Source organism: Bidens hawaiensis, unplaced genomic scaffold, assembly GCF_021521415.1.
Source record: "Bidens hawaiensis isolate Kalapana, Puna unplaced genomic scaffold, B.hawaiensis_p1.1 tig00044060_1, whole genome shotgun sequence".
NCBI classification, from domain to species: domain Eukaryota; kingdom Viridiplantae; phylum Streptophyta; class Magnoliopsida; order Asterales; family Asteraceae; genus Bidens; species Bidens hawaiensis.
The window spans coordinates 17,555-89,643 of NW_027505873.1; the positions used below are offsets into that span (position 1 = coordinate 17,555).

The 72,089-nt window shown below is 36.6% G+C and overlaps 3 protein-coding genes across 3 annotated transcripts in view; all 3 read left to right on the forward strand.

The window, feature by feature from the left end:
* Positions 1-45,521: 45,521 nt before the first annotated feature.
* LOC143615739 (GDSL esterase/lipase At4g28780-like) lies at positions 45,522-49,173 on the forward strand. The gene is made up of 5 exons (XM_077088790.1): positions 45,522-46,018; positions 46,132-46,259; positions 47,025-47,267; positions 47,768-48,020; positions 48,098-49,173. The coding sequence occupies exons 1-5, from the start codon at positions 45,748-45,750 to the stop codon at positions 48,328-48,330; spliced, it is 1,128 nt and encodes a 375-aa protein (XP_076944905.1). The 5' UTR covers positions 45,522-45,747; the 3' UTR covers positions 48,331-49,173.
* Positions 49,174-50,891: 1,718 nt separating this feature from the next.
* On the forward strand, positions 50,892-54,967 carry LOC143615740 (uncharacterized). The gene is made up of 16 exons (XM_077088791.1): positions 50,892-51,066; positions 51,218-51,320; positions 51,399-51,467; positions 51,562-51,678; positions 51,765-51,838; positions 51,918-52,017; positions 52,107-52,149; positions 52,220-52,282; positions 52,349-52,578; positions 52,660-52,780; positions 52,854-52,957; positions 53,031-53,144; positions 53,231-53,401; positions 53,978-54,121; positions 54,217-54,362; positions 54,452-54,967. Exons 1-16 carry the CDS (start codon positions 51,003-51,005, stop codon positions 54,595-54,597), a joined length of 1,809 nt encoding a protein of 602 aa, XP_076944906.1. The 5' UTR covers positions 50,892-51,002; the 3' UTR covers positions 54,598-54,967.
* A 9,640-nt stretch (positions 54,968-64,607) lies between these two features.
* The window catches only part of LOC143615742 (CLIP-associated protein-like), an 11,333-nt gene continuing 3,851 nt past the window's right edge, over positions 64,608-72,089 (forward strand). The window contains exons 1-6 of the mRNA XM_077088793.1: positions 64,608-65,047; positions 70,754-70,909; positions 71,018-71,080; positions 71,267-71,335; positions 71,736-71,901; positions 71,975-72,089. The exon at positions 71,975-72,089 is cut by the window's right edge and continues 47 nt beyond it. Of these exons, the coding sequence (XP_076944908.1) occupies positions 64,715-65,047; positions 70,754-70,909; positions 71,018-71,080; positions 71,267-71,335; positions 71,736-71,901; positions 71,975-72,089 (902 nt within the window). The 5' untranslated portion in view covers positions 64,608-64,714. The remainder of the gene's footprint in view (positions 65,048-70,753; positions 70,910-71,017; positions 71,081-71,266; positions 71,336-71,735; positions 71,902-71,974) is intronic.

Below are 72,089 nucleotides of genomic sequence, written 5' to 3' on the forward strand. Positions count from 1 at the left end.
CCCGCAAGACTTAATTTCATCAAGCTTACCTTAGTCAAACCTCATTTTCACTAACCTATTCGGGTACCCCAAATCATTCGATCTCAATTATTTAAGTTTTCATAAGCTCAATTAACAAAGGTGTTTTATATTAAACTAATCGTAGTTATGTTTTCACAAAGAAGATTTTTATCGTCTTCATCATTTTCGCCTAAACGTATTTTGTATTCAATTATACCTTAAACGATTATTTGTCTAAATTAGTTATTTTGGAACAAACCCAACTTGGAAAATCCATCATTTTAAGTATCTTTTTCGCATAAAATAAAATTTTTCTTATCTTTCCAAAGATCAATATCGTTGGTTGCCGCACTTATCTATACGATTGGTTTTACTTAATCAAAATTATAGGATTTGGTTCATTAACATTTCGTCAACTGATCAAAATATTTAGATCCTCATAAATCGAAACATTTTTTTTTCCAATTATAAAAGACACAATTTCGACAGTAAGTTAATAGTTGACCATATTATTTAATTTGTCTTTTCTCATTTACCTTGTTTGCTTATTAAATTATTGACAACGTGTCAATTTCTACTCTCAACTTGGATTTTTAACATTTTTGTACGTCGTGTATTTATTGATCTCATGCGTTACAATTTACCTTTCATCTTATAAATATATTTTTCGTTTTCGTTGAAATTGAATTGTTATAGTTTTATTATTAATTGAACTTGCCCTCATTTAAACAAAATTATTTCCGCTATGGTATTTTATTTTCCATTATTTAAATTAATTTTCATTATTTAAAAAAAAACGAATTTCATTGCATTCCCACGGTGATTTAATTGAAATTTTATTATTAATTTTCACTATTATCTAATGACATTTGCACGATTGTTGTCGAAAACCTGCGGTGATTCGTGAATATCCGCTTCCCAATTTCATCTATTTACACTTTGTTTGTACACATAGATGTTTACATTAATATTTTTTTTTGCATTCTCAATTACTACTACCAGTACTTTAATATATTAATTTACCTCAACTTAAATACACAACTACAATATTTTAATGCTGTATAAAGTTCTCTTTAAATTTCATGAGTTTCTCATTAAACCAAACTAAACCCCTCAAAGTCTTCGCTTAATCTTGTTCACATTTTACTCACGGTCTTATGAATTCTACCTCGAATGTTGCAATATTTAAAAAATTCACAGGCTATTATTCGTCTACAATTATCAATTAATTCATTCATAAACTTTTGTTAATGTTATCCTTACAGTGATAGAATTTTCTGTAAGTCCACATAAATTTGTTAGTTGACTCGTATCCCCACTCTCTTTCTTCACAATCGATCTTGTCGACGCATCATATATCCCAATTTCAATGTTTCCGTTTCTCCAAACTTTTAAGTTACTTTAAAATTTTCCCTAATTTCATTAATCAAATTTGAAAGTTCAACTAAATTGCGTTATTAGAAATATTTTATAAAACCTTGAGATTTTACACTTATAATAAATCAACTCCTAATAGTCTTATAATATGTTAACACTTTTCTCATATTTATAATAAATTAATAACTTTTCTCACAAAATCATGCCTTTCAAGTATTTTGTAAACCACACGATGGGACGAGTTATGTGGACCATCCGACGACCTAAGTAATTATGGAGGCCTACATAATTATCGAAGTCCTCGCATGGAAATCATAATGCGTGCAATGTGTGTCATAACCTAGAACCAAAAGTAGTTGAGATAACGGTACAAATGTAAAGATGATAAGGACATGGTGGATACGCCGCTGGTACATCCTATATATAAGTGCACTTATCGGATTTTCATTTGGAACGTTACTTTAACTAGTCAAAGTTCTGTATTATGATTAATTGTAAAAATTATATTTAAAATTTTTTTTCTTTCCTCAAAAGGTAATGGCTTTATTATATTATTCTTTAATTCCGGGACGAAATTTTCTAAAGTAGGGTAGACTGTAACAACTCAGATTTTTATATTATTATTTTAATCGTTACCCGACCCGTTTATAAGTTCGGAAAATCTTAATCAATAAAACATCATATTTATCGAGTTATTATTATTTTATTATTGTTGTTTATTATAATTAATAAATTATCAAATACAAACTTCCCATCATACACATTTTTACCCCTAAACTTAATGATTTAACTCAATATGTATCCACACTAGAACCTCAGGGACTAAAGTGCAAATCTGATTATTATTATTTTTTTTATATTATATTCCTTTACCAAACCCAAACCCATTAACCATAACCATAAACCCGTTTTCATACTAAACCCGCGATCCAGATAATAACTTGTAGCTTAAACTTCGTCGTATTTTTAGAATTGATCTTGGTAAATTGTTGTGATGTCTAAATGATCGCTACCGACACTGTTAATTAGGAAATTATGTCCATAATATACGAATTTCCTATTTTTAAACGAACCGACTTTGATCAATCATCAAATCACTACCTAGGCTCTATAATAATACAATTAAACTCGCGTATAGATTCTTTTAACCCTCGCGACCGAAACCCCTGTAATTAATTTTCCTAAAAGCGTCTGCTGGTCCGGTTCGCGTTCGAGTTTAGGGCCGACTGCTCTGTTCATTGTTCACCATCAAGCAATCCTCTCCACAGGTAATTAATCATTGAAATAAGTTCGTTTTGATTCGTATTATGAAAGCCCTAACATTAATTAAACAAACAAACAATGGATTGAACGATTTAAGATCTAGGGTTTATATTCAATTCGGGGGAACACTTGTCATCGCATCCCGAGAAGCTCGGACTCATTTAACTTAGTTTCTATCACCGTTTCATTATCGCTTGTTCTACTTTATCAGGTGAGTAATCACTCCCCTATTTTACTTGTTTTCAAATGTTTTGGGAACACTTGCGTACCATTTATCGTATTATCTATCTTATTATTTCTCAAACGCAAACTGTGACCTTTGTGCTGTGTATCAATTGAATGATTGCAGGTTACTTGCTATTTGCTTACTTGCTTACTTGAATCGCATTCGGAGAGGTCCAACATAATCTCATTATAGTATGATCATACGCCCGTCGTAGTGGCCGGAGCCCGATCGCATTGGCAATGGTTTCACCGACACCTCATTTTTGGTAACCAATGCCCATTCGCATGGCAACGGTTTAGCCCTTTCTTTATGGTTGATTGTTTATGTATCTGCTATGGTTTAATTGTTTATACTCACAGATAACAGTTTTGCCTATTTTTTTATTCACTTATATCATTATATATTATTACCATTTTTGTTTGTGTCAAAACTGGTGATCTACTCACTCAACATGTGTTGTTGACAAACATATATTTTGTACGCATTTGCAGGTTATAGACTGGATTGCTTATCGAACTGAAGCTCACGTAGAGATGACCTTAGGATGTTAAACATAAACAAGAATAGTTGGTTTTGTATTGTAATTTTCTCTATTTTTGTTGTACTTAAATGTTCGTTGACAATTAATAAATTAATTAGATATTGTCACTTTACAATTTCATGATAGTAACCTTGTGAGCTGTGACAATCAGTTCGCGCCCCGGCATTTCCGCCTTAGGTTGGGGTGTGACAGATTGGTATCAGAGCCGAAGGTTTAAGATAGGTCGTTAGAAAAGTCCTAGAAATATGCTTAGGACCCCATACGTGTCTATTTGTTTACCTTATGTGTTATATTTAATTGTTTACAGCTTACGTAATTACCTGCTAGACTAAGTACTTATTTAACTGCTTAGTTTAATGCTTATTTTACTGTCATGCACACACAACTCCGAGACTATGTCTCACCATCAAAATATTTTTATAGCTCCCAGGCAATGCCTCATTCCCATGATATATATTTATATTTAAATTTTTGTTGATTGTTTTTCGTTGACGGGAATTTTCTTTTAGGATTTCTCTAAGTTTTACTTTTACATTTTTAAGTGTTTAACGTAATCAGTTAACGGTTACATTTTTCCACTGCGTTTTATTATTTTATTACTTTTTAAATGTCTAGTCGGGTGAAAAATCCATGGGACGCCATGAACACGCCAACTATTCATTTTCACAATTATTATATTTACTATATTTGGTTGGAGCATTATCACGCGTGGTGATACATCGATAAACTTACGTTATTTATTATTATTTGTTTATGTATTTGATTTTATTTGAAACAAGTTATCAGTTGACTTAATTACTTAATTGAAACTTTCGTTACTTGTTTAGTTGTTTGTACATTTGATTTCATTCGAAACAACCTATTATATGATTTAGTTACTCAATTATTTAATTATTCAATTACATTGGATCAAGACTTACTGATTCAATTCATTCACATACTCACAAATATTTTTATCCTCATGATGGAGCACAAATCATTCACTCACTGGGACTCCGTTAGCACAAGTCCATCTAAACAACTTACTATTTAATTATCTAATCGGTCATCTCGCACTCATATTATCACATTCACAAATTATCAAGAACAATTAATAACTATTTTTCTCATACGCGTATTATAACATTATTAAACTATCAAATATAATAAAAGTATTATTAAATACCTTAATATTTTAACAATATCCCTCATGTTTACGATTATCTCGTTATCAATTAACGAACTTATCACAAGTAACTCAATACCCCCAATAACAATCAATTACATCTCAGTTATCACCCTCAAATTTTAAGTACTAACATTTTAATTTGTTATGCTTCGAAAAAATCTCATATCAAATCACCTCATTGATTATATCATCTATTTAACAAATTGTCGTATAGATTATCTTATTTAAATTCTGACTTATCCTTAAGTCATGACTAACGCTAGCATAACTTTTGTCAAATATCACTATTTCCTTAATAACTAATAAGAAATTTACACAACTTATTATTTATACTCATTTAATCTCAATTTACATAATTATAGAATGATTTCTACATCAAACAATATAGATCATACACCACAAGATCCGAGATCTCGGTCCTAGTAAACTCTCTCTCCCTCATCCTTCTCTAACTTTCGGCCTATATACCATACACCACAAGATCCGAGATCTCGGTCCTAGCTAGTTATTTCCGCCAATTAGTTGAGATATTGATCCAAGACGACTAGTACTTAGTTTGTTGTGTTGTTTGATCTGGTCACAGAACCTATATCTTCTCATATCTTCTTTGTTGAATTTGGGAATAGATTATGTGGAGACTTAATGCTTAAAAGTTAAAACCCTAATGAACTACCTAATCTTGGTAAAGCGAAAAACTCAAAAACGTGTGTTGTTGAATAAATGTACTCAATCAAGAAGAAGTCATGTTAATGATATGGTTTTTATTGATAACTAGTTTTTATTCCCCGTATTACGGGGGTTGTGTTTCTTTTTTGTGTCTAATATTTTTTTTTGTATTTTAATTTATGTATTATAAAAAAGTTAATAATATATTTAGGGTTTGATGATGAAATAGTTTCACAAATAAATGACATTTTATAACCCGTTTAAAAGTTATGGGTTTGGTGAGACTCATGACCCGCTTATTTTTTTTATTGTAAAATTGTTTCTTATTATAAATAATATATTTTTTTATAAAAAATTGGATATTAATATTTAGTATATCTCTACTTTATAAGATTTGCATATCAAATACTTGGTGAGATTATTTTTACAACAGTGAGATGTTATAACTCGTTTAAGGTTATCTTGGTATGGTGAGACCCATACCGTGAATTTGGGTCAAATGCACTTGAAATCTTCATTTACAAATAAAACAATATGGTGGTTTGAGTAAATGTAAGAAACAATCATAAAGCTTTTAAATGTTTGTTTACGTGGGTTGTTTTATATTATTTGTTTCTAATATTTATTTATGTTTTAAATTTTTATTTTTTTTATTGTTTGAAAGTTAATTATATACTTATGGTTAGATGATAAATTGTTTCACAAATAAATGAGATATTATAACCCGGTTTAAAAGCTATATTGTTTAATGAGACCGAAGACCCGTTTATTTTTTTTACTATAAAATTGGTTTTTTTAATTATAAATAATTATATCTTTTTTTAAATAAATCAGATATTAATTTTTAGTATATCCCTACTTTAGAGGATTTTTATATCAAATATTTGGTAAGATTAATTTTTAATTTAATGAGATGTTATAACCTGTTTAAGAAATATATGGGTTTGATTAAACCCATACCCATGAATTCGGGTCAAATGCATGAGAAACCTCCATTGAAAAATCAAGGAAATCTGGTGACTCCAAAAAAAGGGGAAGCGACCACATCGCGACACGTAGGATTTTATTGTTTTCGTTTTTATATATTATAGATTATAAAGTTTGATAATTTGGAATAGAAGATTTCGATGATACGGCGATATTAGTTGGACACGTTATTTTTATTTTTAGTTTATAGAAAATAACTAGTAGCTCACCCGGCACGTTGCGCAGGGGCAGGTAGGTAAAACCTAGGTGATGGTAAAACCCAAACGTTGTCAGTCACGGGTGTTGATGTGGTAAGTCAACGCGAATTGATCGATTTTGGTTACGTACGTTATGTATTGAAACTAAAACAAAAAATATATATAAAAACTGGTGTGGCCCAATGGGGATTTTGGTCGGTAAACGCCGAGCGTTGGTAAAACCTCAGCGTTGTCAATCGCTGGTGTTGAGACGATGAGCCGTCAGTTGGTCTTCGTCACGTTTGTTACTTATCATAACTAAATCATAACAAATTTAGCACTCTGTCGGTTTTCGTTACGTTACTGAAACTAAAAAAAAATGTAGTGAGATTATGCAAATTCGGTTGGTTTATATCACGTTCGTTATGGTACCAAAATTAAAACAATAAAGAAAAAAATTGTCATTCGGTCGATTTACGTTATGTTTGTTACGGTATTGGACCTAAAAAAACAAAAAAAACAAAAAAAAACAAAATTCTTTCGACCACTAAAGTGCCGCCAAGTGGCCCAATAGGGCACTTGTGGCACCAAAGTTGTCATTTATATCTATTAGTAATAGTAATATATAAGTGTCATTTTTGTCATAAAAGTTTAATCACTCATGCTATTTTCATTCAAATACTTTATTATGTGCATTTGGACCCTTGAAGATTCAAGGTTCTTGTTAGTTTTGTTCAAATTGTTAACATTGTCTATTTCCGGGGGTGTTTGGCCTAGCTTTTTTAACAAAGCTTATAGCTTTTTTTTACAAAATAAGCTTAACTTGGTGTTTGGCTTAGCTTTTTAAGCTTAAGCTTATTAGCTTATATAAGCCCATTTGAAGAAGCTTATTTGAAGATGCTTTTTTAGCTTATTTGTTAGAAGCTTATTTGTTTAAGGGTGTAAATTACACATTTGTTTTCAAATGGTGGTGGATTAGTAATTATTACTCTAACAAATTACAGAATTTTGGATTTAACAACTTATTAAGACACATAATTAACTTATAGAATATAAGCTAATCCAAACACTTAAAAAGAGCTTATCAAATAATAGAAAAAAAGCTATAAGCTAATTTTATATATAAGCATAAGCTTAAAAATAGAAGCTAGGCCAAACACCCCCTTTGTATTGTTGTCAATATGTTCATATCGTTTGTTTAATTTACAAAGTCTTTACGAAGCCATAGTTCTTTCTACGATGGAATATGTTCATTACTCATTTGTTTATTTTTTTAAAAAAATTTATTCACAAAAATCTTGATCTCAACCATGGCAGATTGGAACTTGGAAGGTGAGTTATTTTCTGGATTCGTTAATGAAGAAGATGAAGGTCAAACTTCAGCTATGATAATTATCATATTATTTGACTAGTTTTTTTTTTCTAATGATATCTACCTTCTCTAAGACCATCCTCTATGGTGAGGGGCTTCAAAGCCCCTCTCCAGTGCCACGTCAACGCCACGTGGGCACTGGGGCCTTCAAAGCCCCACCCCAAAGATGCCCCTATATGGTGCGGGGGCTTCGAAGCCCCTTAATTTTTTTTAATTTAATAAACCAACAAATTTTAATAATAAAATACAAACTATATTAAACTAAATAATAAAAATCAAACTTAATTAAACAAAAAAACATACAAATAAAAAAAATAAATTTGGAAACTTAATTAAACTACTATTCGGCGTCCGAGTACTCGTTTGCGTATTTTGTCATTATCCTTGCTTTTTTTTTCTCCAAAAACGCCCGCGTGGCCGGATCTAGGAGCGAGAAATCCTTTGCGAGGAGCTTGAAGTCCTTCTCTCGTTGCGGCTCCGATTTAGCCTTCTTTCTTGCTTCATGCATGGCTTTGTATTCCGCATGCATCGCTTTTCTTTCTTCGTGTATTATCTTGAGTTCCTCTTTCGAGTGTTTTTTGTCCTCGCGAAACTCTTTAAATGCAAGCTCCAAGTTGTCAAACCGCGCGCTCACGTCGGAACTCAACGAGGATGTCGTTCTAGACGAAGACCCCCCACCTCTAGCAGACGTGGCAACTCATCTGGTTTATCAAAAACAAATTCGGGATCAATCTCATTTAAGTTAAATTGAGAACGAGCATCCGACCCGACTTGAGACGGAGATTAATCGGCCGAAGTAGACGTTGTTTTTGACCATTTGGACGGTCGCGGTGAAGATGTCAGGATCAGATGCCATTTTGGCAAGCTTGTGCATTTCTTCCAAATTTCAGACATCCCCATACTGAAGTTGTGACCATGAAGGCCCTTGTATTGTTTCAACATAGCCTTAAGTATGTCGGCGTCGTTCTTGCCGCTTCCTAAGTTGTTCTTATGGCGAGTGTGAATTGTGGAGAAGTGATTCATTTTTAAAACCATTGCCTTCCATTTGTTGAAGACGGAATCATCCCCGCGGTAGTGACTTCGACCCATTATCTCAAAGAACTTTCCACGTATTTCTGCCCAAAATATCGCGCTGCGTTTACCCTCACCTAAGACTGAGTCTTTGGATGAGTCGATCCACGCTTGCGCCAACGCCGATTCCTCATCGTCTTCCCACATTTTCTTGTCGTGCATTTCGGTTGATGTTTGATCGGCAACAACTTCTTTTTATGGCTTCGTTTGCGACGAACTTGGGTTTCGGGAACTTCGATTTCGGGAACTTGGGTTTCGAGAACTTGGGTTTCGGGTATTGAGGTTTGGGGTGTTGGGGTTTGTGGTGGCGGAGGCATAAACGACATTGGCATTCGATAAAACATATCGTTGGGAAACGGTTGTACGTTTGGAGGCATGACGAGTAGATGTTGGTTGGCATAGTAAGGGTTTGTAGGATCATTGTTGTTTGCGATCATACTAGCCCACCACCTTTGAGCCGGATCCCACGGTTTTGGGTTGTTGTTCGCGTTTTGGTTAGGTTTGAGCTCGAGCTCGTGTTCGGGTTTTGGTTCGGGTTTGGGTTTGGGTTCAGGTTTGAGCTCGAGCTTGTGAAATGTGAGAAGGGATCCATGGTATAGAGTTGAGGGGTTTTTTGATTGAAATTTGATATTTTTTGAGTGAAAATGATAAAATGGGTTAGTATTTATAAATAAAAGAATTAGTTTTTTTTCTTAAAAAACTAGCCGTTTATGAACGTTGGAGGGGGGAGGGGACCCACCAAATTTTCAAACGGCGCCGGCCGTTGGAACCACCCTACCCACGACGCCCTTCCTTGGACCGTGCCCCACGGCGCCCAAAAAAACGGGCCCTACTAGAGACACCACCCAAAATTAAAAACACCCACCCAATCCGTGGCTGGTCGGTCGATAAGCGGCTGATCACACTTTTTTGTCGTATTATGTCAAAAGCTTTTTTCTTATTATGTTTGTACCCGATCCGTGACTGATCGGGCGATCCGCCACATATTACGTACACGTCAACCTCGGACTATCAAGTCAGTCATACATCGTACACGATCAGCAGCTGATCGGCCGATACGCCACGGATCAAGTCAGTAGTTTAATTTTAAGGCTTCTGTCTCCCTTTATATATATATATATATATTATTCATGTTTCTATATTTGTTTGTTAAAATATAGAAAGTAATATGGACTTATATGATATTTTGTTTGGTGACGGAACGACGATCAGCCGGAGTAGTCGGGCTACGCATACAATGATTAGCCAGAGCAGTCGGGTTTGCCAGATTTGAATGAACTTCCCGACTCGAACCATGAGCCGGGGTATGGAAATATCAAGCAGTACGAGTTACCAAATCCTGACCAGGTTATTTAGTGTATTTATATAGTACAATAGCGCGTTAGTTATTTTTAAAATATTATACGTTGCCATTATATTTTATCAGGGGTATATCATATACGGCGGTAGTCACCCTTCGTGGCCGGAGGATAATAGGACATCGCCGAATACATATGATTCCAGAGTCGAGGAGCCTTATGGTCAGTCTTCGCAGCAGTTACATGTAGACGGTCCGTATTATGGAACCCAGAATTCGTACCAATTACCTTTAGGAGAGCAACCATACATGTCAAGACCAGTCATGAGCAACATCGTTGATGGCATTCAAGAGGCTCACGGCGAAGGAGGCGATGACGATGTTGATGATGATGATGATGATGATGATGGTGATCGTTACATACGGGAGGCGACATTTTCTTATGTAACTAATTGTATGACCTTTTTTTGTAAACAAAAAAAAACTTATTATTATTCTTTTTCAAGACGTTACTAAATATTACTTAATTTACATTGCTTGATATCAGTATTTTAATTCTGTTGCTGAGTTGGTGGATTGGGTTAAGAAGACAGGACGGGAGCATGGTTGTGTTACCTCTATCCAACATTCAAGGAACAAAAGTGTTGAACTTATATGCAATCGAGGTGGGGACCCAAAACTCAAGGCAAGGGTGAGGCATACCGGGAGTATTAAAAGGAGTTGTCCATTTAAACTTGTCGAGGGGTACAACGCGCCAGGTGATTGTTGGAAGCTAGAGGTTGTCAACGAGACGCACAACCACGATCCCGTTTTGTTTGAGGAGGGGCACCCGGCACTAAGGAAACTGACCGACGAGGAAATTGATATGGTTGCGACGTTGCATAGGCAAGGTCTAAGGCCTATTAAAATTAAGTCAGCCATATAGCAACGCTTTCCCGGTAACAAATGTATTACTAGGGACATATACAACATTGTGAAGCTTGTTGATGACCAAGATAAAATTTGTGACACCCCCATGCAGGTACTTTTTGTTAGAATATTACAATATTACAATAAAATTTGTGACACCCCAACCTACGGTGGAAATGCCGGGGCGAACTGATTGCTCACAGCTTTTCAAAGGTTACTATCAAGCAAGATTAATAAATGACAATATCTATTTAATTTATTTAAATGAAACAATTACAGTTAAGTACATCAAATATAAAGAAACAACGACAATGATTAATTATTTGTATCCTAAAAGGCATCTCTACGTGATCTCCATCTTGCTAAACAACCAAGCTGATAACCTGCAAATGCGTATAAAATATATTTTTGTCAACAACACATGTTGAGTGAGTAAAACACCAGTTTCAGACACAACAGTAATAGTATATATAAAATATATAAAGAAAGATGCAAACTGTTCCTGTGAGATAAACAGTTAAACCATAGCACATACACAAACAATCAAATATAAAGAAAGGGCTAAACCGTTGCCATGCGAATGGGCATTGGTTACCACAAATGAGGTGTTGGTGAAACCATTGTCAATGTGTCGGACGCCGGCCACTACGACGGTCGTATGATCATACTAGACTGAGAATATGTTGGACCTCTCCGAATGCGGTTCAAATAAAGCAAGTAAGCAAATAGCAAGTTAGGCATAAACTGCTATATACACACTAGGATTAAACAGTTGCGGTTTTGAATACTAGATAATAGATAAATATATTACGATATGCATATGTCCCAAAAAGGTAAAAAAATAAGTAAAAAGGGGAGTGATTACTCACCGTAGCAATAAGCAAGATATAAGCGAAATGAGGTAAGAACAAGAGTTACGCTCTTCGGAAGTTATCGATGAGAAATCCTAATTAACAATAGTTGTGGAATAAATACGAATTGAATAAAGAGTTTAAAACTAAATAGAGGCTCGAAATTGATTATCGAGTGAAATCTTACAAAGGCTAATTATTTCGTTTATTAAATTTGTTAACAAAATTTTATCATAAATAGTATGATTTAATTATATAAAATACTAAAAGATACGTAAATAAATATTTATAATACTTTATAGTTTAAAATATTTTAACTATGAATAACTATAATTATAATTAAGATACTCAAATGAATATCTATAAACTTTTGGATGGTTTTATAAAGAGATATAAGATTTGACGTATGTTCGAGGTAGATTACTTTATTTAAAGTTTATAAATAATAATACATTTGGCTTACAAAAGACTTGGCCAACTAATTATATCAAATAATAGTATATATTTTTTAATTATGTATTTTAAATAGCTAAACCTTTTTAAATCTTTAAACATTTATCGATTTCCCAATATCAATTATATATATACACATTTATATGTAAATAGTGTTTAACCAAAGTTCGGAGACGTGACTAGGTAACATGTCGGTTTTTTAACAAAATATTATTTAGTTACAAGTTTTACAATAATTATAACATTTATTTGACATTTAATATTAATTACAATATGTTTATAACTCATAAAACACCTTTAAATAATTAACAAAAAATAAAATACCCAAAACTGGGCTGGCCAGGGCTCGAACCTGCGCCCCTGGCCGGCTCAGCATCTTGTCACACAAACAACAACCCAACTCCTCTAGCATGTTAGTTGAGTTAAAGTTGAATACAGTTTATTATATACAGCAGTGACAGAAACCCCCAAAAATTAATATAAACCCTAGATCTTAAATCAATCAATCCATTCGTTTTATGTTTAATTAACGTTAGGGCTTTTATTAAGCATGAAATCGCGAACTGAAATCATGAATTGATTACCTTAGAGGATGCTTGATGATGGGTTAATTGAATGAGATCGTGGACGGCTTAGACGGATCAAGGACGGCTAACAAAGAACGACGATAATAAAATTGACATTAGGGGTTTCGATCTCGAGGTTGAGAGAGTTGTTTCTGCACATTTAATTGGTTTAACGAACTCGTTTTCTTGTGTAAACTTAAACGGGTTAAATACGGTAGAATAATACGATCAATTCGTATAATATTGATTTTGTTTTCCTAATTGAACATGTCGGTGAGGCCGATTAGGCAAGTGTAATCAAGTCTATGATTTGATTTCCATGTATAGTACGATAATTGAGGCTCAAGCTAACAAACGGGTTGCGATTATGGGTTCGGATCCGGGTTAAGAATCGGGTTAACGGATCAGATGGTAGCAATAACAAATAAATATATAATAATTGTTTTTAAGTCCCTGAAGATTGAATGTGGAAACATAGATGGGTTAAAGTTTGATTTTGGGTAGTTTTTGTCAAAGAAAGAAAGTTATATTTATATACTATATAATTTATTAAGTAATAATATAATAATAGTTAATCTTCTCGACGAACGCGACATATATAAAATAACCCGAACATAAAAGCGAGTCGGGTATTGAAATATAAATCCGGAACAACTCGATTTGTTATAGACTCCCCTACTTTAGGGAATTTCGTCTCGAAATTAAAAAATACTATAACAACACCATTAAAATTCAAAGAAAAGAAAATTATAAAATAAAATTTAAAAATTTATCATAACACCGAACTTTGAATGGTTAAAATAACGCTCCAAATGCAATCCGATAAGGGCACTTATATATAGGATGTACCAGTGGCGTATCCACCATGTCCTTATCATTTCTACATTTGTATCGTTTTCCCAACTACTTTCAATTTTATATTATGACACACAACTTTACGCTTCATGATTTCCATGTGAGGACTTTGATAATTATGTTCTGGACCATAATTATTTTCATCGTCGGATGGTCCACATGATTCGTCCCATCGTGTGGTTTTACAAAACGTTTGATTAAAACATGACTTTAAGGAAGCAAAAGTTTTAAGGAGTTTTAATTTACAACACTAGAAAGTCACCAATGTATAAAATAATTTCAAAAGTTTTTGTGAATTTTAATAAAGCAAAGAAATTTTAAGATGACTTTTAAACGTAAGGATATAAGTATTTAAAGTTTAAGAAGAGTAGCTTATAAATAGTTAAGGATAATGAAGGCAAAGAAATAAGATAGAAGTGAGCTTTAGTAAACAATCATTTTAAACAGAAGGGACTTCATTCAAGAGAAAGAAGATAAATAGTTCAAATGGGGAAATAGTTCAAAGTCATAAAGAGGCGTTACAATACGTAATTAATTAAAGGCAAAATAAATTAAGATAGATAAAGGGAACGGCAAAGGTTTTCAATATCATTGAGTAGCTTAATTGACGTGATTTGAGGCACCATGAGGAGTTGCAGAAATAGAAGCAGTTGAGGTCGATTGATTCGGGATTGCTTGGAAAACTGGAGCTTGGACGGTTTGCAAGAGAGTTGTTTGGTCGAAATATGTTTGGTAAACTTGAGCTTGCGGTTGTGGGGTCTGATAGTGTTGGGTTAAGTAAAGGTGACCTTGATTGATGGGAGGAGCTTGAGGGACATGAGGTTGATGAGTTTGAGCTTCGTAAGCATGGGTCAAGTAGTATGGTGTAGTTGTAGATTGGGCTTGATGAGCTTGGTGAGTTGAGGGCATGCATTACGGAGGTGATTTGGGTTTCCACAATGGTAGCAAGCACGGATATTAGGAACACCGGGTTGAGAAAGAGGGGTAGGTTGTCGTGGAACAACTTGTGCAGTCGGCAGGACCTGGCAGGTGTCAGCAAGATGGCCATAACGGTTAAATTGGTGCAATGACGACATAGGGATTCAACCGAGTGATGATAATTACAAGTGGTGCATGACGGAAAAGGACCGACGTAAGGTTTCTTGTTTGAGGAGACTTGCGGGTGGGTAGGATTTGTTGCAGCAAGGTTCTAACGTTTCTTGTTGTGAGGATGAGTGGAGGTAAATGGTTTGTAGTCACCAGTGGAGGAATTGGTGGGAAAAGTTGAATCGGATGCATTGATGTCCTGAATTCGGGTCACTATCCGAGGGATCGTAGCAGCTATCTCTTTGGCGATACATGCAGCCATACAGTGGTTGTGAGAATCAAACGATTGACGTCGAGGATGATGGTGGTTTCTTGAATGAGACATTTTATGAGGACAAAAAAAATGAGGGTTTATAAGATGAGGGATAAACTGGGGAATCATAAGAATAGTAAAATGTTTAATTATGTGAAAATAATAATGTTTTCTTAATAAGTGAGGAATTGCATCAAGAGGATTAAAAGTAAAAGTTTATAAGATGGGGGGGGGGGGTACATTGCGTAAAATATTGCTAAAAAATGAAATGATTTTATTTTTTTATTATTTTTTTTTGAGTTGTTTTAAATAAAATATTAAAATTTTCAAAAATCCTTTGAAAGTATAGTGCTGCAACCAGTTGTCTTTGAAAAGTTAAATTGTGTTGGGTGAACATATTTATAAATTATTAGAATTGAAATTGTGTAAATCCAAAACCGAGTAAAGATTTATTATAATGTATGATTGAGAAAGGTAAAGTATGTTTAGATAAAAGTGACAAAAACATCTTCCTAAATAAACCTAGTTATGAATAACTTGATTAATTAAATCTGTAAAAATTTGAATAATTGAAGTTGATTGAACTGAAATATTCTGATTAGGTCGCAAAGTAGGGTTTAATAGAGTAAGTTTGAAAATTTTGAGCTTGATGAATATGATTTAGTCGGGAACACACATGGCGTAGGTGATTAGGATTTTCATAGTGGTGGAAAGTATTAACAAAATAATCAAATGATTACTTTAGGTACAAAACGATATGAGGATTGAATTGAACAATGATGGTAAGTGAAGAATATCGAGTGAAGTTTTGACGTAAAGTTTCTGGTTTGAGACGCTAAGATTTTGTTGAGATTAACTGTTAACTTGATTGACAGCATATAGTTGATGTTTAGACTTGCGGTTGTTGTTGTTGTTATGAGATTAAGTAGGGGTAAATGAATTAAATTTATTGGCGAAGAAGTTAATGAACAATATTGAATTGATTGTATATATGTTTTAGAAATTGAGTTTATATTTTAGAGATTGCGGGAGTTATCTCCTTGACTAAACATGTAACCATGAGGCGGTTATAGAAAATAAATTATTGGTGTTGTTTCATGTTAAGAAAACATTCTATGATTAATAAAGATGTATTTGATGAGAAGATTGGATAGTTGTGGAGATTTCATATGAGTTATTGTGTAAAACGAAACTTAAATATGTTATGCTGATGTTTATTCATAACTTAAGGATAAGTTAGAATCCAAATTGAAAATCAATGGTTAATTTGATGAGTTAATGAGTTCCATCAAAGTTTGACATGTTTTAACAAACTAGCATTTTGAGGTTGAATACTGGAAATATGTTTAATAGTTTATGTATATGATGTCATGAGTATTAAACTGTATTATATTATTTAAATTAATTAAGTTATTGACATTATAATAATGTGATAAGATGAATAGGTGAAAACCGATTTTAATAAGTGTAAATTGTTTTGGTTAGCTCGTGATAACCGAGTCTTGATGAATGAAGGGTCTGTATCCGATCAGGAGAATAAAAATGTTTTGAGTGTATGAGTAGATCGAATAAATAGATCTTGATAAAAAAATGATTTAGTAAATAAGGAATTGAATAGTTTAATAATAGAATAATAGAATAATTGAATAGTTAAATCAAATCATAAATTGGTTCGTATAAAATCAAACAAATAAAACAATTAACGAATGTTCTTCGAGGTGTTGGGTTTCCCATGAGCTTTCCATGGCATTTTGTTTCCCCAACTTATTAGCATACCAAAACCAAAAAAAATGTGTTAGTCGGCCTCCCATGAGCATTACATGGCAATTTGAATGACCCTACGAATCAACGAATCAATTGAGTTTTTTGGCCCATGAGCGTTACATGACGATTTGACCGACCAAACTAAATAACGAATAAACGAACTCAAGCACAAGTAGTTGAAACATCTTGTGTATCACCACGGATGATAATGTTCCAACAAAATATCACAAATATAACAAATTGTGCAAATGTACAGTTGGCGTGTCCATGGCGTCCCATGGGTTTTACACCCGACTAGACATTGTAAAAACAATAAAACACAATAAAGGGTGTAACCGTTTAACAAACGCTTAAAGTGTCGGTCGCATGAAAATTTCCATTATGGCGGGGAATATTGTCACACTCCCTAGTTTTAAGTGAAAATGAGCAAAAACAAAGCTAGGAAATTCATAAGAAAATTTCCGACAATAAAAGACAATCCAATAACATTTAATATAAATATTATAAAATTGAGGCATAGCCTCGAAGTTATAAAAATATTTTGAGAATGAGACATAGTCTCGGAGTAATAAAACATTTTGAGAGTGAAGCATAGCTTCGGAATTGTGTGTGTGTGTGCATGACAAATAAAATAAACAATTAATTTTAAAGTGAAATAAGTACTAATCTAACAAGGCAAATACGTAAGTTGTAAACAATCAAATAGAACACATCAGGTAAACAAATAAGCACGTATGGGGCTCCTAATCATGTTACTAAGGCACCTCTAACGACCTATCTTAAACCTGGCTTTGATACCAATCTGTCACACTCCAACCTATGGCGGAAATGCCGGGGCGAACTGATTGCTCACAGCTTTTCAAAGGTTACTATCAAGCAAGATTAATAAATGACAATATCTATTTAATTTATTTAAATGAAACAATTACAGTTAAGTACATCAAATATAAAGAAACTACGACAATGATTAATTATTTGTATCCTAAAAGGCATCTCCACGTGATCTCCATCTTGCTAAACAACCAAGCTGATAACCTGCAAATGCGTATAAAATATATTTTTATCAACAACACATGTTGAGTGAGTAAAACACCAGTTTCAGACACAACAGTAATAGTATATATATAATATATAAAGAAAGATGCAAACTGTTCCGGTGAGATAAACAGTTAAACCATAACACATACACAAACAATCAAACATAAAGAAATGGCTAAACCGTTGCCACGAATGGGCATTGGTTACCACAAATGAGGTGTCGGTGAAACCATTGTTAATGCGTCGGACTACGGCCACTACGACGGTCGTATGATCATACTAGACTGAGAATATGTTGGACCTCTCCGAATGCGGTTCAAATAAAGCAAGTAAGCAAATAGCAAGTTAGGCATAAACTGATATACACACCAGGATTAAACAGTTGCGGTTTTGAATACTAGATAATAGATAAATATGATACGATACGCATATGTCCCCAAAAAGGTAAAAAAAAATAAGTAAAAAGGAGAGTGATTACTCACCTTAGCAATAAGCAAGATATAAGCGAAATGAGGTAAGAACAAGTGTTACGCTCTTCGGAAGTTATCAATGAGAAATCCTAATTAACAATAGTTGTGGAATAAATACGAATTGAATAAAGAGTTTAAAACTAAATAGAGGCTCGAAATTAATTATCGAGTAAAATCTTACAAAGGCTAATTATTTCGTTTATTAATTTTATTAACAAAACTTTATCATAAATAGTATGATTTAATTATATAAAATACTAAAAGATACGTAAATAAATATTTATAATAATTTATAGCTTAAAATATTTTAACTATGAATAACTATAATTATAATTAAGATACTCAAATGAATATCTATAAACTTTTGGATGGTTTTATAAAGAGATATAAGATTTGACGTATGTTCAAGGTAGATTACTTTATTTAAAGTTTATAAATAATAATACATTTAACTTACAAAATACTTGGTCAACTAATTATATCAAATAATAGTATATATTTTTTAATTATGTATTTTAAATAGCTAAACCTTTTTAAATCCTTAAACATTTATCGATTTCCCAATATCAATTATATATATACACATTTATATGTAAATAGTGTTTAACCAAAGTTCGGAGACGTGACTAGGTAACATGTCGGTTTTTTAACAAAATATTATTTAGTTACAAGTTTTACAATAATTATAACATTTATTTGACATTTAATATTAATTACAATATGTTTATAACTCATAAAACACCTTTAAATAATTAACAAAAAATAAAATACCCAAAACTGGGCTGGCCAGGGCTCGAACCTGCGCCCCTGGCAGGCTCAGCATCTTGTCACACAAACAACAACCCAACTCCTCTAGCATGTTAGTTGAGTTAAAGTTGAATACAGTTTATTATATACAGCAGTGACAGAAACCCCCAAAAATTAATATAAACCCTAGATCTTAAATCAATCAATCCATTCGTTTTATGTTTAATTAACGTTAGGGCTTTTATTAAGCATGAAATCGCGAACTGAAATCATGAATTGATTACCTTAGAGGATGCTTGATGATGGGTTAATTGAATGAGATCGTGGACGGCTTAGACGGATCAAGGACGGCTAACAAAGAACGACGATAATAAAATTGACATTAGGGGTTTCGATCTCGAGGTTGAGAGAGTTGTTTCTGCACATTTAATTGGTTTAACGAACTCGTTTTCTTGTGTAAACTTAAACGGGTTAAATACGGTAGAATAATACGATCAATTCGTATAATATTGATTTTGTTTTCCTAATTGAACAAGTCGGTGAGGCCGATTAGGCAAGTGTAATCAAGTCTATGATTTGATTTCCATGTATAGTACGATAATTGAGGCTCAAGCTAACAAACGGGTTGCGATTATGGGTTCGGATCCGGGTTAAGAATCGGGTTAACGGATCAGATGGTAGCAATAACAAATAAATATATAATAATTGTTTTTAAGTCCCTGAAGATTGAATGTGGAAACATAGATGGGTTAAAGTTTGATTTTGGGTAGTTTTTGTCAAAGAAAGAAAGTTATATTTATATAATATATAATTAATTAAGTAATAATATAATAATAGTTAATCTTCTCGACGAACGCGACATATATAAAATAACCCGAACATAAAAGCGAGTCGGGTATTGAAATGTAAATCCGGAAAAAATCGATTTGTTACATGGCACATCTTCCAAAACATAAAGAAAAAACATAAGAGTCTTTTTCAGACAGATATCTTTGAATCCTTCTCGTACTGGTGGAAAGTACTGTACGAGTCGCCAACAAAATCTATGTTCGAGTACGGCTGCGGTCAAATGGATGCAACGTAAGCTGGACACGGCAGACGTGGTAAAATGTTTTTTTTATATGTCCCGTATGTACACATGATTTTAGATTCTAGTTGTACATTGCCTAAAATGTTTTTTTTATTATTTGTTTGTAGAGGCTTGGTATTATATTCGCGGCAACCGGTTGGTACCCTACAAAGAGAAGTTTGTGTCCTGCTGGATTGACGACCGACTAAACTTCGGCGAGCATACAACAAACAGAGTAGAGGGCCAGCACGGGAATTTGAAGAGATACCTTCCGGGGCCGAACAATTCGCTAGACTCTATTGCGTAGTTTGCCCTTGAAGTGGTGAATTCCCAAATGGAAGAAATCAGTGCGACCCTTGAAGACTCCCGTGTTAGGGTCAAGAAGTACCATAAGTTGACTTTGTTTGAAAAGCTACATAATAGGGTGTCACTTTTTGCTATCGCTAAACTTGACAAATAGCTGACTTTGCTTGACACATTGCAAGATACGGGGGCGGAATGCGACCACCGGTTACAAACATCCTGGGGCGTGTCGTGTGCTTGTAAGCTTAACTGGTACACTATTATCAATATACGTATTCCATTAAAAGACATAGACCCCTTTTGGAGGAAGCTCAATTTCAGCCCGACGTTTGTTCGATACGAAGAACCAGACTATGAGGCGGAACTGGAAAATGTGAAAAAACAAGTTCTAGGACTAAACAATCGGATGCAAAAAAAAAGTCTGTTCTCAAAGATAATGTCTGTTCTTCCTGGGAAATCAAACAAGGAGGAGCCTGAGAAACGAGAGGACCTTAGGGGGCGTCCAAATATAAACCAACAAGGCAAAAAAAGAGAAACCCCTCGGCACAGCTCGTACTCCCCGTCCCCGTCAACTGATCCCCACAGACATAGTTCGTACTCCCCGTCCCCGTCATTTGATCCCCACAGACACAGCTCGTACGCCCCCTCCCCGTCATTTGATCCCCACAGACACAGATCGTACGCCCCTCCCCGTCATTTGATCCCCACAGACACAGATCGTACGCCCCCTCCCTGTCACGGGAATCAACACCCTAAATCCCCACACATTCGTTGTCGTGTTCCCAGTCTCAGTCTCAGCCCCGGTTTAAGATACCTAAACCACCGAAATGTTCATTTAAAAAGCAACAGACCGCAACCGATCTTGGTTTTCCATTGTTGCGTAACCCAGAGGACGTCCTAATCATAGAAAATTACAGGCACATCATTCCCACCTGGGTATACCCGTTCATCTCAGGAATAAGCGATGTAAAGCCAGATGGTAATTGCGGTTTCAGAGCAATCGCTATCGGCTTAGGCATGCGTCAAATGAACTGGAAAGAGGTCAGAGAGAGTATGAGGAATGAGATGGACACTAACCAATCGTGGTGGAGGCACAGGTTGAACTACGAGATAACCGGTAATTATGACACGGTTCGTGAGTCCCTGTACTACTCGACGTGTCCTCTATTCCAGCAAAAGAGTGGCTGGTTTAGGTTACCTGGGCACGGACACGTAGTGGCTCAGACGTATAACTGTGTTTTAATCAATCTCCATCTGACTTCCAGTGAGAGCTACTTCCCTATGAGAATGAGTCTGGAACCACTATCTCAAATTCCGGTAATAGCAGTCTTAAATGTTGAAGATAATCATTGGCTCAAAATATAATTATAAGGGAATTTTCCCGTGCCGCTACCAGCACGTCAATAGGAAGGATACGCTAATGCAGCGGCACACAAATGGAAGTCTTTGTACGAAGATCGTATAAAAGAGTATATGCGAATAAGGAAACTTGGTGAGTGCAAGTTTCCGAGCCAGTTTATTTAGGATGATATGTAAGCTGTTTGAGACACTATGAATAAAATGTTTGTATTATTATCAATAATTATGAATAACATGTTTGTGTTATCATCATATATATTTTTAAAAATAATATAACTTTTAAATAATATATTTTTTAAATAATATTTTTGATAATATATTTTTTAAAAAAATTAACATCTTAATATATATAATTTAAAAATAATATATTTTTTAAATAATATTTTTGATAATATATTTTTTTAATTTAAAAATAATATATTTTTTAAATAATATTTTTGATAATATATATTTTTTAAAAAATAAAAAATAACACCAGAAATATATAATTTAAAATAATATATTTTTAAAAAAATATTTTTTATAATATATTTTTTAAAAAAATAAAAAATAACATGATAAAATATATAATTTAAAAATAATATATTTTTTAAAAAATATTTTTGATAATATGTTTTAAAAAAAATAAAAAATAACATGATAAAATATATAATTTAAAAATAATATATTTTTTAAATAATATTTTTGATAATATATTTTAAAAAAAAATAAAAAATAACATGATAAAATATATAATTTAAATAATACCAGAAATATCTTCCAAAAGTGGATCAGATCAGCCGTTGATCGCCGGATCCGCCATCTTGCTGTAGATCAGATCAGTGGCTGATCGATCGATCAGTGGTTGATCTCTTCAATTTTTGGAAGATGTTAAATACCCACGGGTTATAACCATTCAATTCACCAAAACCACAAAAATGCTTAACCTTTCACTCAAAACATCACCAGATTATACCTCCAAAACCACCACCACCACCAGAAAATAATGACGACAAGGTCCGAAAATAGCATCTACACAGCCATAATAATTTCGTTCAGAAATAGTGGTGGCTGTGTAAAGGCTATTTTGGAGTCCGTTATTATTATAAAATAAAGGCCCAGATAAAAAAATTATATGTTGGTGGAAAGTAATGACGACGGAGTCCGAAAATAGTATTTACACAGCCATAATAACTTCGTTCAGAAATAGTGGTGGCTGTGTAAAGGCTATTTTGGAGTCCGTTATTATTATAAAATTATGAAATAGTAATTATAAAATAGTAATTATGAAATAATATATTTTAAAATAAATTTTAAAAATATATATTTATAAAACTAAATACATATTAAAAATAATAGTGGTGACTTTAATTTAATAGTAATTATAAAATAATATACATAAAATATATTTTAAAAATATATATTTATAAAATTAAATATATATTATTTTAATAATGGCGACTGTGTAGATGCTATTTTGAACTTATGTTCTACTAGTGCAGCTGTCGAGAGCTGGCGGAACACTTTAGTAATCCCCTTTCATAAATCCCAACAGTGTCCTTTATTGGGGATTGTGGCGATTGTGGGGATCAGCACTGGTCAGCCACAAAATAGAGTCCCGTATCAACCTTCATGGGGTTTCCAGTATCAATAAAGATGGCACCGATGCGCCCACGTAGGGTGCATCGAGCAATCTTTGTTTTTTGATGAATTTGGTGTCAACGACTCCATGATAGGTCGCAAGGGCCTCCACAGCTGATGGAGGAGATATGCGGGCATAACGGTTTCTGTATATGGTACATTATTTAAAGTTATCCCGTGTATCCTGGCGGATTTGACATGCAGGTGACTGGAATGCTGCGACCGTCAGAGATACGCGGGCCTAATGACTATACCCCATTTTTTTGTGGGGCAAACCCGTAGCCGTGGGCCAACACAGATTCCGATGACTTTCTTGCCGGTGAGTGGAAAGCCACAGCAAAAAACTGTTGTGTTTATGCTATTTTTGGAGTGCTTATCCAGAAGAACTGCTAATAAACAAGAAGATGATTAGGAATTAGTCGCTGTATAGAATTTGATGTAATATCCAGTGTTTTTTGATGTAATTATTCAAATTTATAATTTAGTATTGGTTTAATATCAAATTTGTGTTGTTAGTAGTATAAATCAGTTTATATTATGAATATATAATATCATTTTATATTGCTTCTTTGACTCTTAAATAAAAAAAAAAACTTAATCCGTCACATATCGGCCGATCAGTGGCGGATCAATGTTCAAACACTATGTACGCCGTCTGGTGACTCTTTCAAACATTACAAACACAAACCCTAACCTAACCCTAACACACTCATTCCAGCTACTATCGTCTCCCATTTAACATAACATATTGCAGATCAGACCCGGCAACATCAAGGTAAGTAAAACGGGTTACGGGTTTGGGTTATAAAACGGGTTTGGGTTATGGGTATGGCTTATAAAACGGGTTTGGGTTATGGGTGTGGGTTACGGGTTTAGATTACGGGTTTCATATTGAAACTGGATTAGGTTACGGGTTTGGGTTACGAGTTTGGGTTACGGGTTTGATATTGAAATTGGATTGGGTTACGGGTTTGATATTGAAACTGGATTGGGTTACGGGTTTTGGTTATAAAACGGGTTTGGTGTAACAACGTGAAAATTTCGAGTTCAAAGTATTAACTTTCCAAAGTCTAGGTACTAAAATTACCAAATTCTAAAGTTGGGGGTTTAAATTAAAAATTTTGATTTCCTGACCCATCGCGCTACGTGTGAGTCAGAGGAGAGCCCCATCGCGTATCGCGATGGGGTACCTGACACAACGTGACACGTGTGCCACGTGGCACATGGTGGCACTGGTTATCGGCACGTGTCACCACGTGGCAACACTGTTGCCACGTGGAGCGGTGCCTGCCACGTGTCGACACGTGGCAGGTCTACGCTGTGAGTCAGCAGACCTATATAGCGATACGCGATAGGTCTGCTGAGGAACCTATCGCGTATCGCGATAGGGACCAATTTTATGTCTATAAATAGCAAGGTCCGGGATTTCATTTTCTCACATCCAAACTCAGTTCTCACTTCTCTCTCTAATATCTCACTACTTCCCGACAATCGTATACTCGATCCACCTCGATAAACGTGCCATATTTCATCGTAAAGCGTGTCTCGATCCTTCATTTGTGTACCGACGTTTCCTTGAAGTTTATACCACCCTCCACCCACACTCAATAAAGAAGGTGTTGTTATAATGGCAATGAATCTCGATAAGCGTGTTGTTGAGAATTGAAGTTTGGCGTTATCGATTGACGACCAAAGAGATCAAGCGGCGTTGGAGTGCTGCTCGAGTCCCTAGAGTTTCTATACGCCACTTAAGGTTAGGCGTAATATTGAATTCAATATAATTTAATATTATATTCAAGGCTTAAGCCTTAAGTCGAGGTTATACTCGATACCTCGATAAAAGAAAAGAAAAGAAAACATAACAAAGAAATGAATAAAAGAATAGATATTGAATATTGTTGATAACATATATATGTGTGTAAGTATATATGTAAATATTATTTGTTATGAAATATTATTTATTGAATAAAGAGGATTCTTAAATAATAAAAGAAAAAGATTACGTTTCTTGGAGAAGAAGAAACGTCGGGTTTCTATATAAACTAAAGGTTTATAACTTACTTTTAAACTAAAGGGTTTCAAGTAAATAAGAATTGAACTAAAGGTTCAATCGAGGATTGAGATATAAGACTAAAGGTCTTAAGCCGGATCGTGTATCCGACTAACAAAAAGTTATACTCGTACTATAGGTGCGAGATAACAAGGAAGAGGGAAAGACTCTCGGACAGTGTATTGAAGCTGATCCAAAAGAGAAGGCTATACTCGTACTATAGGTGCGAGATAGCAAGGGAAAAACCCTTGGACGGTGAGTGAATCCGATCCTAAAGCGAGAAGGTGAATACGCCCCCAAACTTTTACTTATTTTAAAATGAGTCAACTTGTTTTGTGAAATTGTTTACAAGGAACTATGTGTTTCTAAACCCATCATAAATAAAGGGTATGAACCTAGCCCTCAGGCTGTGGTATACGTATGTCTGGATCCTTACATAGGTGGTACTATGCGATGTATGGGCATGATCGCACCACCCTTGGTCGTAGGACGCTCTCCTGCAGGGAGTACGACCGTTTTGTATATTTACGGGTACTTAACTAAGTCGAACGCTGCGGTGTTTGCTGAGGTGACCTAGAGTAGAGGCTCATATTTATAATGTGTTATTTGACTTTGTTATTCCTAAGCCACGTTGGGCCGAGGCAGGCGTAGTCTCGAGGGGTAATAAAGTAAAAGAAATATTTTTGCGTCAGCGTGTTCACCAGCATTCGTTGCTGACGTATTTTATTACATTTTCAGATGAACAAAGCTAGAGCTTGGAAATGACGAAGTACTAATATCCGATGGCTCGGATTCTTTTTGTATAAGATTAAAATGGTGGTTTGTATAACATAAACAAGTAATCTTTTGTACTTAAGTTTGGGAATCTTTTAAAATCCCAACTTTTGTTTAATGTAAATATTTACAAATTAAACCCACAAGTTTTATAAGACTTCTGCTAAATTAACGTAACTCTGATTTATTTACACTTGTGGTACCAACTATTGATCATACTCCTAGGCCTAAGATGGGGGTGTGACAGGTTGGTATCAGAGCCATCGATCTTAGCGAATTGGGTATCATAAAACAATACCCAAGCTTCGATCAAAGTATAGGAAACTATTTGATTATTTGTTTTAAGGATAAGATAGGCTGGTAACCTTTCTATCCCTCTCTATATTCTAAACCACCCGAATTAATAGATATCATTCAAAGCTATGATGGAAAATTTTGTCCGCAAGGCCAAGGAAGCCGGTATAGTCAAACCCTACACTGAAGACAACATGAGCGATGGATATTACGAAGCGTTCTTTGATCAAGACGTGGAACGAGACTTGTCCAAACCCTTATACTATCCCGGAAGTAGGCACTACCCGATCGACATCCCCGATAGTCCACCGAAGCCAAGTGTTGAGGCACCGAGGCATTCAAGCTATCATCCACCAACTATACCAATGTATCAACCGTCAGAAGTACCAACATACCACCCAACGGAGGTCCCAACTTATCAACCCACGGAGGTATCACAATATTTCCCAACTGGTTATGTACCGCCAAATCCACATCCGTCATACGCCTTCCTTTCAAACCGACCCATAAAGGAAGAACCACGAAGCCCGTCCTCTGACTGGATGCAGTGTCACTCCGACCCATGCCGATGGTTTACCGGAAGCTCCACCATGAATGAAGTTAGCTCCCAACCAAAGAATAACGAAGGGCCATCCTGAAAGCCCAAGATGAGGATCATGATGCCTTTCGAAAGTTTCAAGATGCCCTCTATGAACATTGAAACTCCACAACCTATGGAGGAAGACAAACCAGAAGAAGAGGAGGAACCTATGGAGGAAGAAGAGGAACCCATGGAAGAGGAGGATTCTGATAATGAAGAAGATCCTGAGAAGAGGAGGAACCTACCCATTCAGCCGCCGATTCCGCCGCGAGAGCTGGACCGTCCACGGGCAGCGGGCATGCGCATCGTCCGGAAATTAACTGCCGGTATCACCTGGTCACTGATTTGAAAGCTGACCCGTACGAAGAGGTCCCACTTGTTGAGCCTCCGCCAATCGAGGAGCCGGAGGTGCATGTTCAGGTCGCCGAGGTTGTCATTGATGAGGGCGAGGAGGACGGTGATTAGGTACGTTCTATTTTATCGTTTATTTTTTTGTATCTTTGTCTTATGAACGTTAATTTATCGTGTTCATAACAGCCACCGCATCAGCACCCGCAGCACGTTCCGCGTACACATCGCGTCGTGCATTTGGATGCGGCCATTGACTCCCGCCTACGGAGACTAGAGCGTGACGTGTCACAGATACGCAGTCAGATGACCTGGATGGTTGGGTATATGTCTGCCCAGCAGCTTGGAGCCCAGTACACAGTACCAGCGCCACGTTTTGACAAGGAGGGGAGCGATGACGACGCGGGTGGTGCTGTATTTTAGATTTGTTTTTTGTATGTTGTTACTTTTTCCCGAACTCGTTTGGTTTTTATTTTTTTTTCCGAACTTGTAATGTATTAATTATTTTGTATGCTGCATTTTTCGACGCGGGTTATGCGTTATGCTTATTTTGTTCGTTTTCAATTTAAAAATTCTTGTTTGGTTATTACTTTAAAACCGATCACAAATTGGTTACATACGACATACAAAAAAGGAAAACAAACGTAATTCGTTATGTAATAATTATTATTATGTAAATCTCGTTCCTTTTATTTTGTACGTTTTAAATTTTAAAATTGTTGTTTCGTTGTCACCTTCCAAAACCGATCAAAAAATGGTTACACCCGACTAACAAAAAGACAAAACAAACAAAATAAATTAAATAAAACAAAAGACAACAAAAAGACAAAAACATAATAAAATAAAATAAAAAGACAGCTAAAAGACAAAAAAAAACACATGTTTCCAAAACACCCACCCAATACGTTGCTGATCGGGCGATGTGTGGCTGATTGAGTGGGTGTTTTGGAAACACCATATGGCATATGTAAAAATCCCAAAAAAAAACACCCCACGGCGCCCCATAGCGTGGGGTCTAGTACAGGAATCCAATATAGAGCATGTGTCATCTTATCAATCACCCAATTCTATATTTTCCCGCCCATATCTTTTTCGCCTTGTTCTTGAGTTTTTTAATCAAGGAAAGAAAAGGAGAGGGAACGATAAGAAAGGAAAGGGAATTAATTTTTTTTAATTAGGTGTGTTCTTGAGTTGGAAGGAAATTAGAGAAAATGAAAAGATTGCTATGTTAAAAAATAGTTATTCTTAGTAATCATCCCATTTTTGGGAGGACAACTAATTGAGAAAATACATTAATTTAATCTCTTCTAACTCCTCCTACTCCTTCCCTTTCCATTCTTAAAACAACCTACTCATTCCCTTTCCATTCTTAAAACAACTAAAAAACACTCATTTTTTTAACTATAATTCTTTCTCTTTTTTAAAATACTTAGGTTTTATATTTATTTTCTACGGGTAATTAATAATACTAGATTCGCATTGTTCTGCAGAGCCTTTTCACAATTAGGTTTAACTTTCCTCCAGATTCATATTATTATCCCTTATTTGTAACAGCCGGCTCCTGATTCTTGATTATCCGGCTTCAATTATTGTTCAAGAATAAACGGCATCTGGCTACCGTGATACATCAGAGAATGGAGTCCTGGAGAGAGGATGAGAAGGACGGATTCAATTCGATGATTAACGAATCATGAAGGTATGTTATATTATTCACCTCTGGTTGTTAATAGCCGGCTTCAGTTGATGTTCAAGAATAAACGAGACATCATCTAACGAATTGAATCTGGATATACAATTGGGTTAAATTTGGCTACCATGTTATATTATTTGCAATTTCATGTTTCCTAATTCACCAAATTGAGAACGAACCCTAATTCACATTAATCTGTTAGAAGTAAGTGAATGATAACAGGGAATGGTTCTCAACAGCAAGGAACTGTAATATACTGTTCACCTTTTTACTAATATATGTCATAGATCATTTTGACACCATTTAATGTAACAAATTTACCATTTGGTAAAGTAAAGGATAACTATAAATTGGTTAAAGAAAGATAATACACCTGAAACTGTTGTTTACAATTTAACAAACAACACAACTTATGATACATTTCAGTTTTTAAGATGAAAATTAGTGAAATACAAGTAATTCCAATGGACAGTTGTTAAGAGTTTTGTCAATCTGGTTGCAGTTTTGCGTTTACTTGAACGGTTAGTCAAGGCTTAAGTTTAAAAGAGTTTGTGTCTTTTGTTATTTGCTTTAGTGTTTTATGTTGTCGGGTTAGTTTAATATCGTTTATTCAATAGGTGTAGGTGTGTCATTATATTAAAGTTGGTTACATACAATATGATAAATTAGAGATTTTGTGTAGTAAACTTAAATCAGCCGCTATTTTTAATTTTTATTAGATAGTTGCATCAAAGTGGAGAGTGCTGAATATTATGCAAGTGTAGACTTGTGGAGTCATTATGCTAGGAATTCCTTTATGATGTTCCTTACTTTGAAGCAAAAGAACATTCTGACACAAATTGATCAAACAAAATGCCAATTTTAAACAAATTGATATAGTGGCTGTAAATTGCAAAATGAAGTTGTATTACGTGTCAAAACCTGTATTGGGTACGGGTCAAAACAGGGTTGGTTGAGTTGACTCAAAATGATAAATCAAGTTGGAAGTTGTAAAAAGGAAAAAAAAAAAAAAGAAATTTTGGGAGGGTTGTCCTGGCCGTGTTTCATTTGTAGAATTAGTTTTGTTGTTTTAACTTTTAATGAAACTATTTGATTGTGTTTCTAAATACAGTTTTGACTCATGGGTAAAGGTTATGTTTCTTAAAAACTAAGGGAACTCGGTGGAGAGTTTAATTATAGGCATCATTGCGCATCATCCATTCCAGTTGCTTTATAAGTTTTATGCCATGTTTCAAAAGGTGTAAACTCTAAAGAAGCTGAAGTCATTTTAGAAATTTTCTTGATTTGTAGAACCGTTTGATATGAATGTATGACTCACAAAGCTTGTAATATACATGTGTATATGGATATCCCTTTGTGTATGAAACACTTTATTGGATTATAAAACACTCTCTTTTATTTTGTATATATTCAAAAACTGTTATATTATTCTGAGCATCCGAACGTCTAATGTAAAATTGTCGTGTTTAATGCGTCCCATTGAAACGTTCGGGTAAATGTTAGTTATACAATTTTAACCATTTTTCAGTCATTAACACTTAGTACTCTATTTGCATGCTTTTCTTTCTATTCTTTTTGATTCGTTCGGAGGTATTTTGCATATTTGTACGCAATGCAATGATGGTGATAAAGGTTTACTCTATCTGTAGAGTCTTGACAGCTGTGGACGTGAGCACTCATGGTGGGTTTTATGTGCTCATAAAACACAAACCAGTGTTTACTTTGGTAAATTTTCTTTTTAGTTTCTATTTGTTAAATGTGTAACACATTTTTTTATTAAATAATGATCTTTTTTATGTTGTCATTTAACTGGATTTCTATTTTAAATACACAATTCCATTTGACTCGACATGAGTTTTCAATCATTGATCTACATGAAATAAAGAATTATAACTATATTTTAGCAATTTCATATAGATTTATGATTTATTTATAAGTTTGTGAATATAACTATAATTTAAATTTCTTTCTTATTAAATGTAATACACGATTTTATTTTATCATTTTTGTATTTATATGGTTATAACTTGTAAATTTTAAATTGATCAACCCGTGTGTTACATGGGTACATCACCTAATTTTAGTAATAAAACAAACAAATATTTCAAAAAGACATAAGTGTTATGAATGAAGAACATTTGATAGTCCAGCCCAATGTATATGGGCTTTATCGGTTTATGTTGTGTATATATATATATGAACGGAATTACAATTTTTTTCCTTTAAACATAACCATTTTATGAATCGGGTCTTTTAAAAAGTTTACTTTCACTCGTTGTCCTTTACATGACAAGTTACCTCGTCTTTAGTCCTTTACATTAACGACCATCTATATATATGTGACAAATGTATTTAATCTCTAATGAATGGACAGTTTCCTCTCTATATTCTCTCTAGTTTATTTGAATAAATACCCCTAACTTAATGGTAAAAATAAATTGAGTTAGCATTTAGATGAAACTGACAAGGATCATGAAACCTCAAGGGTTCGTATACACAAAATAAAGTTTTTGGACAAAGGTGGCAAAAATGGTCAAATCTTATGGACGACGATAGCACTTTATTCTTGATACTGTATATATTAAGGAAAATCCTCAGCAAGTCTCTTTATCAACTTCTATTTCCATAAATGTTCCTCCATATCAACTAATGCAAGAAAAGTCTCCACGAAAGTAGTAGTCGGTTTTGAGAGACCAATGATATAGGGGCGCACATTGCAGAAACTAGGCGTCTCCAACCTGTTTCCTTCAAGTCCGGTCGTCCCCGCTCGTTCCACGTTCCTTTTGCTTTAATCGTCGGCTGAAGAAACACTAACCGGACCCCGGGCAGATTACTGGTAACCTGGGGGTTAGATAGATGTTTCCCACGAGGGGTTAGACCCTTGGAAGATGGTTCTTCTGATAACCTGCAAAACAGACACCGTGAGCTCGTCACTGAGAAGGGGGGGGTTCCTCCTTGTGACCACCCTCCGGCGTGAGAATCAGACTAGATTGCTCTTTAAATATAAAAGTATATTAAGAGATTGCTAGAGCAGATATCAGGTATATATGATGATAATATGATCAGATGAGATGGTCATACCATTTGGGGTATTTATAGCCGAAGGTAGGTTTCCAAGGGGTTTAGCCGGCCCAACACGCTACCAACTGTAACCTATGCACGTGCCCTGCCTGTGAGTGGTGGATAGGTAGCGGCTGACACAGAGCAGGCGTGTCGTGCACTCTTCCTCTTCTGCCAACAACAGGCTAGGCACGTGGTATGGCAGGAGTTGGTGGGTAGGCGGCGGCTATTGGTCACAGTGCTGTGGCGTGCTGTCTGCCATGCTGCTGTCAGCGAGCTGTCGCATTCTTGGTCAGATCTTTTGTCTGTACCTCGTCAGGTATCACACAAAAGATCCTCCATCATACGGACTGGCTCATTTAGGCGGGAGTTTTCCCCCTCCCGCCTTTGCTCATTCCTTCAGGTGACACTGGGGAGAGTTAAGTGCCTAGTGCGTGTAGCCATGCTGCGCGGGTGGCCTTCCCTCATGGCTTGTATCCGAGGCTGCGGGAACAGGCGGAGTCCTTCACCATGGGAGGCATTTCCTGCGGGACCAGCTTGCATACTGCGCGTAAGGACGTCACTTCTCTGAGCATGGTTGGTCCTGCGGATCCAGTTGGTCTCTGCGCAGACGTCCCTGTTTAAGGTGAGTCTTGCGGGTCCAACTGGGCTCTGCTGGGACCTACCTCTTCAAGTCCCCCCAGTCCAATGTTCTTCTCATGCGTGTTTAATAAAGTGAGGTGAACTTTTGGACTTAAAAGGGTTTTGAAAAGGGTTTTGTAAGGTTTTCCATGGGAAGTCCTTGTCACTTGCAGAAATGCCCGAGTTTCCTGCTTGGTCTTTGGGTATGATGCGGGTAGGTCTGTAACCTCCTCGCAAGTCAGGAGCATTGAGTCCCAGTTGTGTGGATTCTCCATGAGGTTTTGGTAGTTTTGAACATAGTGATCAATTATGTTAAAACCACCAATTCCATCCTGGAGCTTCAAACAACGTAGTTCTCAACGTTCCCGCTATGCGGGGATGTTATTTCCTTTTCCGCAAGCATTGCCCAGAAGATCCTTCTTGGTTTCAATTCCCAGCGGAGCGCTAGGTATGTGAAGGGTTTTGCCTTAACACTGTACCTGCGCTCGTCTTACGGTTACTTTACTTCCAAGGTATTCCTGGCGTCAATTCCCTGCGGGTGCTAGGTATGTGAAGGGTTTTGCCTTTACACTGTACCCGCACCTGTCTTATAGTTACTTGGTTGCCGAGGTACTTGGCTTCAATTCCCTGCGGGTGTTAGGTATGTGAAGGGTTTTGCCTTAACACTGTACCCGCATCCGTCTTATGGTTACTTGTTCGCCAAGGTTTTCTTGGCTTCAATTCCCTGCGGGTGCTAGGTATGTGAAGGGTTTTGCCTTTACACTGTACCCGCATCCGTCTTATGGTTGTTCGCCAAGGTTTTCTTGGCTTCAATTCCCTGCGGGTGCTAGGTATGTGAAGGGTTTTGCCTTAACACTGTACCCGCATCCGTCTTATGGTTACTTGTTCGCCAAGGTTTGGGGGTATTTTCCCGCTTCTTTTTAAATTTTGAATTTTGAAATTCGAAAGGTTGGTGGAAAGATAGGAACAGTCCAAACCTCTGAAACGTCGTGCGACGGTTTCTTCTGATTGTGTCAGGACGTGCAGGAAGTTATGGTGACGTGACATTATATGGTCATTCCAGACGCTTTTTCAAGCGCGTGGGCGCGATTTTTCGGGCGCGTGGCCGCGAAATTACTGGCACACGTTCTGTCAACAGCTGTTGCCAGTCTGCTTTTTGCCACGTGTCATAGTTTCATTGCACCTTCGATTTCTTCTCTCCTTCGCATTGAATTCACCGCATTAATTGCGATTAGTATATAAAGGGGGAGAGGGTTATTTGCAATTCACACTTTTCACTTTCATATCTTCTTCTCAAGTAATTTCCGGCGAATTTTTCTGTTCAGTAAAGCATTACCCTGAAATCTCTTTTCATCTTTCTTCCACCATGCCTTCTCATGATGCTGATGACCAGAAGACTGCTGGCGAATGCCAGTGCTCTCTTCCTGTCGATCTGTACCAGTATATCGTCAGGAAGTTCATGCTCGAGTCTCTCGAGCCTGAGTTTCCTGAACCCCACCATACTGTGTACGATGCCCCTAGTGGCAAGATCGGGGTTTATGCTGCATTCTTTGTCTACGGAAACCTTAGGTTTCCGTTGACAAAGTTTGTGTACCGTGTCCTGGAGAGGCACGGTGTGCACCTGACAGAGGTGCACCCCATGGCCATTGCCAAGGTCCGGCACTTTGAGTGGGTGTGCCGGATACTGGGCCTTGAGCCCCTCGTTGACCGTCTGATGACCTTCTACACTTGGAGGTGCATCCAGGGGTGGTACACTCTTACAACCCGTATCAAGGGTTTAAAGATTTGTACCACCGAGCGGAGTCTTCGCTCATGGAGAAGAGAGTTCTTCTTCATATCCGCTCGTGCCATCCCCATCGCCATGAAGTTCAAGAATGGCCAGGCGCTTCCGAACCTTCCCGCCCTCAACTACGAGGAGGCGGAATGGTTCTCGAAGATATCTCGGGTCCAGTCCCCGGTTTTCCGTTTTCCGGAGTCGGCGATGGTGATGCTGGGGATGAGCCGGGTGTGGAAGGCGGCGAATGCGGATAAGGTTCCGATCGTCCTTGAATATGGTTCGAACTCTATCCCTTATGGTACGTCTTGTTTCATTTTGCTGACTTCGATTTTTTCTAACTTTCTTGTTGATTTCAGAGGGGAACGATCTTCAGTCGCTCCTGAACCCGCGGGAGGAAGATGGTCCCGCGCGGATGGGTACTCGTGCTCTGGACGAGAACGAGTTGCCCATCTTAGAGCAGACCGCGGGTCGGTTCATGGAGGTTTACCCGCCAGGCCAAGAGATCCTGAGCCACCGACGGCCAGGTAAGCCTATCTTCTACCCTGAACCTCTCAATGCTGTGCCTGCTGCTGGAGTTGACATTTCTTCTTCTGAGGAATCCGCAGAAGGTCCTCCACTGGTGCGGAAGAAGAAGGCTGCCGTCGGGAAAGGCAAAGAGAAGGTGGCCTCTACGGCCGACCCGGTAGTCCTATCTGACTCGGAGTCAGATAGTGCAGAGGTGGCGGGGAAGCCCGGTGGTGAGGAGACCACCGCTCCGGAGGCTGTAGCTGTTACCTCCGGGGAGGCAGCGACGACGACGGTTACCGGTGTCAAGAGGCCGGCTCCATCGGGTTCGCCCCCGCTCGTCCGTACGTTCAAGCTCAAGAAACCCCGTAAGTGCCCCCATAATTCTTGTCTAGATTTGTTGTTTCAAATAAATTTTTCTAACACTTTTGCTTGTGCAGGTGTGGATGTTGACGCATTCCAGGGTGGAGTTGGAGCAAGTATTCCCCCGCCAATGAGGGAAGGCTCGGTCAGCCTTCCCGAGGCGTCGACCCAGGCGTCTATGCCTGCTTCCGCTGGTTCCAGCCTTCCTGAGGCTGTTCCAGCTGAGAAGTTGTCTCCGCCGGCCGTGAGTGCAATTTTTACAGCATCTTTCACGGAGCCGGCGGTTACTGTTGCTGAGGAGGTGGCGCCAACAATGGCTACCACAGCGGCTGCCACTATACCTGCGCCACCGGCACCGATGGCCGGACCATCAGGTACGCGCCGGGCTTCCCGCCGATCTATGCCACCTTCCCGTCTACCTGACCTGTTGGATGGATTTCCTTTAGGTTCAGGTGATGGGTTTGGCGGCTATCGGCCTGTTATTGACCCTACAGGTACGTAGGGTTCTTTTTCCTTTGTATATTTTTATCATCTTTTCCTAACTGCCTTTGTTTCTTTTGCAGTGTCGGATTCCAATGAAGTGTATGTTCCAAGATGGAACATACGCCGAGGAACAACCCTTCGTACCCCTGTGGAGTGCGTGGACTGGGCTCGCCACGCTGCTCCTCATGGTGCGTTGGGGGAAGCCATGGCTAGCTACCAAGAGGGTAGGCTAACCAATGAGCTTCGGGTTCTCCAGGCCCGGACGCAGCCCCGCGTCGAGCTGCTTTGTCGTGAAAACGACAAGTTAAAAGCAGCTCGCGCCAAAGATGTATCTGAAGCGCGGGCTCTTCGGGAGGAGAACCGGCAGTTGGCCGCTGCCGCAGCCGAGAAGGAGAAGGCATTCAAGGCCCTCGAGGTTGAAGTCCAGGCGCGACTCGAGGCCCGCTCCAAGGCTGCCCAAGCTGTGAATGAACAGCTTCGGCTGGCCAAGGAGACTGCGCGAAACTCAACTGAGAGGGCTGCCAAGGCTGAAGCTGTTGCTGAGCCGCTTCGCGAAGAGAATGAGCAGCTTAAATGCAAATTAAAGGCTCTTCAGCATGCTCATGACGCCTTGGCAATGGAAGATGCCAAGAAGCTGCAGGAGATCCTTGACCAGAGGGGGGTGCTCGACCGCACTGAAAGGAAACTCAAAAGCGTCGAAGAGGCTGCCGCCAAGGAAGTTCAACTTGCCAACCTTGATAAGAGCGGAGCCGAACGTGCTTATAAAGAAAGTCAAGCTACCCTCCAATGGCTGCTTCGAGAAGCGTTGCCTCAGGTATCTTTATCTTTTTCTTTACGCTTTCCGCTCGTAATTAGAAAATGTTCTAACTTTGTATTCTTTTGTAGGTTGTGCGTCGGGTCCTTTCAGAGACCTCTTATGACGATGCGATGAGCACAGCCCTCAACGCTTCTCATGAGGATGGGGAGAAGACTGGCTTCCTGCTTGGTCTAGGGTTTGCTGAGAGAGGCTTTCCGCCCTCCAACTTCCCTTTATTCAATGTTAATACTGAAGCTGCTTATGACCAAGCTGTGAACCAGTACGCTGCCTTCCCGCATCCAGTGGTGGAGAAGGTGAACGAAGCTGCTGCTGCTGATGATGGGCTAAACATCCTTAAGGCTTTCCTTGGGCAGCCGCGCTCTGACGGTGCTGGTCCAAGCGGAGGTGGCCCTGAAGCCTGATCCTGAAGGTCCCTTCCCACTGCTAAGATAGACTTCGCTTTGTATAGATTTCTTTTAGGCGGGTAGTTACCCGGCCACTGTTGTAATATATCATTGAAATATACGATTGTTATTCCTTTCATTGGATTCTTTGCTTTATAAACTTATGACTTGCATACTTAGTTTAAAATAGCAATTTTCCAAGTGTTTAGAATAAGAACCTTTGAACGTGGTTGATAGTGGGTTAAAGTTTCGCTTCCTCCTTCGTGATTGTGCGGGTAGAACCGTCACTTGCACTTGGTAGGATGGCTAAACTTTAACTTTTATCTAACCTGCGTGCTGGTTTTTCTTACTTTTTGAGGATAAGTTAACCTTTGAACGTGGTTGATAATAGGTGTGAAGTTTTGCTTCCTCTTTCGTGATTGTGCGGGTAGAATCGTCACTTGCACTTAGGATGGCAAAACTTTACCCATACCTGACCTGCGTGTAGGTTTTCTTACCTTTTTAAGAATTTTGTTTTGAACCGTTCGACGCGCGGTTGTCAATAGGTTAGTGTTCATTTTCCTTTCATGATTCATGCGGATAGACCGGCACTTTCATTTAATGGGATGAACTCCTTCAACTGACCTGCGTGAAGGTTTGCCACGTTATTGGGTTCGTGCGGGTAAGACCGCCTTCCCACGCAACGACTTCACGTAATGTGAATGTCGTCACCAGTGTTGGATAGTTTTAACCGTTCGACGCGCGGTTGTTGACAGGTTATTATTCAGTTTCCTTAATGATTCATGCGGATAGACCGGCACTTTCATTTTTGGGTGCTGAACTTTTTCCCCTTCAACTGACCTGCGTGAAGGTTTGTCACGTTATTGGGTTCGTGCGGGTAGGACCGCCTTCCCATTCACTGACTTCACGTAATTATGCGGTGAAAACCGGCATATTAGTGTCCAGAAAAGTATAAATGTAAAATCATCAGCTTCGATATTCTTAAAGAGAATCATTTCCATTAGAAGTGGCTCTTGGCCTTCTCTTTACAAATTGGAATTGATTACATGCAAACTGTGTAATTGAACTCCCTTCCATGTTGGGACAGGAGTGCCATCGAGCCGACACGCACCTGTTTCGGGATCTCGTTCTTTACGCAGCATGTAGTCTCTATTGAAGCTGATTTTTTATTCGTGTTTACTCCAGCCGTGGTTCCACACGCACCTGCCTGCTTAGCTTTTATTTCGCCACGAGGTGCGCGAGCGTCCCATCTCTGACGAATGTTTCGACCATGTCTTTTACGTCTATGCATTCTTCAGTGTTGTGGCCTTTTGTTCTGTGATAGTCACAGTACTTGCTCCGATCAGCATCGTGACGATGTCGGATTACTGGAGGCTTTGGCCATGGGAGTTCTTCAGTAGCAAATATGTCAGTGACGCTTTTGGTAAGTGGCGTCCATCTGGAGTTCCGGTGCGGCTTTACATTATCCCTTTCACCCAATCGGTGCTGTAAGCCGGATGAGGTGTCAAAGTTTACCCTTGACTGCCAAATGCCTTGCTTCCGTTTTTTGTTCAATCGGGCGGTGAGGACGTTGTCCTCTCTCGTCCTCTGGGTGTAAAGGTTTGTGCTCTGCGGAAGGTCTCTACCCAGTTGCTTCTCCGTTTCCGCATAGCGTTTGGCTGCTGTCATGATGCCATCCCATGTGGATGGCATTCCATCTTTACCCGTTAGGGTGCGGATAAGCTCTGGGTCCTGCGCGCCCTGGATGAAGGCTGCGCGAACAAGATCCTCGCTGATATTGCCCAAACTTAACTTCTTTGAGTTGAAGCGAGTGTTGAAGTTTGGCAGAGATTCATCTTCTTCCCGTGTGCATTTGAGGATTGTCCATTGCTCCTCGGTATACTTTCGCTGCTGGCTGAAGTGTTGGCTAAACTTCTGCTGGAAGTCTGCCCAGTCGTAAATGTGGTTAACCGGTAAACGATCAAACCAAACCCTAGCAGCCCCCACCAGCGTCATTTGAAACATGTAACACCACGTGGGTTCCGTCCAATTGCTAACGGTTGCCCCCGCTATGAACCTGTTCAAATGATCGTCTGGATCAGATAGGCCGTCATATGTGCCTATGTTAGGCATTTGTTTAGCACTCTTCGGGGCAATTGCTTCAGCAATGTCCCTTGCAAATTTGGACGTTCCTGCATTTGTAACGTTTGGTCTGAACGTTTTAGAGAAGTCTCGTGGACTTCCATCTATGCTTTTTGGTTTGAAGGCTTGTCCAAAATGCCTTTTCGGTTGGGTTTCCGTTTCTTTACGCTTCCCTTTTGCCTTATGACGAGGGTTCGCGTCGGAGTCGGATTCCTCCGAGTCATTGTCCAAGTATTCTTCGAATTCGTCGGCCTGTTGGACGGAACGCAAGCGTTCGTCCAACTCAGCTTGGAATTCCTTTTGTCGTGCCTCCGCCCATGCCTTAACTTCATCGAGAGTTTGGCGGGGGAGTCTTGTTCGTTTTTTAAACTGGGTATCGGTGAATCCCAGTGGGCGATTATTTACTGCACTTGCCCCAGCTTGGGTAACTGGGGTAGTGTTCGTAAAATTTACTTCACTTGCCCCGGCTTGGGTAACCGGGGTAGTGTTTGTAAAAACTGTGTTGCCGGTATTCCCTCCAGTAGCTGGGGTTGTGGTTACCGGAGTTTCTTTAACCATCTTTCTAGAAGTTTGAAAAAACTGGAGAAAAATGAAGTTCTAGCTTTATGCACGGATGGCGCCAATGAAGAAACACTAACCGGACCCCGGGCAGATTACTGGTAACCTGGGGGTTAGATAGATGTTTCCCACGAGGGGTTAGACCCTTGGAAGATGGTTCTTCTGATAACCTGCAAAACAGACACCGTGAGCTCGTCACTGAGAAGGGGGGGGGGTTCCTCCTTGTGACCACCCTCCGGCGTGAGAATCAGACTAGATTGCTCTTTAAATATAAAAGTATATTAAGAGATTGCTAGAGCAGATATCAGGTATATATGATGATAATATGATCAGATGAGATGGTTATACCATTTGGGGTATTTATAGCCGAAGGTAGGTTTCCAAGGGGTTTAGCCGGCCCAACACGCTACCAACTGTAACCTATGCACGTGCCCTGCCTGTGAGTGGTGGATAGGTAGCGGCTGACACAGAGCAGGCGTGTCGTGCACTCTTCCTCTTCTGCCAACAACAGGCTAGGCACGTGGTATGGCAGGAGTTGGTGGGTAGGCGGCGGCTATTGGTCACAGTGCTGTGGCGTGCTGTCTGCCATGCTGCTGTCAGCGAGCTGTCGCATTCTTGGTCAGATCTTTTGTCTGTACCTCGTCAGGTATCACACAAAAGATCCTCCATCATACGGACTGGCTCATTTAGGCGGGAGTTTTCCCCCTCCCGCCTTTGCTCATTCCTTCAGGTGACACTGGGGAGAGTTAAGTGCCTAGTGCGTGTAGCCATGCTGCGCGGGTGGCCTTCCCTCATGGCTTGTATCCGAGGCTGCGGGAACAGGCGGAGTCCTTCACCATGGGAGGCATTTCCTGCGGGACCAGCTTGCATACTGCGCGTAAGGACGTCACTTCTCTGAGCATGGTTGGTCCTGCGGATCCAGTTGGTCTCTGCGCAGACGTCCCTGTTTAAGGTGAGTCTTGCGGGTCCAACTGGGCTCTGCTGGGACCTACCTCTTCAAGTCTCTTTATCAACTTCTATTTCCATAAATGTTCCTCCATATCAACTAATGCAAGAAAAGTCTCCACGAAAGTAGTAGTCGGTTTTGAGAGACCAATGATATAGGGGCGCACATTGCAGAAACTAGGCGTCTCCAACCTGTTTCCTTCAAGTCCGGTCGTCCCCGCTCGTTCCACGTTCCTTTTGCTTTAATCGTCGGCGAAGAACTACAGTGGTTTTCACATCGACGGTGATGTGTTATTTAAATTTGTTGTCGGCGTGTGTTTTCCAAAATAGACAGCCTAACGTGTTTGACATCCTAAATCAGAGGCGCTAGGGCCGGCTATAAGGGAGGGTCGGGTGGTTGACGAACCTCGGTCCGACACCGTGATAGGCCTTGATTTTTTTATAACAAAATTATATATTTTTTTTATGAAAAAAAATATATATATATATAATGTTTAAACTTAATTACACAACCACTAGCTTGATTTAGTGGTAAAAGAGTATGACTCGTAACTAAAAGATTGTGGGTTTTAACCTCAATTGAGACATTTTAATCATATTTTTATAAAAAAAATGTTTTTACACAACCAAATCACAAGGTCAAAAAAAATTAAGGCCTGTTTAAAAATTAAAATTTTTAAACCCAACAAGACACCCCTTTTTATTAATACTCCAAAAAATTCGCATTTGGCCTAATTTTTTTTACCGTTCTCAAAGCTGGGCATGAGGGGCTCGTCTTTAAAATTTGGAACTCCACTTCAAAAGGGGCCATTTCCGATATCATGAAGATGATAGATAAGTTTTAAACAAAACAATTCTAATTAACTTTTTGGGTCACGTTATTCTTCAAAGGGTAATAAAAATGAGAAGTGTGAGAAGCCATAAATAATTGACATGTGTCAAGTGAGGACCAAAGGAAAAAGGATATAAAGGTAATTGTACCCATTTTCTCTCCCCACATGCAAGGCACATGTTAGTACCCCCATTATTTTAGAACGTTTATAACTTTTTCGTATGATATTTTTTAAAAAAAAAATCATCATAATAACAAGCGTTTTTTTATCTTTAATATGAGTATGATTTTTGTTATATAAAATTTAAAACAAATAACGTCATTGTGTCTTTCGCACACCATTGTGTCTTTTTCGCTTATCATTGTGTCTTTTTTCGTCATTGTGTCTTTTCGCACATCATTGTGTCTTTTCGCTTATAATTGTGTTTTTTTCGTCATTGTGTCTTTTCGCACACCATTGTGTCTTTTCGCTTATCATTGTGTCTTTTTTCGTTATGTGTCTTTTCGCGCACCATTGTGTCTTTGCGCTTATAATTGTGTCTTTTTTCGCACACGATTGTGTTTTTTCGCTTATCATTGTGTCTTTTTTCGTCATTGTGTCTTTTTTATCATTGTGTCATTTCGCACACCATTGTGTATTTTCGCTTATCATTGTGTCTTTTTTCGTCATTGTGTCTTTTCGCACACCATTGTGTCTTTTCGCTTATAATTGTGTCTTTTTTCGTCATTGTGTCTTTTTTGTCATTGTCATCACCATTGTGTCTTTTCACTTATCATTGTGTCTTTTTTCGTCTTTGTGTCTTTTCGCACCCCATTGTGTCATTTTGCTTATAATTATGTCTTTTTCGTCATTGTGTCATTTTTCGTCATTGTGTCTTTTCGCACACCATTGTGTCTTTTCGCTTATCATTGTGTCTTTTTTCTTCATTGTGTCTTTTCGCACACCATTGTGTCTTTTCGATTATCATTGTGTCTTTTTTCTTCATTGTGTCTTTTCGCTTATCATTGTGTCTTTTCGCACACCATTGTGTCTTTTTTCGCCATTGTGTCTTTTCGCACGTCATTGTGTCTTTTTTCGCCATTAATACATGTTACACAATAACTTGAAACGTAAAACACAATGGTGAATACGTATAAAACAATGACCTAAAACGTAAGACACAATGACGAATACGTATAACACAATGGCCTAAAACGTAACACACCATGGTGAATATATATAACACAATGACTCATTTAAAATATAATGGAAAAAACATATTACACAATGACACAATGAACAACAAAAAACGCAATTAAAAAACCCAATATTTTTTTTTATTTTTATATAACAATATGATACTCATATTAAAGATAAAAAATACGTTTATTATTATGGTGAATTTTTTTTAAATAATGTCGTATGAAAAAGTTATGGACATTTTAAAATGATGGGGGAATTGACATGTGCCTTGCATGTGGAGAGAGAAAGTCAACAAATTTGGGTTATTACCTTAATACCCTTTTCATTAATTTTTATTTATTAAATTAATCTCAGTCATTCAAATCTAAGATCAATAGACTGGATTACTTCTCATCATTCTCATTTTTATTGTCCTTTGTATTTTAACTTTACCCTTAACTTTTATTCCTTTTAACTATTGAAGACATTAACCTATTTGTTTTTTCATCTAAAACAATTTACCTAAGAATGTGGTTCTATATTTATTTGAAAATATGTTAAAAATTTCAAATCTAATATTTTTTAGATGTATATGTAAACTGTTTCGTGAAAATAACTTCTGATATACAATAACCCAAATAAAAACAATTAAGAACATGTTTGAGATTGAGTTTGAAAAAAGCTTATTGGCATATCCATTAATACGGTTCTTTAACGAATTCTGTCATATCCATTAATACGTTGACACGTGACGCGAATTTAAAGGTCCAAAAATTTTGTCGGATTCGACGGGAAAAATATGCTATTGTAGGGATTTTTTTTGTAAACATAGGCTACTTTTTTAAAAAAACATTGATCAGATTAGGCTATTTTAAGGATTTCCCTAATTTATAGCTAAAAACATAATAAACAATTTTAGATAAGAAAAATAGTGAAATTTCATAAAAAGGAGGAATTCAATAGCCGTAAAAGTTGTGTTTTACTAGTTTTTGTTTGGGGCTTTGAACAACCGTATCACGCATTTACGCCAACCATCACGTTAAATTTTACTCGATTGGAAGGTAATATTATCGTTTCTAAAAAAATCAGTGTAATGCTTTACTTTTTGTTGCTATTTTTATGAAAATGTATTTATTTATTTGTTGTTTGGATAACAACTTTGACGCGTCAACGATACTTGTAACCATTAGGTATTCCAACCGGAAAAAAGTTACATTTATTTGTATATATACTGCTAAATAGGCTAAATATTAAAGTACGTACATTTAGACCCTCAGACTCCGTCATGTATTTGAAACATCGATGTACTAAGTTTTTAACTTTGCTATACTATTATTTAAAGATTCAAAATCTGCTACTGCTAGACACTACCAAACTAATTTACTCTTGATTATCATTTGCTACCATTTACAAAACATGACTCACAAATCAGTTTTCAAGCGACTTGTCGTCAATGATACAAATCTTATGAAACTTCAAAACAACTTTGCATTTAATAAGCGAGTCTTCCATCCTGGGTGTAGCGCTGTAGCCCCTATACTTGTCAAATGCCAAGAGCGTGCAATTGTGCAAACCCGTTGGTTTCAAGTAAAATCCTATTATACTAAAATGTTATTAATACACTAATATTTTCAATAGTATATACTGGCATAGTGTTCTCGTCAAAAAACAATAAACACATCAAAATAAGTATGTCATTTAAGATTTTAAATAAACTAATAATTCTAGTATTGTATGTATTTATAATATATGTAATAATGTAAACTTTAGTAAATTTAGTATAGTTGATTCTTGTACTTTTACAAGTTTTTTGTGTGACCCATTTTTTTGGTTATGATATAGAGTTACTGAAATATATGCTAAATTTAGTTATGGTTCATTTTTTTTAACAACCAACACTCTTAATCTTGTAAGAGTGTTATTATCGAAAAAATCAGGAAAGGGGCGACGATTTGGCACCAGATATCCGGAGGTGTGGAAAGAGCATCTGTGAGAAGCGGAAAAACCATCAAAAAACGACGATTGTTCGTGGAGGTTTCCACAGAAAGACCCCTTGGTTCTGGCAAACGGATCACAATTACATGTACCTGGAAGTTCTTCAAAAGTATGAAAAGCTGGAGGACTTTGTACCATCCATTCCGGTGTGGTTGGATTCTGTTCAACAGCCCAAGGACTTGGAGCGCATCTTTTGTTGTTCCACTGCTTGAAGTGATTGTTACGACCACGAAGAAACAACAAATCCCAACTACAGATATATAAGAGCCAGAACTGCTAAGGGCATTCCATCCAGCGTAAGAGATAAAATTTTCTCTTTCAAAACTCAAACTCCTAACCTCCTCGGAAACCACTCAAACTACCAATTGTGGTTTGGTTTGGTTTGGTTTGGTTTGGTTTGGTTTTAGTTATGACTCAGCTCTGAAATCAGTAAAATGATGAAAAATGTCAATACATAGCGTATTAAGTGGCTTTAAACAAAACGGAGAAATGGGTTTTCGACGTCAGTGTAAACATGCAAATGGAATGTAGAGGTAATTGTTCAAACACAATAGGTAACTTTTGTGGCCTTTGTATTCCAAAGTCCAAACATTTATTTATGTATAGAAAAGGACGGAAATAAAGTAATTAAATAAAAAGTGTGTTTATATCTTTACAAACCTCCATGTAAATTACATAAGATCATAAAAGTACAACAATTACTTTAATTTATACATAATGGATTGTCATTTGTCATAACTATTTGCCAAATAAACTTGGCTTTCATTTTACACTAAACCTTAGTTTCCATCCCACATTTATTAGACAATAGGCCTCACCTAACTAAAGAAACACTTACACCCATGCACTCCACAAACTCTTGTATAAAACACCACCACTAACCACCATCTTCACCACCAAAGCATGGCTACATATTCCTACTTTTCCTCTAACACCACCACCCTTTTGCCACTAGCTGCCATCCTAACGGTAATTCTACTACTTGTAGCCTTGCCAAATAAGGCTCATGGAGCCCGTGCTTTCTTCGTGTTTGGTGACTCGTTAGTTGACAATGGCAACAACAACTACCTCCTCACTAGTGCCCGAGCCGACTCGCCACCTTATGGCATTGATTACCCGACCCATCGCCCCACGGGCCGGTTCTCTAATGGACTTAACATTCCTGATCTTATTAGTAAGCTATTTATGTCACATTTGTATTTTTGTGACTTTTGTCACATTATGCTTTTGCCATACGTAACACAAGTCATTATGGTTATATTGAAATATTATAACTTTTCTTTGTAGGCCAAAAGATTGGGGCCGAACCCACTTTGCCGTACTTAAGCCCGGAATTGACCGGAAACAAGTTATTGGTCGGAGCAAACTTTGCTTCCGCAGGGATCGGAATCCTCAACGACACCGGAATTCAGTTTGTAAGTTGTATTTTTTTTCCTATTCTACTTTTTACATGAAATTCACCATAAAAGTACAAAAGTATCAATGCTTTCATAATCTGACAGAAACCGTCAGCCTTACTGGTTCATTAGTCGAACCGATTTAAAAACAGGATCACGTCATAAATAATTATAAATATATACATATAAGTATATAACAAATTTTAAATAAAATATAACGGTACATTAGTTGAAATATTTTTTTTATGAATTTACAATATTAGTATACACATACAATATAACGTTGTAAATACTAAATAGACACAATATAGAGTGTAACGTACTAAATAGATCACCAAAATGATAATTTAGATTTAAAAAAAAATAATAATAATAATTATGAATAGGCCAACCGGCTCAAACGAAAGTGATTAAAATACATAAAACCGGACCGGTTATTTGTGCTATTTTGTGCCCGATCCTGAAAATAGTGATCTTTATCAAAAGACAAAAGGACATCTAACGGATGTTGACCTTTGACTTTGATACGTGACCACAGGGCTGCAGAATTCTGTTGCATGCTTCTTTCATCGTTAAAGAAATATGGCCTCAAATAAATGAATGTTTAAACTTTAAATGTTACCGAATACGACATTACGTGATAATTAATTAAGTTCCAATTCAAGCATACAATTATTTCATATAAAAAGTGAAGGGTGATTTTGACCTTCACTCATATAAACTTTAAATGCACTCACTGAACAATGTGACGTCCTTTTTTTTATTATAACTGTTTTTGGGCAGGCAAGTATTATAAGGATATCTCAACAACTACGAAATTTTCAAGCCTACCAATCTAGAGTAAGTGCATTGATTGGTCCGGGCCAGGCTCGCCAGCTCGTGAACCAAGCTCTGGTTCTCATCACACTCGGTGGCAACGATTATGTTAATAATTACTTCTTGGCACCGATTACTGCAAGAAGGCTACAATACACCATTCCTCAGTTTACCAAATACATTATCACCGAGTATCGCAAGATCCTTAAGGTATAACGTATATCAAACACTATTTATGTTGAGTTATAATTCACCGTTGGACTCACATATACATAATGTATAAGAGAAAATAATCAAAACAACCATTTTGACCAATAAATTTTAATTAATAGCTATGACTTCTTTCTTTTACAAAAATATTATTTGTAAAACCTCAACTTTGTTAAACAATTCAATCTTACTAATTAGGATGTGTGCCATCCCAACTAGCCGCGATAAAATATATTTTTAACATGTCACACTTTGTTGCGTCGGAGCAACAAAATATATTTTTTTGTCATGGCGCAATAGATTTTTAACTTCCGCAAGAGAACAGATCTATTGCGCTAACAATGAAATCTGTTGTGCCAAAATTAAAATATGATGTGTTAGGGGACACTTGTCGTACCATTTGGAATTAAAAAAAAAAACATTTTGATAAACTCATTAGTCAAGATGGTCAATTTAGTGATTATCCTATGTATAATTACTAATGGCAAAATTTATTACAGGAATTATTCAATTTGGGATCCAGACGAATCCTCGTGACAGGATCGGGGCCATTAGGATGTGTGCCATCCCAACTAGCCGCGAGGGCAGCAAACGGACAATGTGCATATGAGCCACAACAGGCTGCAGCCTTATTCAACCCCCAACTAGTGCAAATGATCCAAAGTCTCAACCAAGAGCTCGGGTCAGACCACTTCGTCGCGGTCAATGCAATGCATATGCAAAATGACTTCATCGATGATCCTAGAGCCTTTGGTGAGTTCCAAACATGAGACTCACATATGTACTACGCCTCTTGTTTATGAGTTTAACTTTGTTGGTATTTTAATTAGGTTTCATAACATCAAAAGTGGCATGTTGCGGACAAGGACCTTATAATGGAGTTGGAATTTGTAACCCGACATCAAATATCTGTCCCAATAGAGACTTGTATGTGTTCTGGGATCCGTTTCATCCAACTGAACGTGCAAATAAGCTCATCGTTGAGACGATTTACACTGGTTCCGAGAAATACATGCATCCGATGAACCTAAGCACCATCATGGCCTTGGATTCCATGGTTTAACACATCACGCTTAATTAGTTAATTATATCATAAGATTTTTATTAGTTAATCTATTTATCTGTCCTAATCAAAATGTTTTGGGTGACCCGTGGCCCAAGTTCATGTCAGGATATTGTAATTGTGGCTGTTTAGTAATTATATTGTAACTTCCTAGTGAGAAACATATTCTTAAATGAAGGAACATATGATGTTGTGAAATATGTTGGCCATGTTATAATGTGGTTGCCATGTGTACGATGAAATGCCATCATAAAGTACATCACATCACATGATTTGAACTTGACTTTCGGTAATGTAAATTTATGCAAGGTGACATGAAATTAAAGCAGAATACGATTAGTCATAAAAGTTGGTACAATGAAAGCTTGAGGCCCACATTTCCATTCTAGGATAGAGAGGAAAATCTAAGTAACATGGTATCATAAATACATGTTTTCATACATAAGTTGTGGTAGATCATATTAAATTCGTCAAATGTTAACAAGAAGACGATAAAACTACGAATGTGTCCATTTTTGCGGTTCGTCATACCTCGATCTATAGTTATGGTAAAGATCAACTACGCTTATAGCTATACGACACAAATCTATGACTGCGTATTTACTTCTGATCAAGCATTTCTTTATTATGACACCGCACAAACATAACATGAAATTCATTATTTGCTATTTTTCGTGTTAACGAGTGAATACATGTACGTATCATGTTTGTGTGAATATGTGGCACGATTTTAATGTTCTTGTAGTATAAAATTTTTGGGTTCGTATTTGGTTTGACACGAAAAAACATAAACAAATGTTAAAATTATAGCATCATTAAACAATTCAATACACATTTATCTAAAAGATTGCATTGATGTTAAATGTTTACTTCATAAATTTGTAATGTTAAAAAGAATGGGAGGACTAAATATAACAATCTTGACCAGAGGGTCTTTAACCTAGTGGTATCAAGATGTTAGATAAGACTTTATCTTTTCAAGTATTAAGAAATATCAAATCTCATAGGTGTCAAAAAGTAAATGAAAAGGTGTTCAAAACATACGTAACAACGTTGATATTTAAGGGACCGATGATGAACGCGTTGGGCAAAATGAAAGGATTGCTAGAGTTGAGTTGTTTGGGTTATAAGGAGTGACATTGTAACTTCATTTTGACCCAAGTATAAAAAAGAACTCTGAGTTCATCGTTCTGAACATAATTCACTTTTTTTTCAGTACATATATCAGATTTCTTTCTAAATATAGATTTTCATTCGCTACGTTTCGTTGTATTCTTTTTGTAGTGTCGAGTTTTGCTAGAGGACTAGACGTATTAGATTTCAGTATAGTTTTATTTTCTAGGGTCGAGATACTGTACAATAATGCCTTAACGTACGATAGGTACACGAGACGCTCAAAGGCAAAAAAATAAAGACAAAAATACTAAAACGCTCAGCCGAATACCTAAAACGCCCAGTCAAAAACTAAAACGCTCAAAAACATGTTTCGTGAAAAAAAAAGTAAAAAATTGATTGATTAACGATCCAAATTTGTTTTTTCAGTGAATCGATGATTAATTGGGTATGTATTGATGATTCCGAGATGTTGAGATGTGATTTTATGGATCAATTTCGTGAATATAGATATTCTTGTACGTTAAGGATTATTGTATTGCATCTTTTCTCTTATTTTAATCTTTTTTAAGTTAAGTTTTCATTTTAACAAATTGTGTAGAGTTTCACATAGAGGTGCACAAATTGGGTTTTTTAGATACCCGGATTCGGGTATGGAACCGGGTTTGGGTATGACCGGGTACTGGTATGACCGGGTACGGGTATAACCGGGTATTGGTAATAATCGGGTCGGGTTCGGGTCGAGTATTGTCTCTAAAAACCATACCCTATTCATCGGGTTCGGGTCGGGTATAGAACCGGGTATTCTAAAACCGGGTATTTGAATACCCTATTATCGGGTATTGAAAAAACCCTATTTACGGGGTTTTTTGGGGTATTTTTCTGGTATAGATTGAAATTTTTAAAAGTTTGCACTTTTAGGGGGTATTTTCGGGTATTTTTAAGGTATTTTTCGCGTATACATCGGGTATTTGAAATACCAGGTTTCGGGTATTGGTAAAACCCGGTTCTGGTATGGAACCGGTTCGGGTTTTCGGGTACATATCGGTTCGGGTTCGGGTTATAGTGCCAAAATGCATACCCTATCCGTACACTACAGGTAGGGTCGGGTACGGGTTCGAGTGTGAAAAACCCGGGTATTAAAAAAACCGGTTCCGGATTTTTGTTTCGGGTCCGGTTTGGGGTTTGGTTTTTTTTTCTAACTCTAGTTTCACATCTACAAATTTTTACAACATCACCGGTTTAGCATTGGGCTCATGTGACATGTCATACGGACTTGATTCAAAATATAACCCTTTAGCCCACAAGTAAACTGGTGGTCCCCACCCACCCCTTGACTTGACCCCACACCACCATCTTCTTACAACTTATTATTTTCAGTCGGGTCAGAAACCGGGTTGAAATCAGCGTGCCACCAATTCACTTCAACCTCCTGATCATCAACTGCTGCACACCATTCGATTACGGTTATTGCACACGAATTCATCTCAATTAGACGCATTATGTTACCTGCATGGCTTAATTGAACCACAATCCTTGCAATCGGAGGTCCGTAAATAATGCGTCAAGTCCCGTCGTTGATCAATTTATGCATCGGCGCAATCAAAGATGCAATCCTTGACGGTAAATTTAATCAATTGGGCCTAAATTTAGTTAATTTTGCATGTTAATATCAATTGGTAGTATTTGGGAATAAGTACAAGTTAACTTTTGATTTTGATTGTAATTATTATTATTATTATGAAAAGCAATTGATTGATTTGATTGTGTGCAGAAAATGGGAATATATCATATGTTTATCAACTTCCATCAGAATTGTTTGATAAGCTCTTACCTAACTTACCTCCATTGGCTTTGCAGAATCTACAAGATGCAATGTAAATGTTTGTTCATTTCATTTCATATATTATATATATTTTATTTATTTATATATTTTGTTGATGATATCTTTTCAGGCCATCTTCTAGCTCTGATGATAGCTCGTTTTCGGATACTTGTATCGCACCATCACGTAAACGTAAAAGGTTTTTAATTTTTTTATGTTTGGTTTTGAATGGCGTGTTTGTTTGACACTTTTAGAATGTAATTGGAAATGAAAAACGGTGTACGGATTTGTAGATGTGAAAACTTTGATATGATATGGAAAGCGTTGTATAAATCAAGATGGTCGATCGTTAAACAGGATGAGTTAACCACTGATTGGCAGCAGAGTTACTGGGAAAAACATCTGCAGAAGTATGAAACCTTTTTGACTGTTCAAATAATTATATATTTATTTGTTTGATGTTCTGTTGTATCGTCTTAATTTGGCGTGTTAACAGTTGCCTTGATGCTACGGCGGAGACGGTTTCAGTCACATTGTTTGATGGTTTTCTCGGCGAAGTCGATATTTCAGGTAATTGTAGTTAATAAGGCGTGAAATCTCTTTTGGATATATGTTATATATTTAGTGTTTCTTTTTATAATCTCTGCAGATGCTTTGCTAAAACATATTAGTTATGAGGGGCACATAAACAAGTCAAGAAGTTACTCAAAGTTGGCTTATCATTGTGAACGGTTTGGTATATATACAAGGTAAAAATCCGAATTTTCATTATTGTTAAGCGCGTGCATTTTACACATAAATGTTTTTAAGCGTTGTCTTTTGTTGTTTTCAAATGCAGACGTTTGAGACTCCATAGTGTTCATTGTGTTGGGGCCATTGGTGTAAGATGACAACAGAATTATTTGCATTCATTTACTGTATTATTTACTAATGTTTGTATATACGTGACAGTCCTTATTAAAGAATAGTCGATTGGAATATTTGGAAGTACAATGGCTCAAGTCTAAGGAACAGGTAATTAGTTTATTTCCATGTTTCTTCAATATTGTTTTATTCTTCATTTTTTAATTTATATTTCAGGTTGAGGGTCTCTGCAAACTTCTAGAACAAAACAAGGAAACTTTGGCATCTATTGAATTCGCTCATTGCAAGCTTCCTGCAAATCTTGTGACAGCAATATGTGAGTCACTGCACGATAAGGGATTCGAGACAAATGTGGTAAAAAGTTTCTCATTTAAGAGATCAAGCTTTCTAGACGCCTCACAATTTCCTTTACCTCTTGGTTTGGAATCATTATTAATGGCAACAAGGTGTGTAACTATCAGTATACATGTTTTAATCCATCATTAATGTTTGTTGTGCCATGCTTACTTATTGTATTTATGTTGCAGTGCTTTAACTTCATTGGTACTCTCCGACAATCACATGTGGTGGAAAACTGCAAAATTGGTGTTTGACACACTGCTTGAAGCTAAATCTTGTTTACAAGTTCTTGATCTCTCAGAAAACAATGTGAGTGCCTTTATACATATATATGATTTCTTTTATAATATGTAGATTTTTATTTTCATTTTCAACATTTCAGATTGCTGGTTGGCTTTCACATTTTAAATGGGGATCTCCAAGTTGTATTAATCCAGGTCGACAGATTAGCAAATCATTGAGATCGTTACGTGTGCTGAATCTGAGGTATTTAGAATGCCATTAACTTTTATATGAAATTACATGGCGGCTCTTAACATAAGAATAATGATGTTTGCAGATGCAATAATTTGGAAAAAGATGATGCAGATTGCCTTAAATATGCTATGGTTTATATGCCGAATTTAGAGGTGTTAAACTTGAGTGAAAATCCTCTTCTAGATGAAGGGATCAAGTCAGTACATTATGCGTTTTCAATAAATTAGGTCTCATATATACACCATATAAAGTCTAATCTGACACGTCGTATTGTAACTGTAGGGTTCTGGTTCCTTATTTGGTTGAGAAATCTAAATGTGGCACTCCCCTTGTTGAGCTGAACTTGGAAAGTTGTGAGCTTACTTGTCGTGGCGCAAGTCAGCTATTAGAAGCTCTTGGTGCATTAAATGTCCCACTAAAATCTCTGTTCATTGGTGATAATCATCTTACCAGGTTAGTGTCTTAGAAGTATTGGTGGAAAAATGGCAGGTGGGTAAAAAGCCCTAACCGAGGAAAATTGTATGTGTTTCTCTGAAGTACACAAACAAATTGATGTGGTAAAAAGCCCTAGTTTTTACTTTACGATAAAATTACGAGTAACTTGTTACTTGTATTATATGTTTTATGATAACCTATAAGATATGCACGCCTTTTTGAAGTTTATAGGGCGCTTCTGTCATATGGCAATTTTTTGACGGGAATTGACATAAACGAAACAAAATTGATATTTAGGTGGCATGTGTTTTTAGTTAACATTTTGGATACTTGGGTGGCCTATTTATGCATCATCTAAAATGTATATTTTTTAAATGATGAATTAACTTTTCTCAAATAAAATGATTTAGGAGGTTTTATGCATTGAAAATAAACCCTAGGCAGGTTTATTTCCATTTGATTTATTTTCTTATAAAACTACTTATCATTTTAACCAAGAGAAAATATAACCTAACTCAATCCGCTCATCATTGCCACTTTTATCCGGACCCTTTTTAATTTAATATATGTTTAAAAGTTTATTGTGTTTTACAGCAAATTCGGGGCATCTCTGGGAAAATTCTTGCATTCGGGCATTAAAACCCTTTGTATTAAGGGAATTGGATTGGGTTCAACTGGATTTTCAGATGCACAGAAGGAAATTAGTCAAGACCTCCTTATGGTCCGCATCAATATAAGGTTCACCTCATTAATATTTTTTTATCTATAGTTATCATCATTATTATATATAAAAGATACCAAAAAAAAAACTCACATTGATGAATCTTGCATAGTGGAAATGCCGGTGGAGCTGGAAGTGCAGAGTTTTTGTCAAAGATGTGTTCGCATGCTCCAAATCTTGTTTCAGTCGGTGCAAGCAGTAACTGGATACCTGTTGAATCACTACGTGCTATTTGCTCGTTTTTGAAAGCCGGTAAAGGTAAGAATTTTATGTCCCTTTGTGTAAACATTTTTATAAAAATATTTTTAGAAGTGGAGAATAAGATTTAAAATTAAAATACTGTTTAGGAATACTGGCGTATGTTAATCTGAGGCAGAATCCGTTGTGTGATAAACCCGACATTGCTTCCCTGCTGGCTGAATTTCAAGTGGATGGAAAACCAAATATCTTACCTTCATCACCTGTTGCCGCGTTTTATGATAATGATCCATAGTTGATGTGTATCGAAAAGAAGGTGAGATAAGTGTATGATTGTTGTGTAAATATGATTGATATGTTATAGGATTAAATAAATTATGGTAATCATATGTTATAGGATTAAATAAATTATGGTAATGATATGGTATTATTAGATCTAGACTTGTTGTGTTGTTGGATTTGTTGACAAAGACATGACAGATTGATTCATTAATCTCCTAAAAGGGATGGGTTGGTGGGTTGGCTTTATCATGAAGTTATTATAACCTCTCATTTTTGTCTACACTAATAATACTCATTTTTGGATTATAAGTGAAATGATTTCGGGTGTCTACTTTATATCATCATAAATATCTAGGAATATACCAACATAACAAACTTTTAACCATCCATAACTGAATATACAAACAAATCATAACGACTATCACCTCGATAAAAAATATTTATCTAAAGTATAAAAAAATGGTTTGTATCAGTTCAGCTCATTACAGTATCAACGTGGTACTGCACTTACTATATAACTTACAATAAAAAAAAATTATATTCTATTGTGAACACATTTTCGTTTTCAACGAAACTTATATACTTTACTGTGAAAACATGTTCGTTTTAACGACGCGACATAAATGAAATAAACATGTCGTAATGACATACTAAAAAAACTAAAAAAAAAAACTTTGTATGATGGTCATTAAAAAAGATCAGTAACTTAAATATACATATTTAAGGAACATATTAAAACCCATGAATACTTTAGGGGGCAAAATTAAACAAAGTTTAGCAAAAAAAATGTTTGGAATCAAATTAAAATATTTTAAAACTTTAAAAGGACTAATTTAATATAACTTATAAGTTAAGGGACTAAAAATGTAAAAAATTGAAATATACTATAACAACTAGGTTTCCTTTAATATATAGTATAATTGTACAATTATTTATAATCTAACATAATGCCATTAGACAATTCTTTATAATGGAACACGTATCACATATGTTATGCACAATTGACTATTACCAATTGTCTCCCTTTTGATTGTGTGATAATTCATAAAATGGGGTTTAGAACAATATTCATGAATCTTGGTTGGTACAAGACATGTAATATCAAATGACAAATGTCATTAAAGATATACTAGGTCACGACACGTTGAATTACGACATCAATTTCAAATGGTATATTGGGATCGTAGTGAAAATTTATAATTAGTTTGATTGTGAACGCATAACGTCTCAAAAATTTAAAACGGTAAAAAGGGATGTGAATTACTTAGCTTAAAAAGTGGATTGAGTGATGATGAGATAATAAAAAGAACTAGGATGAAAACGGTCAAGCTCATCGAGATATACCGACAAAAATTCCTAATTGTTACATATAATATTAATTAATTATAAATAAAAATTAACAAGGATTACAATGGATTTGAGATTCGATTGGGTTTTAAGTAAGTGGAAATATCATAATTATTGGTTATTGTTATTAGTATTATTATCATTAACATTAATTATTTTTTATAAATAAAATAAATATTACTTATTGATAAATAAGTAAAATATTATGTAAATACATATACATTAACGTGGAGGTTTAAAAGAAAATTATTATGAACAATCTAAAGTGGTTCGGTTTATCAAAATAATGTTTATTTAATATTGTATTATATATAGTAAATGTAAAAATTTGATTAAATAGAATTTAAAAAATTTAAAACTATAAAAACCCGGTTTCGTGAGACTTAGATGTTTGGTTTTGACAAAAATAACATTTATTACTTGATATTTATAAGTAATACTAGATTGAGGCCCGTGTATTACACGGGTAATTGATGAATATTGTAACTTTAATCATTACGTTAATTACAGTCAACAAAATATCATATATTTGTTAATACTATTACAATTTATATGAAAATTACAGAAATTACATAACTAAGATAACACAAATATGTTACAAATAAGTAGTCCATCCGTCTCATTAGAAGTGTCATTGTTTGAAAAACACAAAGTTTAAGGTAGATTGAATAATTACTTTTCTTGCTTACCAAATGACAATAATGCCCTTAGAAATTGGGTCCATCAATATTGGTTATTAATGTTAATTGTGTGTGTTTAAGGGTAAATTTAGAAATTGACTAATAAATTTTGAAAGTGGACATTTGTAATGGGACAAATAAAAAAAGAAACATTGACACTTTTAATGGAACGGAGGGAATAAAACATTCCTTGTACACTACATTTGTGATTGTATTGGTTGATATACATTGTTTATCAATAATCAAAATCTTTAGTCCACGTATGTTTGTAACTCTTTATAAGGTAACATATATGTATTGCTGCTCAAATCTTAGTTTAAAAACAAGTTATAGTTTACCTTGAATTTAATTACCTGTGATTTTAAAATTTTATTCTAATAGGTCTGCAACTTCAATTTTGATATTTCTTATTTTATTATCTTTCAACATTAATGTTAATGAATGAATCGAATAGGATTTACATTCAAGAAAAATAAACTTCAATTCATATATTGAAATGACTCAAAATATAAGCATCAATATTGAAATGTTGAAAAAAAAGAGAAAGAGAGCTATGAGAGTAACAAGTGGCAAAAATGGATAGTTATTTATTAGAATAGATAGATTAATTATAATAAAGGAAAAGTAATTAAAAAAAATAAATTACAAAAACCGGGTCCATGGGGCTCGAACCCGCGCCTGGACTAGTTCTAGAGGCTTAACCACACACTCACCAGCCATCAGGTGTGTTGACTTGTGAATGTAACAGATTGAATATGATAAATATTGTATGTTCAAACCCAAATTAACCATAAACCCTAGATCATTAAATCGATTCAAACGTTTAAGGTTTGTTCAAATTGATTTAGGGTTAATGCTTCTGGGCTAAAACCGATCTCAAAGCATATTTTAATTACCTATCATGGTGATGGATTGACTGGGAACGAAGAACAACTAAACTCGGCTCAATCTCAAAACGGGTATTGACGGCCTTGTAGGGTGCAAATAAGATAGGGTTTAGGTTTGTGGTAGTGCAGAGGTGGTGTGGACAAGTTTAATAAAAATATAAATGAGTATTTATATTGTTACAAGGATGATTAGGCCGCGGATCAAGGATTACGGAATTCGTTGTCAATTATATATTGTTTACCATGATTAGAGTGTCGATAGGCTAGTTTGAAGCATCACGATTGCTAGACTCGTCTGAATCCTCCGTTAATTAGGTGATGCACCTAAGTTATACTCTCATATTTCTGACTTTTCAATTAGTTAGGTTCTTTAATCTGAAACTGAAGAAATGAAAATACATGATTCAGTTGATTTACCATTCATCGTGAAATCAAATCCGGAATAAACGAGTTTGTTGCTCTTTCTATTTAGGTTAACTTCAAACTGAAATTAACTTAGCAGAAACACCTAATTTGATTGATTTATTTTCGTCATGAATTATAATCCGGATTGAAATCGATGTTTGACAATTGCATCTAACCTAGATTTACAACAAAAGTTTTTCATAGATTACAAAAACAAGTTCTAATTACATCTTCTAGAAGACATTAACCCATAGAACGAGTACACGCCATTGAAGCCTCACTTCCTCAATTAGATAGGGCTATTTAGGCACATAAACGAAGTGACTGAATTAAAAAAAAAAAACCATTGGTGCGATACTATTCATTATATTTGATTATCAACAAAGCTTGATAATTCAGTTTCTTTAAGATGAATGTAGGAACATCAATTGGTACATTTTTCAAGTTGTCTTCCATTTTCAACTTGTAAACCCTAGATATGTTTTACATGTAAAAGTGAGTTTTTTTACTTGTAAAAATGTTTTATGTGATGAATATGCACTAAATTTGAAGGTTAAGTTTCATTGTTCTTTACTTTTTTTACATGTAAAACATATATGTTTTACATGTATAACTGGTCTGTTTTACATTTAATACTAAGTCAAACAAAGAAATTAGCTTTACATTTAAAACATATCGGTTTTGAAGTTAATCTGGTTACATGTAAGAGTTTTCGTAATCCTAATCTACTTTTCATCTCGGTTTTCATCATCAATAATGATCAATCAACTCCAACATCTAAAGGTATTGTTTACCTCTATTCAACATTATCCCTAAATATGTTCTAAAATAATATAGATATAAGTGGGCATTGGTGTAACATCCGTCTTCCTAGATAAACAGTAATAAAAGATTATTTTTATTATTATTATTATTTATTTTAAATAATATCGGTTTTGAAGTTAATATGGTTACATGTGCACCCCACATCTCTTCGCTTAGTTGATGAATATTATGATACACATTGATTGACAAGTAAATCGAGTCAGACTTAAATGTATCAACATTATGATCATTAGCTTCTCTCAAAACATGCTTGCTATAACATGTATAAAAGTTTATATGCCATCATATAATGTTTTACCATTTTTCATTTGAGCCAGGTTGCCTTAAAAGCATGCCAAGGGGCCAGGCTATCTTAAAAGCTACTTTATGCAATATGATTAAACATGAGAAAACATGAATTGCCAATCAAAATAAGTGCTTATTCCTTTTAGATTTGATATTTTAGGGTTCCTCGCGCTTAAGGATTTGGAGCTATTTAGCCAAGTCTAATGTGTCATGCATAATAGTGTTATGACTCTAAAATCAATCAATATATATTTATAAAAAGAGTTAAGTGTCATTCTAGTACATCTGATTTGTTTAATTACGCAACTTTAGTACCAATTTTGAATTTATTGCATATGACCACCTCAGTTTTCTAAAACTTGCCACTTTAGTACTTCTTTCTAACCTCGTCTGACTTTTTTCGTTAAGTGAAGAGTAAATTGGTAACTTCGTCATCTTATTTATTTTGCCTTTTCTTTTAAAAGTCTTCTAAAATGCCTTTTGATGATCGCCCCCTTTCTTATCCTTGTGCTAAAAAACTTTTATGCCATATCTTCTCTAAAACTAATTTATAGAAAACTTTTATTTAAGAATAAGAAAAACTGCCATCTTCAATCATCGTCACCACCATGAACCGTCAGCCACCTCCGGCATAGTCTCTGGCGATGTAATCCAATTTCACCAGCCACATCAACATCAATCTCCAGCAAGGGGAGGATTACAACCATCTTTCTATTTGTTTGCCACCATCATAGTTGTCGATTCCGACACTTTATATCTCGTTTCCGAAACTAGATTAGGGTTGATAATGAGGAGGTGATTGTCGGGTAGATCTAGTGGAGAGAGAGATCGCGATGGTGGTCGGATCTTGGTGGCGGCCGGAGATGGTGATAACCATCGGTCACCGGTGGTTACTAGTAGTTGATGGTTGCATCACATCATGAGCTTCAATGGCGTTTAAGCTTCAATCTGGATAAAGAAAAAGGATTTATAGGGGTTTGAATGAATTAAACGGGGGAATAACTTTAGAAGAAAAGGAGAAAATAAATAAAATAAAGAATTTACCAAATTACCCCTGATTTAATAGACAAAGTTAGATAGGGTTAGAAAAAAAATACTAAAATAACAAGTTTATAAAAAGTGAAGTAGTCATTTTCAATAAATTCAAAATTGGTACTAAAGTTGCATAATTAGACAAACCACATGCACTAAAATGACAATTAACTCTTATAAAAAACTTGATTTTGCAATACAAAAGGATTTGCACAATTTGATTTCGGAATTACCACATTTTATCTTTTATTTTATAAAAATATTTGAATTAAAAATATTATATATATATATATATATATATTAAAAACTAACCTTTACCTCACTCACATTTGTTACCATTCATGAAAATTCATGTTTTCAACCGTACACGTGTGTTGTAAGTCTTCCTATACACCTATTTGTTTGATATGCTCAAAAGCCAATCTTATCTTCATTTTCATTACCTACTCACTTGATTAACTTTATCAACTCATAAACTATCTCTTCCGATCGCCTGCCTTCCACATGAAATCAGGTGAATGTCTTCTTTGACTTGGGTGGCTTTCTACACTCTTTTTTGTAGAGAACATTGATTTGCTGGTACAATTTCAGCATCTCGCAATTTCAGTTTCAGTATTTCATCATTTAAATTTGGTTTTTGATAAAGTCTATTGTGTTTTCCAAGTAGTTGCTTCTTTTTTTTTGTTTTTACTTATGATGTATGATCCGCTTGATGCATGTATGGTAAATAATAACATTTGTGTGCAGATGGTGAAAATGAGAGATGGGTATATCAAATTGGATAATTCGGAGAGAAATATTACAGTTTAAGGTAATGAAGCTCCTATTTTAGTACATATAGATTTGCATATATCTCAATGCTACTTGCAATGTGATTATAATGTAGCAACAATAATTTAACTACCTTTTATTCTTCGTTAAAACTTAAAAGGCTTCACACTATAATTTTGCTTATATTTGACTTTCTTAACTTTCAACTTTGTATTAGTTGTTCGTAGGCTTACTACTTATATATATTATAAATAGTTAAATCCAAGGTCTTATGGTCAATGCGTTACTTAGTGAATATGCACATTGGTAGGAAACATAAATTACAATTGAGGTGAACATTCTTAAATTAATGGATAGTATTCTAACTACTAACTGCATGTGTTTTTAAATCTTCAATTTTAGGAAAGCAGCAGGAGTCTCAATCATTGCAGCCTCCATCTACTATGCAAGTCAGTTTGCCTGATATGGTTCTCAACATTACAATCCGTTTGTCATTGTGAATCCAAATGTGCTTCCATTTTGTTAAAGTTCTTTATTTACCAATCAAGTATTGCTTATATCTTCGACAATTACATATCAGATGGAACACCAATCAATTGACTAACTTTTTTCATGTTATAGAACTTTTAATGACCAAAAGGATATTGACAAAGAACATTTATATTAATAGGCATAAAATATTTTACTTAAGTATTCAAGTTAAATATTATCTATTAGAACGAGACAAATTTTCTGAACAACATTATAAACTTTTATGTTTTTAAGAATAAGCCACATTTCAAGATCGTTTTATACTTTTTTTTATAATCATTATGACCCTAAATTCATTTTAGAAGCTTTATTAGGAGTTCTTATTAATACTTTTTTTTTTTAATTATGCTGACATCTTCTACGCAGGTTTGGGTGACCCGCTGTAAGCAATATCGCTTTTGCCTGTATGTTTCTTAACCCATGCTCTTGATGTATTTATAGTTATGATGGATGGTCCCTAGCGAGTTTGAATTCACTAGCCATTATGCCAACAGTTAAAGATATCGGGTCAATGACACGGGTCGCCTTTAGGTTATTTTAATCAAGCCGAATGACTTGAAGACATGAACAAGAAGGCAATGCGATATAGTTTTATTTAGGTTTTTCATAATCCTAAACGCTATGTAATTTGCATAACTTAATCAGTGAGATCAAAGTGAAATTACTTGCATTGAGTTAACGATTCAACATTGGCTATTTTATCACGAGCTTACGCCTCCGCCACAACGTGCGGGCAAATAAACTTGTTACCATTAATTATCATTATGATTACACGTGTTTATAGTATTCTTATTTTTGTACAAAACATTTTCTTAAAACAAATAAAAAAAATTAACACATCGCTTATACAATTTGTAACATACTCACTAATAAACGCCATATACAATGCAACTCTAATTGGCGTCTATACCTTCTCCTAGAGTGAAATGCGGTTTTCGTCCTTTTAGTTTGTCCAAATATACGGTTTAAGTCCAATAGTTTTAAATTTGCGATTTTCGTCTATGTGGTTTCATTTCACTTGTAATTAAACCCGAATTCACTAATCCCATTTCAGTGTGCCTTTCACGTTAGAGGCAATTTTATCCTTTTTCCTCCCCAAATACACCCTATCCCCTCACGTGATGGGGCTTGCGAATTAGGACTGAAGTTTATTTGGGGAGAAAAAATAACAAAACTACACCTCACGTGAGGGGCACGTTGATGAGTTTAACGACTAGACTTAACCGGGTTAATGAATTCGGGTTTAATTGCAAGTGAAATGAAACCACATGGACGAAAATCGCAAATTTAAAACTATTATACTAAAACCATAAATTTAAACAAATCACATAGACGAAAACCACAGTTTACTCCTCTTATATTTATTCAAGTGACATGTTTCACAAACTAATTATGCTTCATAATTGCAACATAAAGAAAAAGGTAAAAAAAAATGTTGTTACACTTAAGTTAAAAAAAGACACTATCAATCATTGTAACTAATATTTGATACGATGGAAATCATAGAATGTTCCAATTATTGTACAAACAATCATATTAGTATGTAGCTTATCATTCTATATTCCATAAAAATACAATAAAATCACAAACCTTTAAAAGATACATTATCCCCTTCTTCTACAACTACTCACCACATTTCAAATTTCAATTTCAACTAACATATTAAAAAATAAAAAAAATAAACAACCTATTAAAAATTGTATATAAATAAGACTTACCTAAGAATATTTCCCCGAACAAGAAGTAGTGGGCTTTAGTTATCCGGGTTTTATCACATCAGGCTTTCGAACCCATGTATAATGGGCTTGAGCTATCTAATGATGTTTTCCAATCGCATGCGTATATAATAATCTTTTACCATTTGATTACCCCAGACATCCAGACTTTACCTGTTCGTCATTTACATTAAAAAATACCCAATATTTCGATTTTGACTAAAACATAAGAAAAAAAAACCTCAACAGTCAATTGAAAAGTTGGTCTAGAAATAAGATGCATGCCCTCTTAAAGTGACGATGCATGTTAGATTCTCACTTAGACCAGTTCAAAGGACATATAGGTGAATGAACGAGAGTTTATGAATTCCATCCGGTTATTATACATCAGAAGATACAATCTCGCAACAATCAAGAAGTTGAACTTAGACCAGTGGCGGATCCAGGAATTTTTTTCAGGTGGTGCACAACTTTTATATGATTCAATTTCATAGAGTCGGGTATAAAAAATTCCGGGTCGTTTGAGGTTCGGGTCGGTTCGATGGTTCGGATAATGAAAGCAAGGCTTCAACTGAAAACTCTTCATCAAAATCTTCATTTACTAAATGCATGTTCAAACCCTTGAACCCAATCGGAAGCAACGTTAGCGTGTTCTTTTACAGCTCTGATGTAACATATGTCTTGATTATGTTGTTTGGGTTTGAAATCAAGACCGTAGTTGGTTGACTTTATTGCAGTGATCGTGCTCTTAGTTGGGACAGATACAAACCCGAGTTCACAACTGTTTGGAAGCTTCTCATTGACATTAGGATGAAGTTAATAGTCTTTTAATAGTCTTTCACCTGCCCTTAATCCAATTACTGCATTTGTGGCCATCATCTAGCTTTATTTGCTTGCAAGAAATAACATTATTCGACCATACCACTTTATTCTAAGATTATTAAGTTGGGATATCGCTTCTACTTTCTTGCAGATCACTAACTTAAAGTTCCTGGCAAAGAAAGGCAAATAATTATAACCAAAGCTTACATAATCATTGAACCAGCCGCCTTACCGGTCCACTGGTTATACCAGATGGTGATTTCGGAGAACGGCCGACGGGGACGAGGGGTCAAGGGAGATAGCGGCGCCGTTGTGTCTGTGTGTTTTTACTAAATGGGCTGTGCAGCAGTTACTTAAAAAAAAGTTCAAAAATTTATTTGGAAATCCAGAATCGAACCTGTGACCTTCATGTTACAAAACCAACACCTTACCGGCTAGACTAGCATTTCTAATGTTTATAGGATGGTTCCTTTCTAATTTAAAAGGTGGTTCCTCTAATATTTTCTATATAAAAATACACTATTATTTCGAAACTCGGGTGGTTCCGAGAAACCACTCATTTAAGCTATAGATCCGCCCCTGACTTAGACGTAGCCCCGAAAAATTAGACAATTGAAAAATAAAAAAACCTATGACATAAATGTAACATTTACGTAACAATATATTCAACACACCTCTATTGTCCGTCGATCTAGCGAAAAGCTTTTCACGGCTCTCTCTCTCTCTCTTCTCCGCTGTCTCCGTCACTCTCCATCCAATTCCAACAACTTCCACCACAATCACCGTTACTCCACTTAACGCCGTTACCGATCCAATCGGATCCAATACAAATGGACGAGGCTCTGGAAATGGCACGGTCCAAGGACACCAAGGAGCGAATGGCCGGAGTTGAGAGGCTTCACGAACTTCTAGAAGCTTCCAGAAAGAGTTTAACTTCCACAGAAGTCACTTCGCTAGTCGATTGCTGCTTGGATCTCTTGAAGGATAACAATTTTAGGGTTTCGCAAGGCGGATTACAGGCGCTTGACTCTGCGGCCGTGCTGTCCGGTGAGCATTTGAAGCTTCATTTCAATGCGCTTGTTCCGGCTACTGTGGAACGCTTAGGTGACGCTAAGCAGCCGGTTCGGGATGCCGCCAGACGACTGCTGCTTACTCTCATGCAGGTACTGTGTCGGTGTCGTTATATTTACTGTTAATTTAAATTTAAATTGAATTATATTCTATTGGGTATGTGAATATTAATAGTAGTTAGTATGTTAGGATGCTGGTTTATAATATAATACTCTATTGAAGGTCTAGAGTGTAATTTGCCCTAATTCATTCTTTAGGCAGGTTTATCTAGGGTTGAATAATGAATATTATTTGACACGAGTTGAGGTTAACATTTGGCAAAAATTGTGCTTATATGAATGGATTGATAGTTATGCGAAAAGGTTAAGCTAAGTCAAGTTAGAATGTAGTATATTGATCACAAGTATCTGTTGTTCTAAGAGCCGTATCTATATTAGTCATTTTCGTGCTTATTGATCGATATCACTTGTATAACATGGGCCAATCCCTAGACACTAATAGCCGGCCCTAATGATGTCTTGTATAGATCTATATATAGGACCATATTGTATCTCAATTGAATATACAATCAATATACAATCATTTACCAAGTTTATCTTGGTATCAGAGCCTAACCCTAATCAGCCGCCACCTTCCAGCAATTACAATTGCCTGCAACCTAACCCTAGCCGTGACACTGTTCATCGTCACTGTTCATCAGCCGCCAATTTCTTCTTTTTCCAAGCCTTGATCCCTTCTTTTCGGCTACACAATGGCCCTCCTCGCAGCCTTCTCTACTACCGAGAAAACCTCACACAACTCTCACAAGTTTGCCTTCACTTTGTCTCCTACAAACTATGGACATTGGAAGGCTATGATCAAGCCGCTTCTTGTTACCAATGGACTCTTCGGTTATATTGATGGGAGTATTCCCTGCCCTCCATCCACAATTTCATCATCACAGGGAACATCAGACAAGGATGTTGCTGCTGTTGTTCCCATCCCTAATCCCAACCACATAGCTTGGTTATCTAATGATGCCCACGTCCTCATGATACTCACCTCAACCATCTCAGAAGCTTCTTTTCAGCATGTTCAAGGTGATACTTCCCGTGATGTGTGGCTTACTCTTGAACGTGCTTATGCCCCCCATACTTCTTCAAGAGAATTCACACTGAAAACGCAGCTACTGAAAATTCAAATGAAAGGGGATGAAACCTCTGCTGCATATCTCGCTCGGGCACAAGAATACGCAAATGCCCTTGCGAATATTGGACATCCAATGCCTGACAAAGATGTTGTTATGTTAGTTGTTGCAGGTCTTCGTGAAGAGTATAATGGAGTCAAACAAGGCCTCCTGGCCAGAGACTTTCGGGCTGTGTTCTCTGAGCTTCCCAGTCTCATTGCTGACCATGAGTTTCTAATCAGGAAACCAACCTCTGAAGTTGCCCCTGTACAAGCCTTCACGGCTGCCACTGCAGCAAGTTCTGCCTCGGCTCCTCCTGACACTGTTCAGGCCATTCAGCAGATGGTTGCCCGTCTCGGTTTTCAACTTCAACCAGCCCCGGGTTCCTCACAAACCTCCACACCTCAAGCCTTTTATACAAACAGGGCTGGACAGTCACATTACTCACGCGGCCGTGGTACCCGTGGTGGCCGTGGTGGTCGAAACATCAACAACTACAATCGCAGCCAGGGAACTTGAAACTCAGGTCAGTTTAGTTGGGCATCTAATCAAAATACTGTGTATGGAACTTGTAACAGGTGCGGGATAGGACATGTCCCATCTCAATGCCCAAACAGAGACCCATCTACCATCCGGTCACGACAACCGTCTGCTAACTATGCAGACCATCGCTCACAAGCTTACACAAACTGGCTTCCAGACACAGGTTCCAATGGCCATGGAGCATTAGATATGTCAGGGTTTGACTCTGCTGAGCCTTACTTTGGTGATGATAACCTACAAGTTGGTAACGGTACGGCCCTCCCTATTCTACATATTGGTTCAAAAAAATTTTCCTCTCCTAACAAAACCTTTTACCTGAACAACATTCTTCATGTTCCCGCCCTCAAGAAAAACCTTCTTTCTGTACAAAAATTCTGTGAAGATAATCATGTCTATTTTGAATTTCATGCTACTTTTTTTTCTGTGAAGGACAAGTCTACACACATTACCCTCCTCACGGGTCCAAGTGACGGTGGACTCTACTCTCTTAAACTTCCAATAAACCAGCCAATTCCAAAAGTTGCTTTTTCCACAACTCGTGCTTCAACAACCACCTGGCATCAACGATTGGGACATCCACATTCTCAATTATTCAAGACAATGCTTTCTAAATATCATTTACCTGTTTCTGCTAAGACTTTTGATTTTCATTGTAATCCATGTTCAGTTGGAAAATCTTCCAAACTACATTTATTATCTTCTGATTATAAAAGTACGTGTGTTTTGGATTTAGTATTTTGTGATGTTTGGGGGCCAGCCCCTGTACCTTCCTTTGATGGCCACAATTATTTTCTATTATGTGTTGATCATTTCTCCAAATTCATGTGGTTGTTTCCCTTGAAACGCAAATCTGATGTCTTTGCAGTTTTTAAACAATTTGTGACTATGGCTGAACGACAATTTTCTACTAAACTTAAAACTGTACAGTCTGATTGGGGAGGAGAATTCCGAAATCTCTCCTCTTTCTTTGCCACAATAGGCATTACTCATCGTCTCTCTTGTCCCCATACTAGCGAACAAAACGGTATTGTTGAGCGACGTCACCGGCACGTTGTTGAAACCGGTCTAACATTAATGTCACAGGCCTCCGTCCCTCAACGTTTTTGGCATTTTGCCTTTGAAACAGCCGTCTACTTGATAAATCGCATGCCTTCTCGCACAAACTCCACAATATCTCCTTTCGAGCACTTGTTCAAACACCCACCTGATTTCTCCTTCCTTCGTGTCTTTGGCTGCCAATGCTTTCCATATCTTCGTCCTTATAATCCACATAAAATGGATTTCCGCTCTTCACCGTGTGTTTTCCTTGGATATAACACTTCTCATCATGGTTATCGTTGTTTTGACCCCGTCTCCGAACGCATTTACATTGCCCGTCATGTTCGGTTCCATGAAAACACCTTCCCTTTTCTACTTAATTCTACCGACCAGTCACCCCCTACACCTATCAATCCCTATGTTTCCTCTTATCCAACCGGTCCCTTTCCTATGCCAACTGATACACCAGCAGACCATACCACTTCACAACCAGCACACACCATTCCACCAGAACCAGTCCACACCGACCCACCCGAATCTGCCACCACTATCTCACCAGAACCGGCCCATACCATACCATCACATTCAGCCCAAATTCCAACCTCTCACACAACCAATGATACATCCTCACAACCAGACCAAACCACCACTACTCAGCCCACTAATACCTATTCTCGTCGTACAGCCCCACAAACCACTCCAATCTCTGCCTTCGACCGTTACTCTACCCCATCTCAACAACCACAATCATCACAACAGACCAGCACCACATATCCTTCTGCCACTCCCACCGTACCTACTCCACCCACTCCACCTCGCCAACGACCAGCTAACCTAAGACCTAACCCCAAACAAAACCAATACTTTAATCCCACCTCATACCATACCTCCACTAGTCCACCTAACATCGAACCCACCTCCTTTGCCGTTGCCAATAAAGAGGCTCACTGGCGTAAGGCTATGGCGGATGAATACTCCGCACTTCTCCGTAATGGTACATGGTCTTTGGTTCCCCGTGTTCCAAACACTAATGTGGTTGATTGCAAATGGGTTTATAAAGTAAAACGCGATCAACATGGGGCAGTTAAGCGATACAAGGCGCGTCTAGTTGCAAAAGGTTTCCATCAGCAAGCTGGCATTGACTACACTGAAACCTTTAGCCCAGTGGTGAAACCCACCACCATCAGAGTTGTTCTTTCCTTAGCCGTTACAAACCGGTGGACTCTCCGACAACTTGATGTTCAAAATGCATTTTTACATGGGGATCTAAAAGAAACAGTCTATCTGAAACAACCACAAGGATTCATCGACCCCGGTAAACCGAATCACGTGTGTCTATTACATAAATCCTTGTATGGTCTCAAACAGGCACCTAGAGCATGGTTCGAACGTCTCTCTTCTGCCTTGATTGCTCTCGGTTTCAAGGGATCTAAAACCGATCCGTCTTTATTTATATATTCACAAAATGGGACGATACTATATATGCTGGTATATGTTGATGTCATTATTTTGACAGGCAATAACACCGAGGCCATTGATCACATTGTGCACCGTCTTAGTCAATCATTTGCTATACAAGATATGGGTCCTCTATCTTATTTTTTGGGCATTGAAGTGGTCCGATCAGGGTCTGATATCATCCTTTCTCAAAGGAAATACATTACTGAATTGTTGGAACGTGCAAAATTATCACAATCCAAACCGGTGCCGTCACCTTGCACCACCAATGCTTCTCTTCATCTTGGTGACAGTTCTCCGTTTGATGATCCTGTTAAGTATAGACAAATGGTTGGGGCATTACAGTATGTCACCCTATCACGACCTGACATCACCTTTGCGGTTAACAAAGTTTGTCAGTTCATGCATTCCCCCACTGAAAATCATTGGTCCGCTGTTAAACGTATCTTACGCTATCTACACGGGACAGCAGATCATGGTCTTTTACTCTCTAGCAGATCTTCTCCTGTTCTACATGCCTATACAGACGCTCAAAATTTAACTGCATTTTCTGATGCCGACTGGGCTGGGTGTCCGGATGACCGTCGATCCACGGGGGGATATGCAATATATCTTGGGTCGAATCTAATCTCATGGTCAGCTAGAAAACAAAAAACTGTATCTCGGTCATCCACGGAATCTGAATACAAGGCCTTGGCTGACACGGTTGCTGAATTAACTTGGCTTGAAACATTGTTGAGAGAACTACGTGTCCCAATGCAGATTGCTCCAATCCTATGGTGTGATAATCTAGGAGCCACATACCTATCTGCCAATCCAGTCTTCCATGCCAGAACAAAGCATGTGGAAGTAGACTTTCATTTTGTTCGAGAGAAGGTTGCTCAAAGGAAGTTATTTGTTCAGTTTATTTCCACACATGATCAGATTGCTGACATTTTCACAAAGCCACTACCATCAGAACGTTTTCTCTTTTTGAAGTCCAAGCTAAGAATTGGTCCCCGGCCTTAGCTTGAGGGGGAGTATTGATCGATATCACTTGTATAACATGGGCCAATCCCTAGACACTAATAGCCGGCCCTAATGATGTCTTGTATAGATCTATATATAGGACCATATTGTATCTCAATTGAATATACAATCAATATACAATCATTTACCAAGTTTATCTGTGCTTACAATTTACTGTGGTCCTACATGTGAAACAATTGAAGTACATTGACGTTCTTTGTAAAGATCGTGCTTTTGTTTTGTTAGTTGGTTTTAGATGTACAAAAACGTGTCTGTTGTTCCAAGAGCCGTATCTGTATTAGTCATTTCTGTGCTTACAATTTACTGTGATTTTACATGTGAAACAATTGAAGTACATTGACTTTTTTTGTAAAGATCGTGCTTTTGTTTTCTTATTTAGATTTAAATGTACAAAAACGTGTCATTGGATTCTTCTCTACTCTTTGTGCAGGTTACTTGCCCCAACTTTATAGTGTCTGTATAGTTTTTGTTTTACAGTACTTGTTGTAGATTTGTAGCTATAATAGTGGTACAGAAAACAGACAGCTGAAAAAGGTTTTAAGCTTGTAATTTGGTTGTGTTGCAGGTATCTTCTCCAACTCTTATTGTTGAAAGAGCTGGATCTAATGCTTGGAGTCACAAAAGTTGGAGAGTTAGAGAAGAGTTTGCAAAAACGGTTACATCCGCTATCGGTCTATTTGCATCCACGGAGCTACCGCTGCAACGTGCTATTCTTCCTTCTGTATGTTTTTTTGCTAGTGATACTTTCATGAGGTTTTCTGTTTTATAGTTTCAACTGCAAAAATCATACTAATTGTTACATTATCTCTGTCTCAATTTCAAATGTCAGATATTAAAGATGTTATATGATCCTAATCCAGGTGTGAGAGAAGCCGCTATTTTATGCATCGAGGTTAGTGAACTGTTTATACTATAGTATACAAGTGTTATGAAGCGCATACATTTAAGTTGGCATTTTAATTCTGCAAATTTTGACGTCTTGTTGTTACATACTTGTATAGAGATTGACGTTTAGTCTCTTTTTTTTGTGTAAATATTATTTAAATGAGTTTTGTTTTGAAATTTCTTCCTGCTGCAGGAGATGTATGCACAAATTGGGCCTCAATTCCGTGAAGAACTCATGCGCCATCAGCTTCCATCATCAATGGTGATTATTTTAGGGCTAGGATTTCCATTCATTTCTTATATTTTTTCTTCTACACACCATATATCTTGATTATTTGTGCAACTGCGCATATAGCAGGGCCTGTTTTGTTATAGTCAGCAGACAATATCTTTAAATATTTGACTATATAAGCAACCATGTTATGGCATTGTATAACTAAATTAAAGATCTACATGAGATGTGGTGCACGACGAAGTAGTTTTTTTTTTGTTTTATGACACTTCTGATAAAATGTTGAAGTCTTATAAACAAATTCCTGTTTCACTTTATTGACATAAAAAGGTTGGAATATATTTTATGCTACAGTGTTTTCACCTATCTATTAGATTACTATTCTGCTAATTATTTTTTATCTTTATGTTTTGGTTTGAGTTGATTTCAGGTAAAGGATATCAATGCCAGACTTGAAAGAATTGAACCCAAACAACGTTCTTCAGATGCTCGAGAAAATACTTATGCTCCTGCTGCTGTCAAGCACTCTAATCATAATCCCAAAAGAAGCAGCCCAAAAGCCAAGACCTCCTCTCGTGAAGGATCCCTTTTTGGAGGTTTGATAATTTTATATCTAATGGAAATTATCATTGGAAAAATTTCACCGTTACTGATAATTATATATCTCAGGGGAACATGATATTACTGAAAAGCCCATAGACCCAATCAAAGTGTACTCAGAAAAGGAATTAATCCGTGAGTTTGAGAAGATCGCTTCAACCCTTGTTCCTGAGAAAGATTGGTC

Excerpts from the sequence above, each read along its gene's own strand:
- LOC143615739 (XM_077088790.1), top strand. The coding sequence starts at position 45,748 with ATGGCTACATATTCCTACTTTTCCTCTAACACCACCACCCTTTTGCCA. Across the intron at positions 46,019-46,131 it reads TAACATTCCTGATCTTATTA|GCCAAAAGATTGGGGCCGAA; the intron begins GTAAGCTATTTA and ends TTTTCTTTGTAG. Across the intron at positions 47,268-47,767 it reads AGTATCGCAAGATCCTTAAG|GAATTATTCAATTTGGGATC; the intron begins GTATAACGTATA and ends AATTTATTACAG.
- LOC143615740 (XM_077088791.1), top strand. The coding sequence starts at position 51,003 with ATGCGTCAAGTCCCGTCGTTGATCAATTTATGCATCGGCGCAATCAAA. Across the intron at positions 51,468-51,561 it reads CCATCACGTAAACGTAAAAG|ATGTGAAAACTTTGATATGA; the intron begins GTTTTTAATTTT and ends ACGGATTTGTAG. Across the intron at positions 53,145-53,230 it reads CTTCTAGATGAAGGGATCAA|GGTTCTGGTTCCTTATTTGG; the intron begins GTCAGTACATTA and ends TTGTAACTGTAG.